At 42.1% G+C, this 72,089-nt stretch overlaps 1 protein-coding gene across 1 annotated transcript; it reads left to right on the top strand.

Annotated features, from left to right (window-relative positions):
* Positions 1-29,357: 29,357 nt before the first annotated feature.
* LOC121871007 (angiopoietin-related protein 7-like) lies at positions 29,358-39,805 on the top strand. Its single transcript, XM_042373063.1, has 9 exons — positions 29,358-29,663; positions 32,290-32,364; positions 32,559-32,633; positions 33,003-33,573; positions 33,801-33,884; positions 36,004-36,170; positions 36,345-36,471; positions 39,093-39,208; positions 39,480-39,805. The coding sequence occupies exons 1-9, from the start codon at positions 29,522-29,524 to the stop codon at positions 39,659-39,661; spliced, it is 1,539 nt and encodes a 512-aa protein (XP_042228997.1). The 5' UTR covers positions 29,358-29,521; the 3' UTR covers positions 39,662-39,805.
* The last annotated feature ends 32,284 nt before the right edge of the window (positions 39,806-72,089 follow it).

Below are 72,089 nucleotides of genomic sequence, written 5' to 3'. Positions count from 1 at the left end.
TATAGCCACACCATTAACAACTTAGCAACACCAATAAGTTAACATAGCCACACCATTAATATAACATAGCCACACCAAAAAACTAAGATAACCACACCATTAAGTTAACATAGCCACACCATTAATATAACAACTCCACACCAAAAAACTAAGATAACCACACCATTAAGTTAACATAGCCACACCATTAAGTTAATACAGCCACACTGGGGGAGAAAATGGATTAAATACAGCAAGAGAATCGTCAAACTTTACTGCATTTTATAAGTCAATTTATGAGTCATTTATATTGTTAGTTGTGTTCTCTTGTACCGTTTGGGGGACATGGCTTTCTCTCTATCTCTCTTTCTCTTTTCTCTGACTTTTATTTTCTCACTCATATTTTATCTGTTTTTTTTTCTCTCTGATGTACTTTGCTCTATACGATCGTCACATTTGCAGGGAATTCCTTCATCAACTACCCTAACCTAACCTAACCTAACTTAACCTAACCTAATCTTACTTCACCAGGTGTGTGGGGAAGGTGAGACACAGGTATAGACAGGTGAGGAGGCGCCGTAATCACATAAGACCAAGGTATACATACACCTGGATATTACTATGTATACCTAACTATATATTCCTAGGTGTTGACGTATATGCATGAATTGGAATATCAATATGCATTTCTACTCTTATTTCTGTATATTTCCTAGATAGCGCTAACCTGTATACATAGGTGACAACACATATGTATTCCCTAGCACGATGTTCACTTGTGTTCATAAAGTGTTCATTGTGTATGTATAACAGAGATAACATTATTATTCATTCGCCGTGGTGGTAATGTTCACGTTCAGAGTTAATTTGCATACACAATGAGGGGAAGTAGGAAGGTTGATTCACTGCCTACCTGCCAGGTGTTGAGGTGACCTTGTTGTACTTGTCACCTTGTGTTAGTGACCTGGTGACCTTGTACTAGTGACCTGGTAACCTTGTACTATTAACGAAAGAGACAACAGTAGAGACGCAGAAAGTTTGAGAGATTGTGAGAGAGTTTAAAGGATCTCGGAAAAGGTTGTAAACGAAAAGAAAGTGAAAAGTCTGTAAAAGTTGTAAGTCGAGTTGAGTGGCTGTGGGTGGGGGATTGAATCCTCTTTAGGTTGGGTTTTGTGATCCTCTTTTGTTTTGTTTTTATTTCGTTTATAATGTCTTGGAATTTATAGTTTATTGATGAATTTATACTTTATGGGTAAGGTTACGTAAATAGTTGTTGATATTTATGATAGTTATACGTTGTTCTACCTGTTGTTTTCTGTGTTCAGCTCAGGATAAGAATAGTGTAGTGTTTTATATAGCATGTGAGGTCCTCCATTACCACCCCCACTACTACCATCACTATTACCACCATTCCTATCATCACTATCACCACTAACATCACAACTATCATCACTATCACCACCACTTATACACACCACTACCACTCACACACACCACCACTGGGCCAGCCCACTGGTCTCACCACCACCACCAGCACCACTAACACCACGGTCAGATTCGAGCTCACTACCACCACTTCACTATCACCACCATTACTACTACCACACATGCACATTCACTACTACCACTACCACACTCAGCACCATACCCATCCCAGATTAACCACCCCCACGTCTGCACATTCACTGTGGACTGAAGGTTGTTCTGACAGTGACGATTAAATTACTTCAACTTTTTATCTTGGAAACATTGCCCTGGTCGTCTGGCCGTGGGGGAGGGGCCAGGTTTGACAAGGTGTGTGTGGGGGGCGTGTGTGAGGTGAGGGGGTGAGAGGGAGGGGCTGTGCTTGGACAAGGTGTGTGGGGTGGAGGGGGGGCTGCTTGACAAGGTGTGTGTGGGGTGGAGGGGCGGCTGTGTTTGACACAGGTGGGGGAGGGGGCGGCTGTGTTTAACAAGGTGTGTGTGGGGGGCGGCTGTGTTTGAGAGGTGAGAGGGGACGCTATGTGTGTGTGTGTGTGTGTGTGAGAGGTAAGAGGGGTGACGTGGTAGAGAATATTAAGAGATGTAAATATTTGGAGTTGTGGCTGAGTTGTGGGCGGCTCGGGGCGTCACTTGACTAAGACGGGCGGCGGCGGCAACAAGGAGTTCGGGACGCTACTGTTTCACTTAATGAACTTTTCCAGGTGATAAATTGTTTCATTAACTTTGTTGGTCATAAACTGGAGCTGCTGCTGAGGTTATAATGAAATGTTGGGGTCCTACATGGGTATATAAGGGAGAGAGAGAGAGAGAGAGAGAGAGAGAGAGAGAGAGAGAGAGAGAGAGAGAGAGAGAGAGAGAGAGAGAGAGAGAGAGAGAGAGAGGTCTTGTATGGTCTCATGGGGTAAGCGTCAGTACTCTACCAACAAGTCCTCAACCTAACCCTCAAAGATAAATGACTAACTTTATTCATTATTCTCTGTCCCTTGATGAGAATTGTTTTTGAGACTTTGAGCGTAGAGGAGACAGTAATGGTGTATGGTGTATAGTGTGGTGTATGGTGTAGATGATGATAGTGTATGGTGTAGATGATGATAGTGTGTGGTGTAGAGTGTTGTGTATGGTGTAGATGATGATAGTGTATGGTGTAGACTGTTGTGTATGGTGTAGATGATGATAGTGTATGGTGTAGAGTGTTGTGTATGGTGTAGATGATGATAGTGTATGGTGTAGAGTGTTGTGTATGGTGTAGATGATGAAAGTGTATGGTGTAGAGTGTTGTGTATGGTGTAGATGATGATAGTGTATGGTGTAGAGTGTTGTGTATGGTGTAGATGATGATAGAAGTGGTGTAGAGTGTTGTGTATGGTGTAGAGCTTACTGTATGGTGTACGTGGTGTAGGATATACTGGTTCACTATACTGGAGATATGTGTCTTATAATATAACACAACGACAATTCTTCACTATACACTAATTTATTAATCTATCTTGAGTCTGTGTTCACCATTCACTATCTTCCCTTCCTACTATACCTCTTCTTTATTCATTATCTCTCTCCATTATTTTTATTATCTCTTATTTCTTAATTATTTCCTCTCCTTTATCTCTTCTCTCATCTCTCCCTTATCCTCCTCCTTCTCTCACCACAACAGAGTGTTAACGTGTTAGTGTCCCAGGTGTGTGCAGGTGTTCGGGGTGTGTGCAGGTGTCCGGGGTGTGTGTGTGCAGGTGTCCGGGGTGTGTGTGCAGGTGTCCGGGGTGTGTGCAGGTGTCCGGGGTGTGCAGGTGTCTGTGCAGGTGTCCGGGTGTAGGTCCCGGTGTGCAGGTGTCCAGGTGTGTGCAGGTAGTCAGGGTGTGTGTGTGCAGGTGTCCGGGGTGTGTGTGCAGGTGTCCGGGGTGTGTGCAGGTGTCCAGGGTGTGTGTGCAGGTGTCCGGGGTGTGTGTTTGTTGTGGTCAAGGAAACTGGTAGGAAGTCTTTCTCAGTGTAGAAATTATCATCATCTTGACAGTTTCTTGTTCACTGTTCTTCGTCTTTGTTCACAGCGTCTTTAAGTTCTTCTAAGATAAACCCTCATCTGTGTTCTTTTGTTATATTTACACGTAATAATTATTAGTTTTGTTTTAAGTTTTAGTTTTGGTTTATGTTATTGATAAAGTCTCTCTCGCCATTAGTTGTTCAGTGTGTTATGTGAGTCCTCCTAAGATAAACCTTCAGCACTTAATTTGGCGGTGTTGTAAAAGTTGGTGTGTAAGGAGATGGAGTCTGGTCGCCGGGAGAGGTTAACAAACTGAGCTTTCTGGCCATCGGTCGTAAAGGCCACATTACTTTACCTGATAAATATCTCTAGGAAGGGAAACTAATTATGTTACCGTAAAGCTCACCTGAATCACCACTTAGGGAAATTTGCCTGTTTTTTCCCAGCTATAGTTAGCTTGGGCTTCGTTTAGCTTCAGCCACAAGCTTCAACAACAACACCTCCAGGGAAGCTTTTCCACACGCAAGCCTTCGCACGTCTTGTAAGGCTTGGCGGCGAGAGCGAGTGAGATAAACTTTCCGCAGGACGGGCAGAAAGTGGCGGCGGGGGAGACAGGAACTGGGACGCCGTTAAGGGGCCAGGGTCCCTTAACACCCTCTGCCATTACCTTCGACAGACACACAAGGAGCTGCCATAGACACAACAACGAAGATGTTTGTCTAGCCCTCTGGTGGCTGTCACGAGACACTGTAGGTCACGAAGCTCTGTGAGGCACCTGTGTGCAGGAGTGACCACAGGAGTGTGTTCATTACTGTGTTCTCCTTCTGGTGCCGGGTAAAACACACACACACACACACACACACACACACACACACACACACACACACACACACACACACACACACATAAGATAACTTCAAAACTTTTAATACAACAAATATAACTTGTGGAGGAAAGTACGTGTTTTATATTCCACATAAAATATTCCATTTACTAGAACAAAGATTACTTCACCACCTCAACACACAGACATGCTTCACGACCAGGGGAAGTATAAAAGAAAATTACGGTCTAGAACAATTGTTTCCCAACGAGATATTGTTCTATTTTCTTCAAAAGGAAATTGTTTAGTAAAGAGTTAATTATGGCCTTTATTTCAACTAACAATAGGGAGGTTTATGAATGTGATATTATTATGAGAGAAATTCATATTTGTATACTGTATGTGTACATGTGTGTATCTGTGCTTATGTCTGTACCTTTGTGTGTACTGGTACTTATATGTGTTCCTGTGTGTGTACCTGTAGTTTTAATAATAAAATAATAATAATAATAATAATAATAATAATAATAATAATAATAATAATAATAATATTAATAATAATAATAATAATTAACGGTTTATTGAAAGAACATGGCTCCTACAGGGCTGAAAATATACAGTCAACAGAGATGATAAAATATATAATAACACGGGGGGAGATAAGGATCATTTAACAAGGCATTTCAACATACTAACAGTGCAAAAGTCAAGTTGTCAGGTGGTGAACACACTGGTTAACTACTAGTTGTTGATAATAATTTTTACGATGGTTTTGGATTGGGTTGTTCTTATAGCGGTCAGTACATACAGTAGTCTATGGGCTGGATCCAGTTGTTGAAGTGTCGGACAGTAATTCGCAGACGAGGGATCTCGGGTGGAAGCAAGAGTCGGTGTCGAGGATGGTGCAGAAGCTTCTCCCAAATTTGCAGATGAGGTCGTGGTGATGGCCAGTGAGAGTCGAAAGGGTCAGTGTGTTGAGCGCTTCTTGATATGTGGAGAGAATAATCTTGCATGCCCTCCTCTGCACTCTTTCTCGGTGTTTATGTTGTGTGGCATTTACGGAGGAAGACCAGGTAGGGGAGGCATAGGTGATCTTGGGAAGTATGAATGCTGAGTAAACACTGAGGAGCTTGGGCGCAGGAACTCCGAGGGACTTGAGTCGGCGGAGGAGGTGGAGACGGAAACTGGAGGATTGGACAACTTCACTGACGTGTGATTTCCAATTTAGTTTGTTGTCTATAGTGACGCCGATGAGCTTAGTGGAGTCGACAACCTGGAGTGTGTTGGTATGGTTGATGGTGACATTGTTATTGGTGGTCCAATCTTGGAGACTGTTCAGTATGTTCTGGAGGGCACTGTAGTCGGGAGCCGAGTTGTTCACATTGATTCCAATGGTGGAGTCGTCGACGTATTTCCAGCGAACAGGAGTTTCTCTCTGGGCATCATCTTGGTGCCTTGGGGAACGCCACAGGTGAGTGACTGAAAAGTGGAGACAGCCCCTCGGAAGCGTACGGCTTGGCGTCGGTCACTAAGGAAGTCTGTAAGCCATGGTATAAGACTTTTCCGAATATCTGAGGTCGATAGCTTTGTTGATGATTAAATTGTGGTCTACTACGTCAAATGCTTTGGTGAAATCAATGACGGCGACAGCCACAGAAATCTTGCGTTTTTCCCGATGGCGGTATAATGTAGTCGAGAAATCTGACGAGACAGTGGATAGTGTACCTGTGTGTGTGTGTGTGTGCCTGTAACTTTATGTGCACCTGTGTGTGTGTGTGTGTGTGTGTGTGTGAGTGTGTGTGCTGATGTTTGTTAATTAATAGTAAGAACCACTGGTGTGTTATCTTGGCCTCGTCCAACGCTGGTGAAAGCTGAGCCTCAGTCAGCTGGTAAATAACAATGTAAGTTAACTGGTGCAGCTGTTGTGTCAGTCTTTGTGCAGCTGTCCTACTGCTGACACCTGACGGCCTATCTTCGGCTGTAATCTCTCTCTCACTTAAAGGTGGGAATGTATAGAGGGGGAGCGCTAGTCAGGGGTGAGGGAGGGGAGACCTAGAGTGGGGATAAATAAAAGGTTTAATATATAGATGTTGAAGGGGAGGTAAGAGGGGAGGAGGATAAAGATGGTGGATACATAATACAATAATTGTGTGTGTTAGTGGTGAGGAGGAGGAGGAGGAGGAGGGTAGAGGAGGAGAAGGAGGAGAGAGAAGAGTAGAGAAGGAGAGAAGAGAAGAGAAGAGGAAGGTGGATGTTCTCACCTGTAAATTGTACTCATTATGAAATACGCTAATTATCACACGGGATGGACAGACACACACTAAATTGGCTTATGATGAGATTAACCTTATAATTATGTATCCTGTCTGCTGTATTATGTAACATGTACTCTGTTTGCTGTATAATATAACAATAATGTACTCTGGACTGTATTATGTGACGTTTATGTACTCTGGACTGTATTATGTAACGTTTATGTATTGTGTGTTGTATTATATGGAGGAAGGTGATAAATACAATACCTGATAAAGAAAACAAATCAAAGACACAAGCAAGGAGAAAGAGGAGTATTGAGAATGAGAGATAGGATAATGGATAAAGGAGGAAGAGGGAGAAAGAGAAATATGAGGTATGTTTAGTGTTGCTTTCCTATTCTACTATATCTCTCTAAAAAGTTATTCTCTCTCATCAATAATAAATCATTATTCTCCTCCAACTTCTTCCTTTTCACATTATCTCTCCATCTATCTCTTCAGTATCTCTTAAAATGGGGTTCTCAAATGGCCAATACACCAGTGACTTCATATTCATCATTCTAATCATTTCTCACTTATTCTTTATCATATCATCCTTCTTCCTTGATTGTTCCCTATAAATTCATCATCATTCACCTCCGTCTTACACCCTCTCTCTCTCTCTCGTACATTCTATTTATTTTTTATTTCGATACTTTATTAGACAATCAAAGCAGTGCAGTTACCTCCCCCAGCTCCATCACACAGTCAGGTCAACCCCCCCCAGCCATGAAACAGCTACTCTCAGCCCATCACACAAGTCAGGTCAACCCCCCCAGTCCACATGAAACAGTTACCTCCCTCAGTCTATCACACAGTCAGGTCAACCCCAGTCCATGAACAGTTACTCTCCCCTGGCCCATCACACAAAGATGCCTCAGTCCATGAAACAGTTAAGAAGCACACACAAAAAATAACACGAGATGATTGGCAGTCAAAAGGGGGGGGGAGGACAGGAGAGAGAGAGAGAGGAGAGAGAGAGGAGAGAGAGAGAGAGAGAGAGAGAGAGAGAGAGAGAGAGAGAGAGAGAGAGAATTGACGGAAGGAAGGCACATGAAAAGAAGAAAGATTAAAACTAAGAAAGAGGAAATGAGACACACAACAAAAGAAGAGAGAGGAGAAGGGGACAGCAACAGAGAGAGAGAGAGAGACTGTCAGTGTGAGAGGCGATAGAGGTGGTTTATGGCTGGCAGAGAATTGTCACCAAGACCCAGATGTGATTCATGCTCACCAGGCCGAAATATAGTGGCTGGCCCGCACCTCCATGTGTCGCCATACCAGGAGGTCCTACACGATCACACTCTTACACAATTTTATTCACTCTTACACACTTTTACACAAATTTATTCATTCTTACACACTTTTACACACTTTTATTCACTGTTACACTCTTTTACACACTTTTACACAAGCTGAAACATTCTTACACACATTTACTCAATTTTACTCAATTTTATTCACTCAGAAACCTTTACTCACGTTTTCACACTTGTACACTCACACATTTTCACACTTTTACAAACTTCTTTAACACACTCTTACGCACTCTTACTCTTACCCAGAAGTGTGTGTGTGTGTGTGTGTGTGTGTGTGTGTGTGTGTGTGTGTGTGTGTGTGGAGCATCTCATCCTACATCCTCCATCACCCGCCAGACCATCCTTATCTTTACTCCTGTACTTCCTCAATATCCTGTTAAATCCTTCACTGTCACCACCTCTCAATATCCTGCTCAGTAGTTTCCTTCTGCCCCAGGGACTCCTACACTCCCTGGGTGTTGTGAGTGTAATGGTGTTGTTATAGTTATGATTATGTTATGGTTGTTGTTGTTGTTGTTGTTGTTTTTGGACTTCTTCTTATCATTATCATCATCATCATCATCATCATCGTCATCATCATCATCATCATCATCATCATCATCATCATCATCATCATCATCATTATTATTATTATTATTATTATTATTATTATTATTACTATTATTATTATTATTATTATTATTATGGTAACAGTCTGGAGTTAGTATCGACTCTCCAGGACTCTATTGAACTAAATATATATTTTTGTCGTGCCAGCCAACAATAACCCTTCATGTAGTTAATTAAACCTGCTTCATACACCTGTGTGTCTCACCTCAATACTGACCTCGTTCTAAGACACACAAGGCAGGTCAGGAGGTCACTGTAGGAGTTTTACTTCGTCATCATAGTATACCTGTGTGTACTAGTGGAGCACCTGTTTGATACTTGTCTTTTGTGTGTGTGTGTGTGTGTGTGTGTGTGTGTGACCTAGATTTTGTTATGCAATATATATATATGAACGAGGCGAGTGACGAAAGTAATGTTAAATAATAATATGTTTAGTTGTTATCAAAGGACTAATGGAAACGTGGGAATATACAAATGTGATAACCTTCAGTTGTTAATATGGAAATTTTAGTTTTGATAAATAATGTTACCTTTAGCGAATAAACATTAATTTAACTAGTCTATACTATATTAACATTAACACGAAATGTTTAGATACGGAAGAGAAAAGCAGTGAAATATTAAAGAATTTCCTGATGTAAAAATGAAGACAGAGATAACAACGAACTCAATACTGTTTTACAATACTTATGATCAAGTGGTGGAACTCTGCTGCATAAAACAGAATAATTATTACATTTTATCAGAGAAAGATGCTGAATGGCGGCTCATAAATTTCATTCTCTTAATTACTTCTCACAAGTCCTCATCATCATTCCCAAAGTTCCTTCGGGAGTTTAACCTTGGGTGACCTGCACCACACAGAAGCGCCATTGTGACTGATCCTTAAGTCGGGGTGAAGATTACTATGACGTCGGTTACTATGACGATGAATTACCATGTCGACAATGGCGACGACAGCTAATATGACGATGAAGGTATGGCAACAGTTGCGACGACAGTTAAGCGACGATAGTTAGTAGTGGCAACAGTTACCATGACGACAGTTGTCAGGGCGGGAGGTGTTATGTAAAATGTGTGTTATTTTAATAAGATGATGACGGTAAATTGCTTAGAATTAATTGGAGAAAATTCACCTATTTGATTATGTTATGGAAGTTGGCCTTGACATAAAGTGGTTAGAGTAGGTGGAGGGAAGAGGAGGGGGTGGAGGAAGAGGAAGGGTGGAGGGAAGAGGAGGGGTGGAGGGAAGAGGAGGGGTGGAGGGAAGAGGGATGGGTGAAGAAGAGGGGTGGAGGGAAGAGGAGGGATGGAGGGAAGGAGAGGGTTGGAGGGAAGGAGAGGGGTGGAGGGAAGAAGATCGATGGGGGGAAGGAGGACAGGATGAGAAGTGGAGCTGGAGGGAAGAGGGAATAAAGAGGTGGAAAACTGGGGCGAAGAGGAAGAATAGGAGGAGGAGGAGGAGGACTTGATGTCGGAGGAAGGTATAAAAGAGGAAAGAGAAGAGAGAGAGGAGAAGATTATTCACATCATTACTTCATAAGCCTCTTGCAATGTTAGTAGGTAGAGGATTGGAAATGATTATCATCAGAACTGAGTGATTAGTAAATGATCCTTCAGATAATTGTGTGATTAGAACTGATAAACGATTGGGGATTCGTGTGTAGTAGACGAATTGTTGTCCCCTGTGTCACCGTAAGACTGGGAAAGATTAGAAGAGTTGATACTATGAGTTAAATTTTGTTAGGTTTTGATTAGGTATTTTTTTATTAATTTTATTTTTTTTCTCTTGTTTTATAATTGCTTTAGTATTTTTATTTTAGTTGTGTATTTTCTTCCTTTCCTCTCCTTTCATCTCCTGTTTCTTCATTTCCTTCATCATTCATTCTTTCAATCGTGTTTCTTAAGTTAACTTCTTTATACCATGACATAATCAACATATTGGGTCAAAGGTCAGGTTAGAGAAGCGTTACTCTGACCTTGTAATGAGAGGTCAGAGGTCAAAGGTCAAAGGTCATTGTTATTAAGGGAAAAAAAGGAGTTGTTGTTATTGGTATATATGTGTTCTCTCTCTCTTGCCTATTCAGACTTCAAAACTATCTCAACAACAAACAATAAACAACAACAACAACACCACATAGCCAATCATCATTAGCCTTTCGATATGTATGGTGGTTGAGTGGTTGGCCTAACAAGCGGGTAATTAACGGTGTAATTGGCTCCCAGATGGCTCTCTTGTTGGCCACACAAACAAGGTTGTTAGCTTAACAATCAGGCTGTCTCCTGAGTCAACACTTGATTAGGTTTGGTTAGATTAGGTTAAATTAGGTTAGTAATTGTTATACTATGAATGAATTAATAATAATAATAATAATAATAATAATAATAATTATAATAATAATAATAATAATAATAATAATAATAATAATAATAATAATAATAATAATAATAATAATAATAATAATAATAATAATAATAATAATAATAATAATAATGAAGATAATTTTCAACACCTATGAACGTGAGACTGAGTAAGCCACTTTAGTCTTTCTCTGTAATGTTCATACGACAACTGGCAGAGGACGTGTTGTGGCAGTAGAGGACGTGTTGGTGTGGCAGAGGACGTACAGTGGCAGGGACGGGGTTGGTGGTAGGGACGTGTTGGTGGCAGGGACGTACAGTGGTAGGGGACGCAGGTGTGGCAGGGACGAAGCAGGTTTCAGGAGGACGTGTTGTGGCAGGGACGTGTTGGTGTGGTAGGGACGTTGGTGTGGCAGGACGTGGCTGGTGCTCTCAGAGACGTTGGTGGCAGGGGACGTTGGTGTGGTAGGGGGACGTGTTGGTGTTTCAGAGGACGTGTTGGTGTTTCAGATAGACGTGTTGGTGTGGCAGGGGACGTTGGTGTGGCAGACGTGTTGGTGTGCTTCAGGGGACGTGTTGGTGGCGCAGGACGCAGCAGGGCCGATGACGTTGGTGTGGCGGGGACGTGTTGGTGGCTGACGACGTGTTGGTGATAGGGGAGGTGTTGGTGTGGTAGGGGACGTGTTGCGTAGCAGGGACGTGCCAGTGGCAGGGGACGTGTTGGTGTGAGGGGACATGTTGGTGGCAGGGACGTGCTGGTGTGGCAGGGACGTGTTGGTGTAGGGACGCGTTGGCGTGGCAGGGCACGGGCTGGTAGGGACGGGGTTGGTGGTAGGGACGTTAGTGCAGTAGGGACTTGTTGGTGTGGTGGAGACGTGTTGGTGTGGTAGGGGGGATTGCTTGGGTGCCGATAACAGCTGGCAGATGTTGGCGGCACCTATTGTGTGTGTTAAGGAGATGGAGGATATGATGGAGGAGGAAGAGAGGGAAGGTAGGGAGGGAGGGAAGGTAGGAGGGTGGGAGGGTACTGGGGGTAAACAAGACAAGATCTTCGGATTATATTCATGGTTCCTTCTCAGCCCTTCTTCCTTTTCCTCTTCCTCCTCCTCCTTCTTTCTTCTCCTCCTTCTTCTCCCTCTTTCCTCCTGCCTCCTCCTCTTCCCAAAAGGATTATTACTCTTTCGGTGTTAGACGTCCACGAGGAATCAACTTGGTCTATCCCTGGATTGTGTTACCTCACTTTATATTGACTCTTATAAAAGTTAGTTCGTTTTAAGATGTCTTGTCCCTGGAGAGAGAGAGAGAGAGAGAGAGAGAGAGAGAGAGAGAGAGAGAGAGAGAGAGAGAGAGAGAGAGAGAGAGAGCCATCTTGGAAAATAACACCAAAAATATCGGACAAACGAACACATAAACAATTACATAAAAATATCTAAGTGTATAGTATATATATATATATATGTCTGTTTTTGTCTGTCTGTCTGTCTGTCTGTGTCTTTCTACCTGTCTTTGTCTTTTTATCTGTCTTTCTTTGTGTCTGTCTGTCTGTCTATCTGTCTCTCTCTCTATATATATCTGTGCCTCTTAATGTTTCTGTCTACTTATATCTCTATCTGTCTATCTGTGTCTGTTAGTCTGTCTCTTTACCTATCTTTCTGCTCCTCGGTTCGTCTGTCTGTCTGTCTGTCTGTCTGCCTTTCTATCACTGTCTGTCTGTCTTTCAGTATCTGTCATGTCCATCTTTCTGTATCTCTGTATCTGTCTATTTCTGTCTATCTGTCTATATATTGATATCCTGAGCAGAGTGAAGAAATCCCCCTAACAAAGTTGATAGTACCTGAGTCTCGCTAATTAACCACACCTGAGGGAGTTTACTCGCTTAACTTCTACCTGAGTGAGACATTACCTGGGTGAGCTGGTTGGTGCTAATGTGATATTGTAACGAGATGAAGAAAAGGTTGAAGTTTTGTTCTTTCTTAACTTTCTTTCTTTCTTTCTTTCTTTCTTTCTAATAGCGAGAGAAAGAGAGAGAGAGAGAGAGAGAGAGAGAGAGAGAGAGAGAGAGAGAGAGAACAAAGAGAAAGAAAAAGAGAGATAGAGAATGTACTCAGGGTCTCCGGGATACAACAACAGAGTTACACCTGGTGAGTGATGGCAGGTGAGACAGGTAACCAGCATCACCTGTATTGTGTGTGTGTGTGTGTATGTGTGTGTGTGTGTGTGTGTGTGTGTGTGTGTGTGTGTGTGTGTGTGTGTGTGTGTCATTCCACCTCATCATCTCAATTCACTACACAAAAAATAATAATAAATAAAATATAATTAATCGTATCTTATTTCACTATTCCTATCTTCTCTCCTTCAGTTTTTTATTTTATTCTATCTATCTCTCCGTTTATCTCTATTGTCTCTTATTTATGTTCGCTGTTGTGAAAATAGAGAAAATATTGTTGTGATGACGGAATATTATCATAGCATCTATCCTTCCTTCCTTCCTTCCTTCCTTCCTTATTCTTTCCTTTTATTCATTTGTCCTATCTTTCTCTGTTTATTTCGTTCCTTCCTTCGTCCTTGTCATTTCCCCCCCTTCTCCCGCCCTTCTTCTTCTCTCCTTACCTCCTTCTTGACCCAGTCCTTGCCTTCATCCCTTCCTCCTCTCCAGTCTTCCCTCACTCCTTCCTTCCATCCCTCCCTCCTTCCTCCCTCCCTCCTTCCCTCCCATCCTTCCTCCCTACCTATCTCCCTTCCTCCCGTCTTCCCTTCCTTCCTCCCTCCCTCCCGCTGTCTTCCTCCTCCCTACCTCCTTCCTCTTCCCATCCTTCGTCCCTACCTATCTCCCTCCCTCCCTGTCTTCCTTCCTTCCTCCCTCCTTCCTCCCTCCTTCCTCCTCCTTCCCTCCCATCCTTCCTCCCTTACCTATCTCCTTCTCCTGTCTTTCCTCTCCTCCCCTCCCCCGGCCAGCACCTTGAAGGCCAGGCTAATGTGTTATTATCGGGTCACCTGTTAATGCTATGAGCACACACCTTTAATGACGCTTATGATATCTACTCTTTCACCACCACACATCACGTCTCTTGTCTTAACACTGGCTACTGTGTGTGTGTGTGTGTGTGTGTGTGTGTGTGTGTGTGTGTGTGTGTGTGTGTGTGTGTGTGTGTGTGTGTGTGTGTGTGTGTGTGTGTGTGTGCGTTCTGGTATTTCTGTTGTTGGTTAGAATAAAATATAAAATCTTTCTTATTTATTACACTTATGTCACCCTCTTAACTTAAACTCCAACCTAAATCCACTGCAAATTCCAACCTAATTTTCTAATTTAATAAAGAGAAAAAAATGGATATATTCTTTTCATTACAATTATTACTTATTGGCTTTATTGTTTATTTTGGTTTTCTTCTTGTTAGTACATATTTTGGACTACCAGGAGGAAGGTTTAATCTACTTCTGTTTTATTTTTCCCAGGACGAGATAAAGTCGGTCTTGTTATCTTATTAAAATCCTCGCCAAGCTTAAGTGTGTAGCGCGGCTCATTCTTTTCCCAGGAGATACGAGACGAGTGGGATCAAAGGGCGATGGGGTATCCAGCTGTGGGAGGGAGGGGGGGGATGGGTAGGAGTGAGGGAGGATAGTATGAGGGTAGAAGGGAGGGGAGGGGGGAGGGTAAGAGGGAGGAGGAAAGGGAAGGAGAATGGAGAAATAGAGAAAAAATGATAAGTAGACAGTACATAAAGATATGTCGGTAATAATAATAATAATTATTATTATTATTATTATTATTATTGTTATTATACAGTAAAGTTGTCATACAGGTTTACAATTGGATAAGCGTGTTTGTAAACCATACAGTTACACAGTTCAGCAAGAATATAGACCATGTAGGCAAAAGGTGGAGGCAGGCCGTGGGAGTTTAGTTTCCTGTGTGCTGATACAGTGTAGATAAACGACAATAGTAAAAAATAAGGTAACATGACCGAGGATAGTCGACAAAGGTGCTTGTTTCCAGGAGGGTATTAGAGATAGCTAGATGGATATATGGAAGTGTCCCACCTGCGTGTGTGTGTGTTGATTCGAGGCCTCGTGTGTTCATGTCACTGATTCATTTGTGTAAGTTGTCTATATATTATAAATTATGTAAGGCGATGAATTGTTTATAGTACAGGGGATTTTTTTGTAAAGCCACTAACAATAATTTGGGTAAAGAGAGACCATAGATTATGTTAGTAGTGCATACTGGCTGATTGACGATGGTAGACCGGATTCCCATTTTCCTAGAAGCGACGGTTCGTAAAGCAATACACGACCCACACAGTCAGTTCACGCTCATCCTCACGATAGGATTGGCGGACGAGTGCAGCACTGACGGCCTTACCTTGTGGTGAAGTAGACTGTGTTGTATATGTTTGTGTTATTTCATCTTTTATGTAAGATTGTTCGTTACTCCCGTCTCGGCTTTCATTCCCCCGTTGTACTGTGTGGTGGTGTAAGAGTAACGTCAGGTAAGGGATAGGTTAGGTTAGGTTAGGTTAGGTTAGGTTAGGTTAGGTTAGGTTAGGTTAGGTTAGGTTAGGATAGGTTAGGTTAGGTTTACCTGTTTTGTGTCAGTAAATGATTAAGAACATAAAAATCGATGAAACTGCAGCGGGCCTATTAGCCTATATTAAACAGCTCCATTCTTACACCCAACCCCTATCGCTCATAAATCTGTCCAGCCTACAGTATATTTGAAGCTCCCGGTGTGTTCGAGTTATTGATGATATTCGGTAATTTACTGTTTCTACCTAATTTGGTGACCGGTGTATTGTGAGTTGTTGCCGATCCTGGCGGTAAGTGGCGGAATTATGAAAATTAACTATTCATACTTTTATTTAAGAGTTATATCACACATAGGCCAATACTAATCAGGGTAGATAAGGAGAGACATAGAGAGATGATGCTGTGAGTATCGCATAGGAGAGATAGAGAGATAGAGAGAGAGAGAGAGAGAGTTGTTAGTAAAGGGAGGGAAAAGTACACCAGCCTCCATCGTCAGACATCATCAGTGTGTTAACTACAGCAGCAGGGTGCAGACGACGAGCGGTGTGGCCCCAGTAGGAGCTCTCACAACACAGCCACTACACCACCTCCAACACACCCACGGTTCACCCCAACACACCCACGGTTCACCCCAACACACCCACGGTTCACTCAAACACAGCCACCGTCAGCACCAACACAGCCACTGTCAGCACCAACACAGACAAAAAAAACACCAACACAGCCACTGTCATCACCAACACAGCCACTGTCATCACCAACACAGCCACTGTCATCACCAACACAGCCACCGTCAGCCACCATACCATAAATAGTACAGTATGTGGTCAGCAGCACCAGACACGGCACATGGAGGGTGAGGTGTACAGGGTGTATTGTATGCGGTGGAAGAATATTTTCCTTCCTTCCTTCCCTCTCTCTTCCATCCCTTCCTACCTCGCTTCCTTCCCTTCTTCATTCATTTATTCATTCCTTCTTTCCTCCTTCACTCCCTTCCGTCTTTCATTTACACATTCCTTCCTTCCTTCAATACCTGGTACAAGACTCCTTCACCAACAACTAGGACTTGCAACATACACACTTGTGCATCATGCATTATAGACCATATTATGCAAATGTTTCCTCTATGAATGAAGTGGCATAATACCTGGTGTGTCGGTATTGGACTTGTTTTTTGTCCTGGTTTTATATCGTACAGGTCAGGTCAGGTCAGGTCAGTATTATCCGGATGCCATAGTACAGGTCAGAGGGGGACCAATTGTACTTTGTGTGTGTAGATTACGTGTATGATAGCGTATGATAACGACTAAGAAAGTAGGTATTACAAAGTACACACGACACTAGGTGATATAGTGCCACGTATGAGCCTTTAATGTGGAGGAAGAATCCCCACCTGGTGTAGTGTTTGTGCCTTAATACCAACACTGTGTGAGGGAAGTGACCACCTGGTGTAGTGTTTGTGCCTCAACACCAACACTGTGTGGGGGGGAAGTGACCACCTGGTGTAGTGTTTGTGCCTCAACACCAACACTGTGTGGGGGAAGTGACCACCTGGTGTAGTGTTTGTGTCTCAACACCAACACTGTGTGGGGGAAGTGACCATGGTGTAGGTTTGTGCCTCAACATCGGAATACACCACACAGAATATTTCCCAGGATTATTAGTTGTTAGTGGTGGTGGTGGTGGTGATGATGCTAGTGGTGGGGGGTGGTGATGATGGAATTGGTGGTAGCGGTGGTGGTGGTGGTGAAAGTGATGGTGGTAGTGGTGGTGGTGAGGAGGGGCATACTGTATACACCCCACCGTGTCAGGACAATCTTATATATTTTTACTCATGAGACAACTAATGAGGCCAGGAGAGGACGTGTTGGTGTTAATCTGTCCTGTGTATCTTTGTTTCATTGAGGGAACATACAGGTTAGGTTAGGTTAGGTTAGGTTAGGTTAGGTTACTGTAGTGTAATCATGTAGTTTGTGTCATGTATTAGTCATGCATTTTAACAGTCGTGTGGGTATTATTGATTTCGTAGTTTGGTGTTTAGTGAGATGTTTACATAGTCCCCGGCACCAGTAGATCAGAAATATCTGGGCTTAATGTTTGGAAATCCAGAACTAATATTTCGGAAATTATTGGATTCATCGCGTAAATGTTTTAGAAATTATTGGACTAAACTTGTTGATATTTTTGGATGATGAAGGGAAGATCTTTACGCCCGGAGTGTCGGCACCATGGTCTTAACCGCGAAGGATCCAGCACTGCAGCGCAAGACGGAGAGAGACAGCGGAAACATGAACTAATAATATCGGAATTTGAAGATGAGGACGAGTTTGTACCGGAGCGAGTTTGTACGGGTGCGAGTTTGTGTGAGGCGAGTTTGTATGGGGGCGAGTTTGTGTGAGGCGAGTTTGTATGGGGGCGAGTTTGTGTGAGGCGAGTTTGTGTGAGGCGAGTTTGTGTGGGGGCGAGTTTGCATCGGGCCGACTTCACCTGAAACCAGTATGTACCGATCGTTGTGTTTGTTTGTCATGACCAACAACATAAAGTAGTGTAAATTTATTGGTGCACTTTAACAGATGAGTAGAAAAAGATGAAAAACAAATATATGGTTTAAGAGTTTATGTTGTAAAGACTAAAGTAATGGCTGTTTCGAAATTAAAAATAAATCTTTAAATAAAAATTGTGGTGAGCAAGAGGAAGTTATTTACAAGTGGAAAATTTTGTGTATTGGGGAAGTAACATTAGCTGTGATGGTCGATGTACGGAAGAAATCCAAATAAGAATAGGGCAATAAAAACACAGCACATAATAAACTAAAGAACCTAATGAAAAGGAACATTAACTTAATCTGAGAAAAAGGCTGTTGAAAGGTTTTATATATGGCAAGGTCTGATGTATGAGTCAGAAGCGAAGGTTATTGGTGATAGTATGAGTATAATGAACCATTTGTCTATGTAAGGCCATTTTATCAATATTAACCATTTTATCAGACGAGTGGAGGAAAAACAACGAAGAGGGCAGAATATGGCCTTCAGGAACACCAAGAGTAAGTGAGGGCAAACAGCACCGTCTTGAGTTATTGCCTTGTTGTACTGACCATGACCTGAGGTGTGTGTGTTGGTCTGGGCAGGTGAGAGAGTTTATGGCAGATGTCACTGTCAGAGGCTGTGTGTATGTGGGTGTGGGTGTGTGGGTGTGGGTGTGGTGTGGGTGGGGTGTGGGTGGGTGGGGGTGTGGGTGGGTGTGTGGGTGGGGTGTGGGTGTGGGTGTGTGGGTGTGGGTGTTTTCAGGCGGGACGCGAGTGAGAGTGAGGGTAATGGATGGTGACAGGGAGGAAAGTCCACACTGAATGGGTGTCACGTCAGGCCAGCCTTTCACTGCCTTGACTTGACTGATAGACGGTCAGCTCTGAGGCCTTGGTGGACGGTAGCAGGAGGGAGAGAGGAGGCAGGAAGGAGGAAGTAGGAGGGAGGAAGTAGGAGGGAGAAGCAGGAGGGAGGTGGTAGGAGGCAGGAGGAGGAGGAGGAGGAGGAGAAGGTAGGTGAGGACAGATAGACGGGTCAGCAGTGTTACCACCTATGCTGCGAATATGACTTCATTTATTCTTTGGTAACACTGCACAGCTCATAGCCAAGTTGAAGTTTCAGTAATGAGTTTTTTAAGCAGTTGGCAACGCTTATTACTGCTCTTAACACGAAGCAAAACTCCAAAAGAATCCAGTTAATTATGCCTTTAATAGAACTAATTTCCTCCAGACTATATTTAATATTATGAAAAATTTAGATTCTTTTTAATAATGTAATTAATGTTTGCTGCTTATATGTTTTTATATTTATTTACTATTTTATTAGCATTTTATATTATTATTATTATTATTATTATTATTATTATTATTATTATTATTATTAGTAGTAGTAGTAGTAGTAGTAGTAGTAGTAGTAGTAGTAGTAGTAGTAGCATTTATTGTTGTTGTTGTATTTTCACTTCACCTATTAACGTATTCTTATTCTTTGAGATAAAAATAGAACTAATATTTAAGGTGCGGCAATTAAGTAGTTATATATCATTAATTCGTGATGAAAGTAAACTGGATGTAACACCTTAATCACTCGGCGGGACACAGGTGAGATAACACAAGCTTACCTTTATGTTGTTATATATAGATAATAAATATGGCGTCTGGGTACACCTTATTATTACATCGTGTGTAGGGAATATGTACGCTCACAGACACGCACACAGACACGCACACAGACACGCACACAGACATGCTCACAGACAATTATTTACACACTTATGAAAACAGTGTAGTGGTAGTGTGTGTTGATGGTGTGGTAGTGATGGTACTGGTAGTGTGGTGGTAATGTGATGGTAGTGTGGTAGCGTAGTAATGTGGTGTTAGAGCGGTGTTAGTGTGGTGTTACTGTGGTGGTGGCAGCCTCCACTACCACAAAACAGTAGTATTCAGGTCACTACCACAACAGGTCAACACAGTAATACACAGGTCACTACCACATCAGGTCAACACAGTAATACACAGGTCACTACCACAACAGGTCAACACAGTGATACACAGGTCACTACCACAACAGGTCAACACAGTAATACACAGGTCACTACCACAACAGGTCAGCTTCACAAGTTATAAACGAGTGACCACAAAAGTTTAATTAAAAGGAGATTGATAAATGAAGCATCTGTGAAGAATGATGATGAAGTGTTGCAGCCTCACCTTCCTCTCCTGCAGGACGGTGTACGAGGAGGAGGGGAGGGGGAGGGGGAGGAGAAGGAAGAAGAGGGGGAGGAAGAGGAGGAGGGGAAAGAGAGAGAGAGAAAGAGAGAGAGAGAGAGAGAGAGAGAGAGAGAAAGAGAGAGAGAGAGAGAGAGAGAGAGAGAGAGAGAAACCCTCAGCCTCTGTTACATTGACTTTCTTTAATGTTTTTCCTATAATGGCCGGGGAGGAAGGAGGAAGCACTGGCAGGATGGAGGAGGAGGAGGAGATTTTTATTGTTTATATTTTTAGATTGCCTCCGAGGGGGTTAGTTTATTGGGCACCCCCTTACATCCTGTGCAAGGTGAAGCGCAGAAGTGTTTACAGCGCCCATCTGGGAAGCATGCGGAGTTCATGCTTGCCTTTATGACTCATGCATTAAGGGCGTAAAAGCCTGAAGGGTCATGGGTTTTGTCAGCAAGTTACATAAAGTGACAGAATGATGAGTGTGTGGGGGGAAATTCCCGGTACAATTTATCGGCTTATGACAAAGTGTGGCAGGTCCCTAATAATGTCAAGTGCCAGTCCATAGACATTGACAGTATTGAAGGACATACCTTTAAGTGTGATTGTGATGGCGTGTACGTCGGTAGTGTCGGCTTCAAGGGGGACGTCGAGAGGTTGGTAGGGGACGTCCTTCTTGGCGTAGATACGTAGTCGACTAACATGTCCGCAGGGTGGTCAATTGATGTGGAGAACTGGAGACGGCATGCCGATGGGTGGACGGGGGCAGCCGGGCACGGGGCAGGCTCGGTGTGGACGCCAGCAGTGGTGCCAGGCGGCGGTGGAGTAGGCCGTGAGCATGAGGGGCACACAGGGGGGCTACCATGTTGTGTCAGACCAGAAGAGGGGGGTGACTGGGTAGCAGCTGGAGGCAGGGGTAGTCTGTGTAGGTTGGAGATGGCGGTGGAGGAAGAGGAATTGAGCTGCATGACCTCTTGTTTTGCATAATCAAGGTCAAGCCACAAGAGTTTGGTTAGGAGAGGTTAGGATAGGTTAGATTAGGTTAGATTAGGATGATCGTATAATGTGGTCAGTGTAGTGTCTGTTAGTATACTGAGGATATCTCTCTCTCTCTCTCTCTCTCTCTCTCTCTCTCTCTCTCTCTCTCTCTCCTATGTTAGACGTCATTAAAGTCTGTAAAAAAATTCTCCAACTAAGATCATTTTCCTCCCTGTTGTCTCCCACCGTTTTCCTCCCTGTTGTCTCCCACCGTTTTCCTCCCTTGCATACATCACCATGATTATATATAAAGTATATTATATATTTCTCTCAGTATTTCTCACCTTTAGTGTTTCTCACCTGTGTTCTCTATAGAGTGAGAAATAGAGGTGATGTAGCATTACCTGTTTACACCTTAATGAGTGGTGATGGTCAGGTGTTTTGGTTGAGGGAATTGATACAGTGACGGAGGGGGAAGAGAGGGAGGGAGAGAGGGTGAGGGTGAGGGAGGGAGAGAGGGAGGAGAGAGGGTGAGGTGAGTAAGGGAGAGGGAGGGAGAGAGGGTGAGGATGAGAGAGGGAGGGAGGGAGAGAGGGGGGAGGAGGTTGGGAGGAGGGAGGAGGGATGATGGAGTGGTCAGTAGGAATGGAGAGGGAAATGAGGTAGGGGAGGGAAGAAGGGAGAGGAGAGAGTGGGGGTGAGGGGGAAGGAGAGAAGAAAAGAGAGAGATGAAATACATATATAAAAAAGAGCCCACCAGAATATATTTGTTCGACACGTCACGTCTGCTCAGTTGGTCCTCTCAACAAATAAAAATAAGTAAATAAAATAAATAAAACAGCAAAGTCGAATATTCTAACTCTTGTATTTTTCTTTTGTTTTTGTTTTTGTTTTTAATATTTAGAATTATAACAGCGCGGTGACCTGACTTGTGGGAGGAGGAGGAGGAAGTGTTATTTTTTTTAATAATAAGTTTGTTTATTGCAGCAATAAATATATACTGACGATGAAAGGATGGCAGTTGTGTGTGTGTGTGTGTGTGTGTGTGTGTGTGTGTGTGTGTGTGTGTGTGTGTGTGTGTGTGTGTAATAATAATAATAATAATTAACGGTTTATTGAAAAACTCTGCAGCCCGAAGGCTGAAAATATACATTGGACATAAATGACTTATTACATACATTGGTGTTTTAACAAAAGCCTTCATTAGAGAAAGGTGAAGGAACATACAGTGAACATACAGATTAATGTTTACACACGTAGATCATGTGAGCTGAGGTGTTGAGCAGCAGACACGTAGTGTAGTAACTCCCTCCCAGATGGTGTTAGGAAGGACCTCACGTGATGTAGTAGTTCCCTCACAGATGGTGTTATGAAGGACCTCACGAGGTGAAGTAATTCCCTCACAGATGGTGTTATGAAGGACCACACGTGGTGTAGTAATTCCCTCACAGATGGTGTTATAAGGGGCCTGACGTGGTGTAGTAATTCCATCACAGATGGTGTTATGAGGGGCCTGACGTGGTGTAGTAATTCCATCACATGAGGGGCCTGACGTGGTGTAGTAATTCCCTCAAAGATGGTGTTATATGAGTGAGGTGTGGTCCCAGGCCTTCCTATCGTAGACGGATTAACACATCGCTGGTTGTTGTTGGGTCTCACGGGCCGTTATCACTGGGTACCTGGGACCTCACTGTGTGAGGCTGTTACTGTTGAGTTGTTCTCACTGACAAGCACTGTTCACCTAACACCTCATGTTATATAGCGTAATATGAATTAAAGGGGGTTTTTAGGAATGATAGTGATGTGTGCAGTACAATATCCCGCCGACTTGGTCCACCTCCCACACTCCTTCATCAGTCCCCCCAACGTGTAATGTTTTAGGCACACCGAGAGAGCTGCTCCCAGACACGCAGTCCGTACATTGTAGAAAACGGCAGTGGAATTAGGGATGACTGCTGCACCGACTTCAAGGTTTATGGAAAGTTTGCCAGTGTTGCCTAAGATTTCGTAACTTAGATGACTTGGGATTTCCGATCACCCCTCTGGGAGGAGTGCTAGAGGGGGTTCTCTAGCTCTTTCACACTAGGTAGGCACATCCACCAAAAATAGGCTTCCAATCATTCAAAACCTTTACGGGTGATCGTATGGTATATGAACTACACGTAAATAATAATTACGTTACCCCACACAGTGCTCTGATGTTGCTGTGAGAGAAAATTGTATATTATAAAGACCCCAATAAATGTATAGTTTTTTTGTGTTTTTAATTTGAGACGTTGGACGAAATGCTTTGATACATATAACCCGGTATATCGTCATGTGTTAGTAACCTGCCTCCTTTATCGGTAACAGTATACAGTATGTTTTTATAAAATATCTGCTCTTAGAATATCACTAAAATTGCTCGGCATTTTGAAATTGAGGCAGTTTTGTAGGATGAAAGTCTCACCAGGGAATTTGATCTACATAGTAGATACAGAAATACTGTATACTGTAGTAGTACCAATACTGTGCCTCTGATCGACTGTACGAGAAATTGTAGATGTGAAGGAATTACCACGTAGATAAATATTTCCATTTCCTTTAAGTGTGTTGTTTCATTAATCATGAGGTGGTTCACTGTTTCGGGTCAGAGTTGAGGAGGTGTGACTGACTACCTGTTCCGTCACTTAGCCTTGCCAGGAGCGACTCTCTAAACTCATTTTAGAGAGTTGCTACCTAACGTGGACATTCTGTTTATCATAACTTAAGATATTTTTGGCTCGACATTTCTTTTTGGTTTGTGTGCCGGAATCGTGTGTTGCGGTGACCTGTGTGTGGCGATGACCTGTGTGTTGCGGTGACCTGTGTGTGGCGATGACCTGCGTGTGGCGATGACCTGCGTGTGGCGATAACCTGCGTGTGGCGATGACCTATGTGTGGCGATGACCTGCGTGTGGCAATGACCTGCGTGTGGCGATGACCTATGTGTGGCGATGACCTGCGTGTGTCGATGACCTATGTGTGGCGATGACCTGTGTGTGGCAATGACCTGCGTGTGGCGATGACCTGTGTGTGCTACAATAGTATGTGGTCTAAGGAGCTGTAGTTGTGTCTACCAGTTGTTTATAATTTACTGTGGATTCATTTTATTATTTGAGACATAATATTTTTGTTGTTATTTTTTGTTTTACTTTCATTACTTGAGTACTTTATGAATGAGCTACTTTATTACGTCTACTTTAATACATTGAACTTCGGATACTTTTACTTCTACTTGAGTAACATTTGGCTAGTGTAGCAATACTTTTGCTTAAGTAACAAAGTCCGATACTTTTTACAACTCTACCTAACCTAACCTCCTCTTCCCTCCTTTCTTTTATCTCCTCCTCCTCCTCTTCTGTTTATTCCTCCCCCTCCTTTTCTTCCTCCTCTTCTTCTTTTTCGTCCTCCTCTTTTCCTCCCCCTCTTCTTCTTCCTGCTCCTGCACCCTCTCCTCTCAACTCCGTACATTCACAGATGATACGCCGATTGTGATTGTTTAGTGCACGAGGACTATTCGCCTGACCTCTGTACTCCACGCCCTAAATTGTTTATCACACACACACACACACACACACACACACACACACACACACACACACACACACTAACCACTCCTTCATCACTTGTAAGTTAATCTTCTAAGTGCTGCCACAAGCAAGAGTGATGCATTATGTTAATTTCTATGACTGTGTGTTATTATCTGCTACCATCTAGTGCGTGACACAACACTCTGCTGAGATAAATAAAGGTCTTATATTTTATTATAATACTTTTTGATACATATCTGTAAGGAGAAGTTGTGCTTATATAATGTGTGTGTGTGTGTGTGTGTGTGTGTGTGTGGAGTAATTATCCATCTTCATTACAAATCACCAGGTGATTGTAAGACCAAACTCAACGAGGCTATTGTAAGGGAAGGAGATACAGAAGAAACTGGATCCTTGACGTTTGCCAGACTAGTCCAAGTTGGGAAAGAGATCCTCACTAAAGCGGAGGATCGCTGATAGGATAGAGGCAGTAGTGAAGAGGAGCTATGGTCAGGTTGTAACAGGGTCTCACGAAGTGACTGAGAGAAATGTAGGATCAGAACAGGCCCTGCAGAAGAGTGTTGAAAAGATTACAACCAATAGGCCTGCTGATATGGGAGAAGGGGGGACGCCGGGACGCAGGAACATTATAATAATATTTGGAGTCCCTGATAGTCAGTCAGGGAGCTGAAAGCAGGAAAACTCATAAAAAGATGGAGTGTCAGAAGATTTGCACAGAAGCTCTACAACTGTCCGCTGCCCCTCACGACGTGAGGAGGCTAGGGCAGAAGCAGGAGAATAAGTCCCGCCCCCCTTAGGATCACATTAGAGAATGAGGAAAAGAAATGGGAAGTTATTCGGCAGGCAAACACTTAGCAAGGAATGAAGCATTTCGGAACATATTCATAAGTCCAGATCGTACGTTAATGCAAAGGGAACAGCACAAGAAACTCCTGATGTGCTTGACGCAGAAGATTTGATGAAAAGGGGGACGGACATGGATGTGATATATACAAAGAGAAAGTAGTGGAGGCAAATGCATCTGTTCAGGACCAGGGGACAGCTAGACCCCCCCCCCACCCAGGAGGAGGCGTGCACCATGTAAACAATATCATCTCTAACCACACACCACAAGATACAGTGAGTTTAGTAAACGAAGCAGCTGTTGAGAATGTAGGGGGGCCGGAGTCACTACCAAGTTCAGAGACGCGACCGAGGATATTTCCGGCTTGAAAGTCATGTACCCTAATGCTCACACGTTCCTTGATAAGAGAGAGGAGTTTGAAACCCTACTTACGACACATCAACCCGATATAGTAGGTGTTGTAGAACTGTTGCACAAAAATAAGAGAATTGACCTGGAAGACTGTGAGTTCAATATAGATGAATATGACTCGTTTACGAACCTTTCTCAGGCAACTTGTAAGAGGGGTGTGGTTATCTATGTTAGGCAAGACCTTAGAGCCAACCGGGTGAGGGTGCGGGGAGTGGATGTTTTTGAAGAATCCAAGTGGTGTAAAATTAAACTAAAGGGGAGAGACTAACACATAAGAACATAAGAAAATAAGGAGTCTGCAATAGGCCGGTTGGCCTGTGCATGGCAGCTCCTGTCGAGAGTTACTACCACTCTCTATCATCCATGAATCTATCTAGCCTCCTTTTACAACTTTCCAGCGTTCCAGCACTTACTACAAAGTTGCTAAGCTTGTTCCACTCGTCCACCACCCTATTTGTGAACCAGTTCCTTCCTATCTCCCTCCTAAACCTAAACTTATCCAACTTAATTCCGTTGCTACGAGTCCTATCCTGCTCGGATATTATAAGAACTTTATCTACATCTTCTTTGTTGTTAATACTGCTATCATATCTCCCCGCACTCTTCGTCTTTCTAGGGAATGCAAGTTTAGTTTCTTTAATCTATCTTCATATGGAAGGTTTCTAAGTCCCGGAATCATTTTCGCCATTCTTCGCTGCACCGACAGTGAATTGATATCCATTCTATAAGGGCACCAGAACTGATCAGCATAATCGAGGTGCGGCCTGACTAGCGCAAGATATAGTTGTAATATGACCTCTGCACTCTTATTACTTACACTTCCAGATATAAAACCTAATACTCTGTTTGCCTTATTTCGAACATTAACACACTGTTTTCTAGGCCGTTATTAAGGCTGTATACATTAACAGCATTTGTTCTTCCAATATTAAGTACGCTGCACTTGTTGGTGTTGAATTTCATTTGCCATTTTTCTGACCACTCCTGCAGTTTATTTAAATCCTCCTGTAGTGCATTTGCATCCTGCCCTGAATTAATCTACCGCCCTATTTTGGTGTCATCCGCAAACTTGCTTATGTCACTGCTGATCCCCACTGGTTACACAGCCCCCACTCAGAGTGAACACCATCTATGCTGACCCTCTGTGTTCTATCGGTAAGCCATGATTTTATCCAATTTAAAACTTTACCCTCGATACCACGAGCCTTAACTTTTCTCATTAGCCTCTGGTGCGGTACTCTGTCAAACGCTTTGCTAATGTCTAAGTAAATAACATCGTAATTTCCGTCATTATCTACTACCTCGAAGACTTTCCTAAAAAGAGTCAGCAGATTTGTTAGAAAAGATTTTCCCTTTGTAAACCCTTGTTGAGAGTCGTAGAATAATTTGTTTTTCTCTAAAAGCAATCGGATGCTATTTGCTATAATTGATTAACAAAATTTCCCCACTACTGTCGTCAAACTAATCGGCCGGTAATTTGACGCTGATGCTCTGTCTCCCTTTTTTAATATGGGTACTACATTTGCCTGTTTCCACAAGTCTGGCACAACTCCCATGTCTAATGATTTTGTAAATAAATTAACGAGGGGTCCGCTAATCTGTTCCTTACACTCTTTTAAAACTTGAGGGAAAATTTCATTCGGCCCTGGAGATTTTGGCTTCTTTAATTTATTTATTTTCTTAAGAACATCCTCTTTTCTGATAGTGATATTCTTTAATTTCTCTTCTTCATTTCCCCTAAATATGAGTTTCACCTCTGGTATTTCCTTATGAATTTCTTCTGTGAAAACTGATAAGAAGTAGCTGTTTAATGCTTTGCTTATTTTCTCACTATCATCGGTCACTCCCCCTCTCTCTGTCTCTAAAGGTCCCACTTTGTCCTTGACCTTTGTCCTATATACCTGGAAAAATCCCTTGTGATTCGCCTTGGATTCTCTTGCTATCCTGATTTCGTAGTCCCTCTTTGTCTTCCTTACATTTTTCTTAACATTCCTAGATAGTTCATTATACCTATTTCTGAGCTGCTCCTCCCCTCCCTTTAATTTCTTATAAATTCCTTTCTTTATTCCTGTCATGTTTAAACTTTTTCGTCATCCACCTTGGCTCATTCTTATTTGACCTAATTTTTCTGTATGGCATATTTTGTTCTTGTGCTTTACGTAGTATACTAGTGAATATATTATAGTCATGATCAATTGTTGTGTCGCCGGTGACCTCACCCGTTCCTACCGGGGGCTGACCTGACTGTTCCTTGGCGGCCTCACCTAGGTACCTTCTTAACCCCTCATAATCCGCCGATCGAAAGTCTGGGACTCTGACCATATTGTCATTGTTTTTCGTTTCCCAATTTAGGGTGAACCTGATTTCTCTGTGATCACTGTTCCCTAATTTTTCCCTACTGTGATATCTCTGATTATATTTTCGATATTTGTTAATACTAGGTCTAATATATTGTCACCTCTAGTAGGTTCTGTAATTAGTTGTTTTAAGAAAATTGTCCTATACTGCATCTAGGAAGTCTTCAGATTCATAGTCACCTACAATGTTGTCCCAGTCAATATTTCTGAAGTTGAAATCCCCCATAATGCACAGGTTGTTGTATCTTGCTGCCCTACTCATTTCCTGCCATATGGGCAGAGCTGCTTCTTTCCCAAGACTTGGGGGCCTGTAAATCCCTCCCATAATTAGTTTTTCTCTTCCTTCCGCAAGTTCTACCCATACAGACTCGGTTCCTATTTCACCCTTTATTGAATTATTAATACAACATTTTAATGTATCCCTGACGAAGAGTGCGACCCTCCCCCTTCCTACCTTCCCTGTCCTTGTGAAAAAGGTTGTACCGTTTGTCCTGAGTAACAAATTTTATTCCCCAGGACCTGCTTGTTTTTTGACTCCCACTTACCCTTACCCCTCTCTACTGCCCCCTCTTTGGAGTAACAATTTCACGCTCCAGGGATGCAGACAACGTCTTTATCCCTGCGCGAGACAAGTGTACTCCGTCACGACTGTACAGGTAATCATTGCCATAGAATGGTTGCCAGTTATCAATGAACGCCAAACCATTGCTCGCACAATGTTTTTCCAGTCGGCAATTTATAGCAATTGCCATGGACAGCCATTCACCACCAACTCCTCTTCTAGGCAAGGCCACATACTATCGGGATCCCTCCCCTATCTCTAACCTTCCCCAGCGCCTCCCTATACCTCTTGAAAAGTTCCCTTGATTTAAATAATTAATGTACAAGAAAGAATAGGTTATCGGGTTTAGTTTGGTCAGTAATTAATGTCATCTCTCACTTTATATGGAATAATGTGACGATAATCTGGTTTTGACAAGTGTAAACAAATGAAGGAGTAAAGTTTCTCTTGGTGACTCGATACTATACGTACCAGGAACCTCGTGCCCCGCCCCCTCTTACTCTCACTCCTCCCCTCCTATCACTCCGCCTTCTCCCCTCCATCAGTCTCCCTCTTCTCACTAGATCGAGTCCCGTCCTCTCACTCGATCGAGTCCCGTCCTCTCACTCACACTCCACCCCTACTCCGAGGTCGATCTTGTAGCTACTGATAAACAAGTGTGTGTGTGTGTGTGGCCACTTTTTGTGTCGTCCTTACACTACCATGCATAAGCTCCTCTTGATCATAGCAGTGGTGGGATGGCGGGTGGCGTTGTCCAGTGAGATGATGCAGCAGACCACGGGCGAGGCTACCTTCTACGTAGCGGGGCAAGAGGAACTCCATTCACTACTAGTTAGTCAGCTGGGTAAGTATGCTATATTTATACACGACAACTCTACCATAACTACTTGGTCTCTCTAGAGGTACATGTGAGGGCCGCACCCCATGGTTCAGTGTTAGTACAGGAGGAAATTAGAGCACCTGCGATGTTCAGCAGTGCCACATTGGACAACGTCCTCCTCACTGGCAATGTACAGTATACTGGTGTCGTGTTAGGTGCAGGAGGAACAGAATCACATCTTCATGCGGAATCACTGGTACGATTAATGTCACTGTCGTAAATATGTGCAGTCTGGTGTATGATTCTCTGGTACAGTAGTCACGTGGGTTAAATTGACAAAATCGCGAAAATATATGAAATATTACGAAATCCAGATAGTGCTAAAAGTGCCAAAGCAATGTGGTAACACTCAGAGTTTTATTTTGCCATATTGGCGAAGTAAGGTAGCCGGTGACGTATTTAATACGTCATTGTTCCTGAAATTTTTTTTTTCACAGGTCCAGTTGTAATACAGGAGGAAACTGAAGTACCCGGAAAAATCCTGCAACATTCGGTAAAGTCATACAAAACAAAACCCTTCTCACATTCGATCAGAATTCGAACCCGAGCCACGGTGATGAGAACCGGATGCCCTATTTTGTAATTGTTAAGACGTTAATATCCTCTATCTTGCGAGCCTTGGCAGCTCCCGGGGGTAGTGGCACGCCCCTTAAGACTACCAATAAAACTATATATTGTACTAGTTATAATCTTTTTAGTGGCTGGTGTTATCAGGAATCTTTGTGTCTCAATTGTGAAGAGATCATTATATTCTCCACATTCTTCTCTTTCATCATCATCAATCGTCATCATCATCATCATCATCATCATATTATTATTATTATTATTATTATTATTCACCTAAACTTGAATATACGCAACACATTCCATAAATCCCTTAACACCCTTAATAGAATATTCCTCGCCCCTTAACATACTTCATAGAATGTTCCTCACCCTTAACACACTTCATAGAATATTCCTCGCCCCTTAACATACTTCATAGAATGTTCCTCGCCCCTTAACATACTTCATAGAATATTCCTCACCCTAACATCACACACCGAGCACTACACCTGACACTGGTGACTTTTACGGAACTTCATGAAACAAAAGACAGTCGCCAAATCGCCAATTTCACTCCTGCTTATTATAGGCATTGACGGAGCTCTTGCTTCAATACCATCTGTAAGCCTTCAAGATATATCCAGATGTATTATTGACAGATTGATAAATATTTATTCAGTAAACTCGCCATACAAGTTTATAATGATTCAGCGTGAACATAGACAGTGCATGTGTACAGTATATACAGGGATTGCAGGTATACAAACCAATACACAATTACAGTTCAGGTTTACAATGTACTGTACAGTCCCCCGAAAAGTATCGTTAGCCATGGGATCGATGTGGTTCGAGGCTTTCCGAGCTATGTTACCTGACCTGTTTCTGAACGATTGGTAGTTCTACATACCTGTCCTTTGAGCATGAATGAGTTTATATGTTTTCGATTGATGTGAATCCTCCGAGGCTTCAGATCATAAATTACATGTCGGAGTGGATGTCGTAAATGAACAACGATGCCATGCTAGCCATCAACGGGATCTTACATCGAATAGAACGAGGAATTGTCGGGGAGACTTCGCAACATGTGAGAGGTGCTACAATTGGCCTTCACAACAAGGTAGACGTAACGCTGAGAGACCACGGCGAACTGGGGGGAGCGAGCCCACAGTCTCACGATGGGCTCGCTGGCGCCACGAAACAACTGGAAGATGGGGGGGCCGGTTTTGACTTGAAACCTTACTTCTGTGTTAAATCAATGCACTTACTTATCAGTAATATGTCAGATCCCATGTAGACCGATATAGTGTATATTGCTGTAGCTGCTCTAAAAATATTAAATTATGTGTCTAGTCACTCTTCATAAATCAGACAAATCGTGAACCACATAAGTAAGCATATTGTGAAACCTCGAATAAAACTCCGTTAGTACAACGGCGTAATGGTGAAGTGTCCGTTTTGAGGTCTGTCTCAGTCTCAGTTATGATGCTGCAAAACAATTCCATTTAATGTATATTTCAGTTTTATTGTATCCCGCAGTCAGTGGCTTGGTTACTTATGCCATGCTTGTACCCAGCACGATACATACATTAATATAGCTTAATGGCTTTCTTGTTATATTGAAGTGTCTAGTATGCCAAACAGGGACGACCCCCTCCCCCAATCCTAACCTCATCTGTAGGTGTTGTTGATATGGCGAGCAGGCTTAGCGGACCAACTTATGATGATGCACTGGGGACCATATCAAAGCATTTCGTCCAGCGTTTCACATTGTAGCGACGGAAAATATAACAATACTTTTTGGGAGGACTGTACATAGACAGTGCAGGGATACCAACAATGTACAATGACAGTTCATGTATATAAACATTGTACAGGGTTGGTACTACTGACCCCTGACTGCAATAATAGTTTGTTATTTTTCTTCCCATATTTTCCATCCCCAGAGTTCAGACCAACACTGATCCTCTGACTGCCACGGAGATGATGATTCACTCAGGTATTGTTGGTTTAGTTTCTGCCTAAATGTTCAACTTTTCACTTTCAGCCATGCAGTCGCTTCTGACAAATATGTCCCAAGACTTTACCGCTCACCTGGCAGAGTACAAAGCCGCTACAGGAGGTAATATTCGTTAATCATCTTTCTCATGTTCGTTTTTATAGATATCTTAATGAACACAATGTACAGTATATAGATCAGCAGAATCTACCTAACTGGCACTGCAAATATTTAAACACAATAACTTTTTTTGTAGTACCAAGTTAATCGGTGTTTTAAGCGGTCATATAATATTGTTATCCTTCACGTACTTACAGAGTCTAAATCAGTGCTGGCAAACTTGTCCCAGGCCTTAACCGCCTACTTGACGAAGAACGCGACAGCCGTCCATGGTAATGTTTCTCTCAGTTATAGAAAAGTTATTACTATTGTTGTATGTTCTTGGCAATGGTCTTATACTGCATTAACACTTTTACCCTAAGGAACCCATAGAGTAATGAATGATATGGAAAGGCTTTTCTTTTTTAACTCCCTTCTGGCCAGAGTGTGGAGAGCTTTCTCAAAATGTCTTTATTTTCAACTTCTTCTCACCATGTAAATAACCGAATTATAATATTCAGTCATTGAGGATTTCCTACACACAAACACACAAACACACACACACACACTTTTTTGTTGACAAAAATAAAATTAGTTCTACTACTTTCGGATGCTCAATTAATGGACGACCAGTTAATGGAAACTTTCAATCATCACGACAGCTAATGAACACGATGTCAACAACATCAACATGCATCTGCTGCAGGAGGTGGAGGAGCTACGACAAAAGGTCATCATGCATGAGACACAGGCTCTCGAGATGGCCGACCAACTACAGGAGAAGGAAGGTATTCTACAAAAACAAGAGGAAACGATACAGACCCAAAATAATACGCTACAAAGTTACCTGGAGACTCGACATGAGATGGAAGAGACATTACAAGAACAGAACCTTGCCCTTCAGCAGCACGTCCAGTCCCTACAAGAACAGAAGGAGATAACAAGAAAGAGGGAGGAAGACCTTAAAGAAAAAGAAGAATCCTTAAAGCTACAAAAAGTTATGATACAACAACAAGAGGAGATGCTGAGACACAGAGGAAACCTCTCGCAGCAACAACAACAAATACTACACCAAACCAACAGAGAACATGAGACATTGAAGATGGACTTTGAGAACCAGGCCAACAGGACACGACAACTCGAGGAAGAATGCCAAAGTTTAGAGGAAGCTAAGGTCATCCTCGAGGATCAACTGCAGGAGTGTCGGCAGAATGTAACCAAAGTCACCGTAAAGTTAGTATTTGGTGGATTATCTTATTTTATCCAAGTACCCGGTAATGTCATTGTTTATATGTAGTAACTATAAGACTAACTGCCGTGATAACGGAAGTATTAAACTTTATATACTGGTGTGTGTGTGTGTGTGTGTGTGTGTGTGTGTGTGTGTGTTACAAGTCACCAGCAGAAACACGTTGTTCACATATTTTATGTTTACTAACTTCCTGATGATGGCCTCACAGGACCACTTCCCCGACTGTAGACTGTGATGGACTCTACCAGCAGGGAATGGTGGAGAGCGGAGTGTATACAATCTTCCCGGCCTGGTAAGTCCTCTCTCCGCCAGGTGGTGGTAATGTTCACTCCACGTGTTATCATCCCACAACAAAGCAACACATGTCTGTATCGTAGTAGTGTTGTAGTTTTCATAGTTCTTTAAGCAGACTTAATATCATATCATCAACTGAACACAGAAAACAACAACAGCATCACAGTCATCTAATAATTTGGTTATTATTCATTACTGGCGCGTCACCCTTTAGTAGCCATAAAGCTTCATTAACATGCAGTGATGGACCTAAGAGTCAAGACACGGTTTTGGTCCATCTCAGGAGCGTTTTACACAGGTCGTGGATCCATCGATGGCTTATTGTCTACGGACGTGATACGAGTATTGTGGTGATCAACTGGATAACTTGTGATCAATCAGAGTACCGTCCTCACATCCGAGGGTTATCAATCCTCCAAGATTTTGTATCTCTCTGGGACCCAGATTTTAATTCATTCATCCATCCCAGTCTCTGCCTTCTCCCGGCCCTTCTACCCCTGTTATTATTCGTTCAACCCTAAATACATGATCAAAATATCTCTTTTTTTTTTTTTACATTTCAAGTATTTCTCTTGAATTTTTTGCTAACCGTAGTATTTCTTCGTATGTCTTCCTGTCAGTGTAACTTACTCTTAATATTCACCTACAACACCACATTTCAAAGGCCTCTAACCTCTGTCTGCTGAGAGTGTCCTCGCTGCTGACCATATACAGCAGAGCCTCTCAGCAGCCTTTTTCTCCGAGTGATGATAATGTCCCTTTTCATTAGGTCTTTTACATTATCAAATGCTGTTTTTGCTTTACATATTATTCTTGTTTTGATGTCTTCCGTACATCGACCATCACAGGTAATGCTTCTTCCCAAATACACAAAACTTTCCACTTGTTTAGGTTTCCTGTTGCCTACCATACGTTTTATTCTTTCATTACCACTTATAACTTCTCTTATTAAAAATTCTGATTTCTTACTCCCTGTCTAACTTTGAACCAATTAGTAAGTTCATTATTTACTAACACTGCAGCTGACCGTTGCCAATAAATATATTTTAGAAATATAACATCTGCTTCACTATTGCCTAGTTCTTCCAAGACCTCTACACGTTTATTGTCCTTTACATTATCAAAAGCTTTTCAAAATCAACAGAGCAGATATGCATATTTCTTTGAACCTCTAAAGCTCTTTCACTCACAATTTTCAAACCAAATATAGCTTCTCTATTTCCTTTTCCCTTATAAATCCATTTTTATCTAACTCACATCGCAGGCATGAATTATTGAGCTAATTGTTCTAAACAGGGTGCACTCTAAGGCTCTTGGCGTTTTACGTAACAATACAAATATTGATTTTTTTAAATAACTGTTAAGGTCTCCTTTCAAGTATTATAGAATTACGTATTCTAATCCAATATAATATCCCATCCTTGCTCATTTGTTTTATAAATTCTGTTGAAAGCTGATGAAACCCACAAGCTTTACCATTTTTCATTTTGTTCACAGCTGCCTCAACTTTAGATTTCAGAATTGGTAGTTGATCTTTATTTCCTCTTCATTTCTTACCTCTACTTTATCCTCATCATTGTGTAGTTCTTCTACCTACTCTGCCCATCTCTCTTTTACTGTTTTCCTCAATCAGGATCTTATTGTCGTTGCCTTTATTAGTCCCACTCCATTTGTACCTTTTTTCTGGTTCATTTGTTTAATCTTTCTGTATATTTCCCTACAGTTATACTTTCTGTCGCCATCTCCTATCTCCTTGCATTTCATTTTTATACCATCATCCTTGGCCTGTCTACAGTCCTTTTTATTTTATTTTTGTAGAATTTAGTAAGCCTCACTTCCTTTAATCAACTTTCTTCGTTTATCCATTTTCTTTCAATTTTCATTTGTCGATCAACTCTTAGCCTCGTTCCTCCTGTGCCCAATAAGTTTTTCCACACTTTCAAACATTATTTCTTTGTAATTATTATATTGTTCTGTTTCTTATTTATCAAAGTCTTCGTCCAGCAATAATGAAAATCTTATTATAATGTGTGATAAATTCTAATTCTTTCCATATCTGAAAAGTAACTTCAAATAAATACTGGTGCTGTTATAATTACCTGAACGGTGTTGATCAGTTCCCAAATAGGTGTAAGTGTTCTGTGCCAGATACACGAGGAACCAGGGAATTATGCCTGGACGGTGATCCTCTCTCGCCGCCGTCAAACTCCACAAGTGGACTTCGCCAGAAACTGGCAAGACTACAAGAATGGTTTTGGGGATCCAGACGGAGAATATTGGCTGGGTAACGAGATTTCTGTCGTAAAGTTTTGTTGTTTGCGTTAGTTAACATGCTCTTAAGTTGTTGATAGCCTGATGAAGCGCAATTAACATAACATTATTGATTTGAATTGACAATCAACAGCTGTTACATTCCCAACCACACCAGTAAATGCCAATATTTTGTGTTCAATTACAGGAAATGACAACATCCACGCGCTGACTGGTGGAGGCTCTTACCACCTGAGGCTGGAGGCCACCAACCTAGAGGGAGAAAAACGATTCGCTGAGTGGGAGCACTTCAGTGTTGCTCACGAGGACTTCCAGTAAGGCGTCCACCACTACTCTCCTCACATCTTGGATTAGTATCCTTCAACGTGTTACACCTTGGTACCATGATGTGTTACACCTTGGTACTGTGATGTTACAATTTCTTCTGTAACATCTTGGCCAGTTACACATATTTAACATGTTTGGGTGACATAGTACTGTAGGCATCATATAAGCAACACATTTCCAACAAAAGAAAGTGATTTAGAATCTAACACAACAAAAACCAAGGAAAGGAAAAACACGCCACTAAAATATTAGCCCACCCAGCAGCCCGACAGTGGGGGCTTGCCTATCCCTTTGGAAAAGTTCCAGCAGACGCCCTTGAGTTTAGTGTGTTAGATGTATTAAATTCCAATTTTGAAAGAAAATGTGTATTTTGAGGAAAGCGGTCAAAACCACTCCACCACTTGATGATTAAAGATCGAGGTTTAAAATTCGAAATTTACAAGTATGCCTAATTTGTATTCATTAATGGTCATTGAATTAATTAAGAAATTTATAATAGTTAAAAAGTGAATTACTCTACGCCTTTAAGTTTTAAATAACGTTTTTAATGGTTTTACTTTAAACTAGACTGACTTTACCGTTTAAGCACATTAATTCTGATTTTCCAGGTATAGAATTTCACCTAAAATCACTTGACACTTTGGGCCGAAAAAATATCGTTGATGAAAGTCTCAGTGCAGGTAGTCCACGACAAGCTGATGAAGGATATGTGGTTAAAATTGTGAAATTTTGGTAATTACTTGTCCTATTGATTTCGAAAAATAAATTATTTTTTAATGCTAATTACTCGGCATGATTTTCGATGGCAAGTTTTTGCCATTTTGTGTTATTCTGGGCGTATGAGCTGCCAGTAAGGCCAGCTCAAACCTCGTGACGCGCCATTCACTGTCTCAGGGAGGGAGGAAAGCCTGGCACGGTGCGGCACTAGTCGTAGGGCACCTTGAAGCTGCTCGAGCTAGGGTGGTTAGCAGCTAACAGGCGCTATGCGTTAGTTTCACATGGGATTGATTGCAAGGACTGGGGAGCAACGCCGAGCAACGCTACCTCAGCCGGCTCTTCACATTGATGCCCACGACCCACCTTTAGAGCCTTGGCACTCGACGAGACGGAGCGTCGTTGTGCTAAGATGGCCGGAGTTATAGTCCAGGCAACGGTGTACAGTGAATTGTCAGTTGGATCTACGTTGGGGCATAAGTGATCATACGTGAGTACAGACATTGTTTCACTGACTCTAGAGTCTAGACACTCCATCACCTTGTCTAGTGTGTTAAATATTATTGTGATTATCTTGACACTGAGGCGCTGTCTTAATACACATGTCGGAATTACGTCTCTTTCCTCTTATTGTAAAGTCGTCATTCGTCGACCGTATGTTCCGTCTTCATTAATATCATATTTGTGACGAATTCTATCTCTGCTTGGCCTCGCCTGTTATTTCTCTATACATAACAAATAGTGTGGACATATTTGGGAGCTATTTGTGTTTTCTTTCTACTGGGTGTGTATGGTGACATAGAACTAAAGTTTTCGGGCCATTGTGAGAAGAAGGTGAATTAAGCAGCTAAGCTAGTAGGTCTTATAAGAAGGTCGTTCAGATATTTAGACGGTCACTCGTAACGCTCTTCAAGAATGAGGTGCTTCCCTGTCACGAGTATTGTCACCCCGTCTGGTCCCCAATAAATGCTAGAGACTGTCAGTTGATCGAAAATGTCCAAAGGAGGGCCACCAGGCTGGTGCCTGCACTTCAGCACCTCAGGTACCCAGAGAGATTAGTACGCCTGCTACTGCCTGCTGAGTGTAGGACAACCTCCCTCCCCCCCACCCCCCGGAAAAAATGTCCTGGGACAAAACCCCCTTGAATAAACCTAACCTAACCCAAGGGGTTTTGTCCGGACCCCGCTACTGCCTAGCTTATACTGTAGACGGGCATGGGGTAACCTAATTAAAGTTTATAAACTTGGTCGAGTGTCCATGCCTGGAGCTGGCGGATGCCCGCTCGCCCCACAAGGGTCACAGCTCAGGGCTGAAGAAGCCACAAATGCAGAAAACTGTGAGGGAAAACTTTTTCGGAGTGACAATTGTAAACTCTTGGAACAACCTGCCAGAGAGTGTTGTGACGGCACCGAGTGTGAGCTCTTTCAAGACCAGACTTGACCAACACTGGAGCAGGTTCAGATACATTCAGGAGCCAGTGCATGCCCAGTACTTGCCAACTGTGCGTAACAGAGACGTGACCGACAGCCCAAGCAGCGAACAGGACAAAGTAAAAAGTAAAAGTATTATCACAAGAATGAAGTTGGCTTTTGTACATCTAGGTTTCCTTCTCCCAATAGGAGAGATCCGCTGTTACAATGATAAACACATGAATTTCCAATTTTGAGAAGAATTTTTTTTCGGAATGCTCAAAATCTCAGTATTGCGCAGTCCTCTACAAGTTGATTGATAGTTATGTTGTGTTTTGTGATGGATTGCGGGAAGTAAATGATGATATTTGATTGAAGAAAATTTAATATGCGTTTAAACTGAGGTCAACATTTAATGAACCCATGTAGTTCGTTTATAGATTCTATATACTGTACTGTATAATAGACAGCATTCTCTTCTTCAGGTACAGACTCAGGTTGCATAGTTACAGCACCATAAGCACTCTAGGAAACGTCTTTGTTGAGATCGATGATGTGACGTTCTCGACAGATGACCGTGACTCCGACAACTGGTCCAAAAGTAAGTGATGGCGTGTTTATGTTTGAGTTTTCTCATATTAACTGGCACACACACACACACACACACACACACACACACACACACACACACACACACACACACAAACCGTATCAATTCAGTATTATCCATGATCGTCACACCAGTAAGACGACAAATATTTTCAAAAGTTGGAAGTGAACGCTTGGGAAGACGCAGTAAATTAGTATTATAAGTGATTTATACAATAATGTGACTAAATGAAGAACGTCACGTTATTATCATCATCACACAGGCTGTTCGGCTAGTCGTGGTCATGGAGGCTGGTGGTTTAACAGGTGTGGAGGCGTCTACCTAACATCTCCAATTGGTAACGTTAATGATGACTTCACTCTCATGTCCACCTGGTACTTCACCAAATCTTCCCGATCCTATGTGGGGCTATCGGAGGTGAAACTGATGGTCCGCCGCCAGTGACCGTCACCCAAGATGATGGCCTGGACTTGAGAATTGGATGTACCCAAGAATAACGACACACACTCTCTCTCTCTCTCTCTCTCTCTCTCTCTCTGTTAACATCACACGGCTGTAGTAAATATTAAATGTTATGTAGTATTTTCATTGCTTCTTTTTTTTACTAATAACCTTCTATGTGGATTGTTGTGCTTCTGTCAGACATATAGTGCAGCGTCTATTACTTAATAATTAAAATATAAAAATGATCAGTAAATTATATATAAAACTATACAATTGTTACCCAAATATATCATCATACAGTTAATATGGTCATTAAGGCCGTGTTATCAGAAAAATGTGAAATGAATCAGTTAACCTGGAAATAAATGAGATATGAACAAAAAGAGTTACAATGTTCAACAAGATGCTTCACTTTGTCACTGTAGTTTGTTAACAACTTACATTTGTCTCCTGCAGATAAATAAATATAAGTTTAATATGTTATTTCAACTGTTCATGATTAACTGTAGAATTAGGAAAGATAAATAGATATAGAAGCACCAACATCATAAGTTCGATTCTCTTGTGGAGGACGGTACCTTTTGTTCCTCTAACACAGGTTATCCATCTTGTGACAGTAGACAGGTCCCTGCTGAAGCAGCCTGATATGTCTATAAGATGCTGAGTTCTAAAACATTTACTTATAGTGGTTTCTGCCTATGGTCGCAAGGTGTTCATGGGTCGCGGGATGGTCTAAAAAAGGCAAAATTATGAAATATTACAATGATATAATTGGACTACATCACTGGCGCAATACAAAGAATTATTGAAATACTAACTAAAGTAGAATAAATGTGGATAATAAAGCACCCATATACACTTAACATAATAATGTTCGAGTCCGTTCACGTCCAATACTCGTGCGCCAAGGAAGAAATGGACAGGTATTTTCCAGAAAACGTCGACCTCGAGAAGCATAGCTGGATCTGGAATGTGCTCAATGTGAACGTTAGTCAAGTCGGAGAAGATATTCCTGAATTTCAAAAAGAGCTTATAGACCTCAAGGAAATTCAAGTGCAAAAACAACGCTTTGAAAGCCTCCAGTATTCGAAATTTTGAACCCAACTCAAGGATAAGCCCATTCCGACTCAGGAGGCTGAGAAAAACTCTTCTCCCTTGTCCAACGATATATCTCTGTGAACAAGGATTTTCAGGTCTTGTTACGATCAACACTAAAGCAATGAACCGCGTGGATCCTCAGCATGATTTGCGCTGTTCTTTGTCCATCAACATAAAACCAAACTTAGAGCTCACCCACAAAATGAAGCAGTATCATGGTAGCCACTGAGAAAACCCTGGATTTTTCCCAATTTAAACTTTGTAATTAACCCTCCATTACGGTCGCTGGTGTTATAAAACCAAAGCAAAATTTTCTGTTATTCTCAATTTATAACACTTGTGTATCTGGTTCTTACAACAACCGATTTTTAAATATCTTCTTTCACTCGAGTAGAGGAGGTGTAGAGGCGACGGTAAATTTAGCGTTATTAACGGCGGGACTTCAATAAACCATGTCGCTTACGCTTTGGAGATCTTTCTTGAATCCACCGAACCATCATTAATGCTTTTAGTTATCACGATACTGTGATAATGTGATATTAGATATAAAAATAAATATCCTAACAGAAGAAAACAAGACTAGTAATAGGTTTAAACGTACCGTGTCAAGGATCTTCGGTTTGATGTGGGTAATAATAAAGTTGGAAAATAACACGCTTACTTACTCCTACCAGTAAACCAAAATCCTTCGCCGACATGAAATAATTGTATTACTATTACTTTTTGTTTTTAAGTAAACGTATAGTATCGTCTGGTAGATAATAAAGACATCTGTATACATTTAGTACATAATATAATCCGATGCACACTTTCTAAATTTCACTTACGATCGCTGAAATTAAACAAAGGTAAAATTAATTATATACGCCATCATTATCATCATCATCATCTACCACACACACCACACATTACCACACACACCACACATTACCACTCCAGAGACCTCTCCCCCGCCCGCCTTGACTACCAGCAGTGTCAGTTGGTACTAATTAGTGGTTATTTCGGTTCGTTTACGCCATTTTGTAGATTTTCTCATACAAATAAATATATCGTAATATACCAAATAAAAATCTTTGTTTGGCAAATGCTATAAATTCTGATTCTCTACATGACATTACGTGTAATTTATTCAGAATGTATTCATCATGCGGAACCTCTACCTATGGGACTATGTCAACCTGTCGTTTGTATCATGAGTTCTGAGTGGCTGGTCACCACAAAGGAAGCGCTGAATCTGTATCGAGAGTCCTGAGTGGCTGGGCACCACAAACGAAGCGCTGAATCAGGAGTCGAGCTTGGAGCCACATTTCTCTGAACCATCTGTGATTTTTGTTGATCAGCTGAATAAAAAAACGTTTCCCATCATTTCCTGCAGAAGCAACTCAGTTTTTCTGTTAGTGAGCATTTACATGTAATATCCGGTCCTTATCATTACAAGAGCGTCGGTTAGATAGAAGTTTCGATCGGGTGGTTCAGTGTCTGGGAGTCGAGCTCTCAGTTGTCACTTTGGAAGGTATCAGTACTTTCTTATGGTGTCAAATTAAGCAAAACAAATATGGCCACGCCAGCCATCCGATTAAGTGTTATTACTAAGGTTCGCAAGTGACGCTTTATATCATGTGCTTCAACACCACAAGAGCGTATGTTCGTACTGGAGATGGTTCAGTGTGTGGTGATGATGTGGATGAACTTTAGACCAGGGACAGCCAGACGTGGAGGGAGGGAGCCGGCCAGTAGTGAGACGGTCGAGGCGACTAGTGAATGTGTGACGGAAGTTAACGTTTACAAAATGCTCCTAAATTAATACATCCAGTTGTCAAGGATTATAAAATACAGACGCCATCATGTGTGTGTTGGTGCTGAAAAATATAAGGTATGTCGCTGTGTATATTTCCCTTACAACTTATTTCTCTCTCCAATTTACGTCAATTCGATAGCCCATTAATTGTATAGAAATGTTGATGACTGGGACTTAATTACACTGAATGATCTTGACAGCTTCCCTGGGGTAGAAATCCATTTCAACGTGATTTGGTTGTAGGAGTTTAAGGTTAGGTACCAAAACAAGGCGACCACCCACGCTGATTAACCCGACCTTCTCCCCTAGACCATTATCCGGTTTAGCATTTATACGAAGTCCTTTAACACGGCTTTAGAGGATTATGAACATTAGATTAACACCTAATCGTGTCCATGATCAAACCTTATAAGTGGTTGTTCCCAGTCGGCGTAATAGAGATGTCTCAACTGTGTACATTATGCCTTCAGTCTTCATTGGTGTATTCATAAGTTTTCTAAGTGATCTATGATTGTCGGGAACAAAATGTAAACAGCACTTTTAGGCTAAAATGCATGTAACAATATAAGCACCTAACCACTCAGCGCAGCCAAACTTAACTCGACATTAGCCACCACGTGAAGATTAGGCACCCAATCAGATTTTACTTGTTACACACAGAAGTGCCACTTTTGGTGGGGGGAGGGGGGGGTGTGTTACTGTAGTTAATGTTCAGGTGATATAAGATGGGCTGCTGCCATATCTTCGTGATTTCATAATTTTATCTTGTTTAAACCAAACACGATTTCTATGAGCGTTTTAAATCCCAGTGTAAGAGGCGGTGTTACCTTCTTCACCTGACAGTCAAATATTGTAGCCCAATCAGATCCATCTTTAGAACATCTGTTGGTCACTGTGGAGGAATGGTGGTGGTGGGGAAGTGTTTATGGTGGTGGCGGGGAAGTGTCTGTGGTGGTGGGGAAGTGGAAGTGTTTGTGGTGGTGGTGTTGGGGAAAGTGTCGTTGGTGGTGCGGAAGTGGTGATGGTGGGGACATGTCTGTGTTGGTTGCGGTGGGGAAGTGTCTGTGGTGGTGGTAGGTAACTCACTTGCCAACCTCTAATCACCAGTGTAAAGGTGATATTTTCGACAAGTAGAATAATATACTTTTGTGCTATAAATTATTACATAGTCAAGTGAAGTATAATGGTCAAATAAATAGTTTACTTTCCATTATCACCGTATTTACTGTGTTGGGAAAAAACATTTGTGACCTTCGCAAGATGTTCACTGATATTTAGGGAAATGAAGAGGAGAAATTAAAGAATATCACTATCAGAAAAGAGGAAGTTCTTAAGAAGACAAATAAATTAAAGACAAAATCCCCAGGGCCGGATGAAATTTTCCCTCGAGTTTTGAAAGAGTTGTGCCAGACTTGTGGAAACAGGCAAATGTAGTACTCATATTAAAAAAGGGTGACAGAACATCAGCGTCAAATTACCGGCCGATTAGTTTGACGTCAGTAGTGGGGAATTTTCTTGAATCAATTATTGCAAATAACATCCGATCGTATTTAGAGAAAAACAAATTAATCTACGATTCTCAACAAGGGTTTACAAAGGGAAAATCTTGTCTAAAAATCAGCTGACGTTTATTTTCGGAAAGTCTTCGAGGTAGTAGATAATGACGAAAATTGCGATGTTATTTACTTACACTTTAGCAAAGCGTTTGACAGAGTACCGCATCAGAAGCTAATGAGAAAAGTTAAGGCTCATGGTATCGAGGGAAAGTTTTAAACTGGATAAAATCATGGCTTACCGATAAAACACAGAGGGTCAGCATAGATGGTGTTAAATCTGAGTGGGGCTGTGTAACCAGTGGGGTTACCCAGGGGTCAGTACTGGGCCCACTCTTGTTCATAATCTACATAAACGATCTAGATACTGGGATCAGCAGTGACTTAAGTAAGTTTGCTGATGACACCAAAATTGGGCGGCAGATTAATTCAGGGCAGGATGCAAATGCACTACCGGATTATTTAAAAAAAAATGCAGGAGTGGTCAGTAAAATGGCAAATGATATTTAACACCAGCAAGTGCAGCGTACTTAATATTGGAAGAACAAATACTGTCAATATATACAGCCTTAACAACATCAACCTAGAGAAGTCGATTTGTGAAAGAGACTTAGGGGTACTTGTAAGCACGGACCTACGGCCTAGAAAACAGTGCGTTAATGTTCGAAATAAGGCAAACAGTACTAGGTTTTATATCTAGAAGTGTAAGTAATAAGCGTGCAGAGGTCTTATTGCAGCTATATCTTGCGCTAGTCAGGCCGCACCTCCATTATGCGGTTCAGTTCTTGTGCCCCTATTATAAAATGGATATCAATTCATTGAAGTCGGTGCAGCGAAGAATGACGAAAATGATTCCGGGACCTAGAAACCTTCCATATCAAGATAGGTTAAATAAACTAAACTTGCATTCCTTAGAAAGACGAAGAGTGCTGGGAGATAAGATAGAGGTATTTAAGTGGGTGAAAGGAATCAATAAAGGAGATATAGATAAAGTTCTTATAGTATCCAATTTAAATCCGGTGCTACGAGTCCTATCCTGCTCGGATATTATAAGAACTTGATCTATATCTCCTCTATTGATTCCTTTCACCCACTTAAATACTTAAGTCTTCACCACAATCACTTCACCATAATCATTTTGCACACAATCACTTCACCATCACCACAATCACTAAAACATCACCAAAATCACTTCGCCACAATCGCTCCACCACCATCACCACAATCATTTCACCATCACCACAATCTTCATCATCATGAAAATCACTACACTATCACCACAATCACAATCACTTCAATTGTGTCTTATAAAAACTAACCCACATTATAGAAATATTGCCCAGGCGTTTAGTATCTTAACCGCGGCTCATAGGCTAGTTACCGTGGGTGATGTAATTATATAAACATAATGTTTGTAGCCCACATTAATATAAGTATTACGGTCTGTCTGACGGGCTAATACATTATTAATGTACCATCCATTTCTATATTTATCATTTTTTTAAGTTGTTCAGGTTTTAATCACCAGTAATTAGATATTTATAATAACGTAGATATATGGATAATTATTGAAAAATACGAGGGTGGAAATCACATTTACTTTTAATATTTACCAACACAGGTCATACAGAATATCAATAGCCTGTCCAATGGCCTCCCTTTTATATAGCCCCCTGGAGTCTTCTTGGGACTGAGACACAAGGTTATATAGGTGGTTGGTTCCTCACAAACTGCTCACACTCGTCCTGGGTGTGTAGGAGGAGTCGGGACCAGTGTTTAGCTTGTCTTCAGGTTCCCACGCGTTCACTATCTGCGTCCAAATGGTCTCTATAGGGTTGAGGTCTGGGTAGCACTCACAAACAGTCATAGTAATCTCTTAACACAAGCAATGGCCCTATACAATATTATATTTGTGATATTAAATATTTCAATAAAAATACAACATTATTATTCTATTGGGTAAAGGAAAAGTTGTATTGTTTAACTGAAAGAAACTTATTGAATATGGACCTGGAGATTTAGATGGCCAGTCCAAAAGGTCAATTTCATTCGACCTTTCCCCTGACCAGCGCTTCATCTCTCGTGCCGTGTGAACAGGGCAGTTATCAAAGAAGTGAACAATATTCATCAAACATAATTTGTTAACACTTATATCATGAATTGGCGCCTTCATATAGGTGAAAATGCGCGACTTAGAAAAATAAAATAGGCGAGTGTGGAGGCACGGATGGTGGGCAGCCTCCAGCAGCTCGAGGAAAACGTAAGAGATGACGATGGGTTAGGTAAACTGTTGTACACTGAAGAGGAAAAATATTGGTATTGAGGGAAAGGTGTTTGTTGATCAAGTAACCCAAATTAAGGAGCACATTTCAGTATTAATAGTATGGATAGATCTACGTAGCATTAGTTAAGGGCTGCAAATTGGTGCCATCTTTTACTGTAATAATACAAGACTGATACCATATGTTGGAGTTTGATAAACTTCATATAGGAGCAACTTTTCTAGATTATTACAAATTATAAATTGCAATTTAAAATATGTATGCACTTTTTGACCCGATCTAATGTTGACACTGATGTATATACTATTCAACACTGTATGGTGGCTCACCGGCAAGGTACCTGTTGTGGATGATGGAGGCCTCAAGGGCTTGCAGGGTTGTGTAGGAGTGAGGAAGGACTTGGTATGTTGTGTAGGAGTGAGGGAAGGACTTGGTATGTTGTGTAGGAGTGAGGGAAGGACTTGTTATATTGTGTAGGAGTGAGGGAAGGACTTGTTATGTTGTGTAGAAGTGGGGGAAGGACTTGGTATGTTGTTTAGGAGTGAAGGATGGACTTGGTATGTTGTGTAGGAGTGAGGAAAGGACTTGTAGTGTGGTGTAGGAGTGAGAGAAGGATTTGTAGTGTTGTGTAGGAGTGAGGGAAGGACTTGGTATGTTGTGTAGGAGTGAGGGAAGGACTCGGGATATTGTGTATCAGTGAGGGAAGGACTTGTAGTGTGGTGTAGGAGTGAGAGAAGGATTTGTAATGTTGTGTAGGAGTGAGGGAAGCACTTGGTATGTTGTTTTGGAGTGAGGGATGGCCTAGCAGTATTGTGCAGGAGTAAGGGAAGGACTTGATGTTGTGTAGGAGTGTTGTGCAGTGAGGGAAGGACTTGTAGTGTGGTGTAGGAGTGAGAGAAGGATTTGTAATGTTGTGTAGGAGTGAGGGAAGCACTTGGTATGTTGTTTTGGAGTGAGGGATGGCCTAGCAGTATTGTGCAGGAGTAAGGGAAGGACTTGATATGTTGTGCAGGAGTGAGAGAAGGACTTGGTAAGTTGTGTAGGGTCGAGGGAAGGACTTGGTATGTTGTGTAGGAGTGAGGGATGGACTTGGGATGTTATGTGGGAGTCAGGGAAGGACTTGCAGTATTGTGTAGGAGTGAGGGAAGGACTTGTAGCATTGTGTAGGAGTTAGGGATGGACTTGGTATGTTGTGTGGGAGTGAGGGATGAACGTGTAGTATTGTGTAGGAGTGAGGGAAGGACTTGTAGCATTGTGTAGGAGTTAGGGAAGGACTTGTAGTATTGTGTAGGAGTTGGGGATGGACTTGTAGTATTGTTGAGGGAAGGACTTAGGGTAGGAGTTAGGATGGACTTGTAGTATTGTGTAGGAGACTGATGGGTAGTATTGTGTAGGAGTGAGGGATGGACTTGGTATGTTGTGTAAGAGTGAGGGATGGACTTGGTATGTTGTGTAGGAGTGAGGGATGGACTTGGTATGTTACGTAGGAGTGAGTGGACTTGTTGTGTGTGGGAGTGAGGGAAGGACTTGTAGTATTGTGTAGGAGTGAGGGAAGGACTTGTATTATTGTGTAGGAGTGAGGGAAGGATTTGAAGTATTGTGTAGTTGTGAGGGAAGGACTTGAAGTTTTGTGTAGGAGTGAGGAGAGAACTTGTAGTTTTGTGTAGGAGTGAGGGAAGGACTTGTAGTATTGTGTAGGAGTGAAGGAAAGACTTGAAGTATTGTGGAGGAGTGAGGAAAGGACTTATAGTTTTGTGTTAGAGTGAGGGAAGGACTTGTAGTTTTGTGTAGGAGTGAGGGATGGACTTGTAGTATTGTGTAGTTAGGGATGGATTTGGTATGTTGTGCAGGAGTGAGGGAAGGACTTGTTGTATTGTGTGTAGGAGTGAGGGAAGGACTTGGTAGTATTGTGTAGGAGTGAGGATGGACTTGTTATGTTGTGTGGGGAGTGAGGGATGAACTTGTAGTATAGTGTAGGAGTGAGGGAAGGACATAGTATTGTGTAGGGGTTAGGGATGGATTTGGTATGTTGTGCAGGAGTGAGGAAGGACTTGTTGTATTGTAGGGAGTGAGGGAAGGACTTGTAGTATTGTGTAGGAGTGAGGGATGGACTTGGTATGTTGTGTGGGGAGTGAGGGATGAAACTGTAGTATTGTGTAGGGAGTGAGAGAAGGACTTGTAGTATTGTGTAGGAGTTAGGGATGGACTTGGTATGTTGTGTAGAGTGAGAGAAGGACTTGTAGTATTGTGTAGGGGTTAGGGATGGACTTGGTATAAGTTGTGCAGGAGTGAGGGAAGGACTTGGTGTGTTGTGTAGGAGTGAGGGATGGACTTGTTATGTTGTGTGGGAGTTAGGGTTGGACTTGTATGTTGTGTAGGAGTGAGAGAAGGACTTGTAGTATTGTGTAGGGGTTAGATGGACTTGCAGGTTGTGCAGAGTGAGGGAAGGACTTGTTGTATTGTGTAGGAGGAGCGAAGGACTTGTAGTATTGTGTAGGAGTGAGGGATGGACTTGTTATGTTGTGTGGGAGTGAGGGATGAACTTGTAGTATTGTGTAGGAGTGAGAGAAGGACTTGTAGTATTGTGTAGGAGTTAGGGATGGACTTGGTATGTTGTGTAGAGTGAGAGAAGGACTTTAGTATTGTGTTAGGGATAGACTTGGTATGTTGTGCAGGAGTGAGGGAAGGACTTGTAGTATTGTATAGGAGTGAGGGAAGGACTTGTAGTATTGTGTAGGAGTGAGGGATGGACTTGTTATGTTGTGTGGAGTGAGGGATGAACGTGTAGTATTGTGTAGGAGTGAGGAAGGACATGTAGTTTTGTGTAGGAGTTAGGGATGGACTTGGTATGTTGTGTAGGAGTTAGGGATGGACTTGCTATGTTGTGGGGAGTGAGGGAAGGACTTGCAGTTTGTGTAGGGTGAGGGAAGGACTTGTAGTATTGTGTAGAGTTACGGATGGACTTGGTATGTTGTGTGGGGAGTGAGGAAGGACTTGCAGTTTATGTAGGAGTGAGGGATGGACTTGGTACCGTTGTGGAGGGTGAGAGAATTTCGTAGAAATGCTCTATCATTCACAAACTGAAACAAGTGTTTTGAGAGGGGAGTTTATAAAGGCAATGAATATTTGATTGAGAGGTAATTACACTGCTTTTAGTAGGTAGGACTATATTTTATATATGTTCCCATGTAATCATTGTCTAGTATATATATATTATTTTATAATAAGTATGCAATAAGTAAATCGCAACGTTGTGCATTTGTTAGGTAAAATAGTATGGTGACTGGCGGCATGGCCACATTGTGTGGGTCACGGCAAGTGCAGGGGAGTGGAGCAGGCCTGGCTGGTGATAGTGTGTGGTGCAAGTGTGGCCTGTTGGTCTGGACTCAGGATATTTATATGGAGATAAGTGGTGTATACTTTGTACTTTTCTAGTGTATGGTGAGGCTGAGGTTCGGGTTTGGGTTAATTGGGCTGTGGTCATCTGTACTGTACTTAAGTGTTCCTTTACTTGACCTGTTTGTGGTCTCAGGGGTTGTGTGAGAACCTGGTGGAGAGTCAGGAGGATGGGGACCATAACTGTGTTACAGATGATGAAACATCAAGATGGACAAGAAACGATCAAGAGTACAGTAAAGGATGAACATTCTCTAAATAACTCAGTCTACAAACATGACAGGAAGTTGTATTGTTGGGAGTGAGGAAAAGTGAAGGAAAGGACATGTGGTGATGTGAAGGTAGGGGAAAGGACTTGCCCTGTTGTGTGGGGTGAGGAAGGACTTGCAGGGTTGTGTGGGGTGGGAAGGACTTGCAGGGTTGTGTGTGGGGTGAGGGGAAGGACTTGCAGGGTTGTGTGAGGGGTGGGAGTGGGACTTGCAGGGTTTGTGTGGGGTGGGGAAGGACTTGCAGGGGTTATGTAGGGAGTGGGGAAGGACAGGGTTGTGTAGGAGTGAGGAAGGACTCAGGGTTGTGTGGGAGTGGGGAAGGACTTACAGGGGTTATGTAGGAGTGAGGGAAGGACTTGCTTTGTGTGTAGGGTGAGGGGAGGACACAGGGTTGTGTAGGGTGGGGAAGGACTTGCAGGGTTGTGGGGAGTGGGGAAAGGACTTGCAGGGTTGTGTGGGGTGAGGGGAAGGACTCAGGGTTGTGTAGAGGTGAGGGGAAGGACTTGCAGGGTTATGTAGGAGTGGGGAAGGACTTGCAGGGTTGTGTGGGAGTGGGGGAAGGACTTGCAGGGGTTGTGTGGGGTGAGGAAGGACTTGCAGGGGATATGTAGAGGTGGGGGAAGGACTTGGGGTTGTGTAGGGGTGGGGAAGGACTTACAGGGTTATGTAGGAGTGAGGAAGGACACAGGGGTTGTGGAGTGAGGGAAGGACTTGCAGGGTTATGTAGGAGTGGGGAAGGACTTGCAGGGTTGTGTAGGGTGGGGAAGGACTTACAGGGTTGTGTAGGGTGGGGGAAGGACTTGCAGGGGTTGTGTAGGAGTGAGGAAGGACTTGCCCTGTTGTGTAGGAGTGAGGGAAGGACTTGCAGGGGTTGTGTGGGGTGAGGGGAAGGACTTGCAGGGTTATGTAGGGGTGGGGAAGGACTTTTGGGTTGTGTAGGGAGTGGGGAAGGACTTGCTGGGGTTTGTGGGGAGTGGGGAAGGACTTGCCCTGTTGTGTAGGGTGGGGAAGGACTTGCAAGGTTGTGTAGAAGGGTGAGGGAAGGACACAGGGTTATGTGGAGGGAGGGAAGGACTTGCAGGGTTTGTGGGGAGTGAGGGGAAGGACTTGCATTGTTGTGTAGGGTGAGGTAGGACATAGAATGTTGTGTGGGAGTGGGGAAGGACTTGCAGGGTTGTGTAGGGGTGAGGGAAGGACTTGCAGGGGTTATGTAGGGGTGGGGAAGGACTTGCCCTGTTGTGTAGGAGTGGGGGAAGGACTTGCAGGGTTGTGTAGGGGTGGGGAAGGACTTGCCTGTTGTGTGGGGGTGAGGGGAAGGACTTGCAGGGTTGTGTGGGGTGAGGAAGGACACAGGGGTTATGTAGGGTGGGAAGGACTTGCCTGTGTGGGGAGTGGGGGAAGGACTTGCAGGGGTTGTGTGTGGGGTGGGGGAAGGACTTGCAGGTTGTGAGGAGTGGGGAAGGACTTGCAGGGTTGTGTAGGGTGAGGGAAGGACTTAAGGGTTGTGTGGGAGTGGGGAAGGACTTGCAGGGTTGTGTAGGGGAGTGAGGGAGGGCTTGCAGGGGTTGTGTGGGAGTGGGGAAGGACTTGCCCTGTTGTGTAGGGAGTGAGAGGACTTGCAGGTTGTGTAGGGTGGGGAAGGACTTGGTATGTTGTGTAGGGAGTGAGGGAAGGACTCGGTATGTGTTGTATCAGTGGGGAAGGACTTGTAGTGTGGTGTAGGAGTGGGGAGAGAAGGATTTGTAGTGTTGTGTAGGAGTGAGGGAAAGCACTTAGTGTGATGTTTTGGAGTCAGGGATGGCCTATGATGTTTGTAGGAGTAAGGGAAGGACTTGGTATGTTGTGTAGGGTGAGGGAGTTCTCAGGATGTTGTGTATCAGTGAGGGAAGGACTTGTAGTGTGGTGTGGGAGTGAGAGAGAAAGGTTGTAGTGTTGTGTAGGAGTGGAGGAGGACTTGTAGTTTTGTGTGGGAGTGAGGGTGGACTTATAATTTTGTGGGGAGTGAAAGGACTTGGTATGTTGTGTAGGGTGAGGAGTGCTTGTAGTGTGTGTAAGAGTGAGACTTGATAGTTTGTGTGGGAGTGAGGGATGGGTTGGTATGTTGTGTAGGGCAGGGAAGGACTTCTAGTGTGTGGGGGTTAGGGATGGACTTGGTATGTTGTGCAGGGTGAGGGGAAGGACTTGTTGTATTGTGTAGGGAGTGGGGAAGGACTTGTAGTGTGTGTGGGGTGGGGATGGACTTGGTATGTTGTGTGGGGAGTGAGGGGAAGTACTTGTAGTGTGTGTAGGAGTGAGGAAGGACTTGTACTCGTGTAGGGTGGATGGACTTGGTATGTTGTGTAGAAGGTGGGGAAGGACTTGTGTGTGTGTAGAAGGTGGGGAGGACTTATGTGTGTGTAGGGTGGGGATGGACTTGTTATGTTGTGTGGGGAGTGAGGATGGACTTGTAGTATTGTGTAGGGTGAGAGGACTGTAGTGTGTGTAGGAGTTAGGGATGGACTTGGTATGTTGTGCAGGAGTGAGGAAGGACTTGGTGTGTTGTGTGTGGGAGTGGGGATGGACTTCTAGTGTGTGGAGTGAGGGGAAGGACATGGAGTGTTGTGCAGGGGTGAGGGAAGGACTTGCAGTGTTGTGTGTGGGAATGGGGGAGAGTGCTTCTAGTGCTGTGTAGGAGTGGGAAGGACTTGCAGTGTTGTTTAGGAGTGTGAGGGATGGACTTGGTATGTGTTGTGTAGGGTGAAAGAAGGACTCAGGTTGTGTAGGGTGGGGGAAGTTCTTCTGGTGTGTGTGGACTGAGGGAAGGACTTGCAAGGTTGTGTAGGGGTGAGGAGAAGGACTTGCAGGGTTGTGTGGGAGTTGAGGGAAGGACATGCAGGGTTGTGTAGGAGTTGGGAAGGACATGCAGGGGTTGTGTAGGGGTGAGAGAAGGACTTGCAAGGTTTGTAGGGAGTTAGGGAAGAACATGCAGGGTTGTGTAGGGTGAGAGAGAAGGACTTGCAGGGTTGTGTGAGGTGAGGGAAAGAATATGCAGGGTTGTGTGGAGTTAAGGAAGGACTTGCAGGGTTGTGTGAGAGTGGGGAAGGACATGCAGGGTTGTGTAGGAGTGGGGAAGGACTTGTAGTGTGGTGTATAGTGAGGGAAGGACTTGTAGTGTGTTGTATGGTGAGAAGGACCTGGTGTGGTGTAGGGTGAGGAAGTACTTACAGTTTGTGTAGGGATGAGGAAGGACTTGCAGGGTTGTTAGACAGGGAGAAGGACTTCTAGTGTGTGTAGGATTGGGGAAGGAATTGTAGTGCGTGTGCAGGTGAGGAAAGGACTTGCAGTGTGGTGTAGGATTGGGGAAGGACTTGGTGTGGTGTATGATTGAGGGAAGGACTTGTAGTGTGGTGTATGGTGAGGGAAGGACTTGTAGTGTGGTGTATGGTGACGGAAGGACTTGTAGTGTTGTGTAGGAGTGAGGGATGGACTTATGTTGTGTGGGGTGAGGGAGGAACTTGTAGTGTTGTTAGGAGTGAGAGAAGGACTTATAGTATTGTGTAGGAGTTAGGGATGGACTTGGTATGTTGTGTAGGAGTAGAAAGGACTTGTAGTGTTTGTAGGGGGTTAGGGATGGACTTGGTATGTTGTGCAGGAGTGAGGAAGGACTTGGTGTGTGTGTAGGGAGTGAGGATGGACTTATTTATGTTGTGTGGGAGTTAGGGTTGGACTTGGTATGTTGTGTAGGAGTGAGAGAAGGACTTGTAGTATTGTGTGGGGTTAGGGATGGACTTGGTATGTTGTGCAGGGTGAGGAAGGACTTGGTGTGTTGTGTAGGAGTGGGGATGGACTTGTTATGTTGTGTGGGAGTTAGGGTTGGACTTGGTATGTTGTGTAGGAGTGAGAGAAGGACTTGTGGATTGTGTGGGGGTTAGGGATGGACTTGGTATGTTGTGCAGGGTGAGGGAAGGACTTGTTGTATTGTTAGGAGTGAGGGAAGGACTTGTAGTATTGTGTAGGGTGAGGATGGACTTGTTATGTGTGTGTGGGGAGTGAGGGATGGAACTTGTAGTGTTGTGTAGGAGTGAGAGAAAGGACTTGTAGTGTGTGTAGGGTTAGGGATGGACTTGGTATGTTGTGTGGGGGTTAGGGATGGACTTGGTATGTTGTGCAGGGTGAGGGAAGGACTTGTTGTATTGTGTAGGGTGAGGGAAGGACTTGTAGTATTTTGTGGGGTGAGGGATGGACTTGTTATGTTGTGTGGGAGTGGGGATGAACTTGTAGTGTTGTGTAGGGGTGAGAGAAGGACATGGTATTGTGTGGAGTTAGGGATGGACTTGGTATGGTGTAGAGTGAGAGAAGGACTGTAGTGTGTGTGTGGGGGTTAGGGATAAACTTGGTATGTTGTGCAGGGTGAGGGAAGGACTTGTAGTGTTGTGTGTAGGGTGAGGGAAGGACTTGTAGTATTGTGTGGGGTGAGGATGGACTTGTTATGTTGTGTGGGGTGAGGGATGAACGTGTAGTGTTGTGTAGGGAGTGAGGAAGGACATATAGTTTTGTGTGTAGGAGTTAGGGATGGACTTGGTATGTTGTGTGGGGAGTTAGGGATGGACTTGCTATGTTGTGTGGGGTGAGGAAGGACTTGCAGTTTTGTGTAGGGTGAGGGAAGGACTTGTAGTGTGTAGGAGTTACGGATGGACTTGAGTATGTTGTGTGGGAGTGGGGAAGGACTCAGTTTGTGTAGGGTGAGGGATGGACTTGGTACGTTGTGTAGGGTGAGAATTTCATGCAAATGCTCATTCTCAAACTGAAAGGCAATGAATATATTTGATTGAGAGGTAATTACACTGCTTCTTTAGTAGGTAGGACTATATATATGTTCCTGTATAAATCAACCAACGTTGTGCATTTGTTGAGTAAAATAGTATGGTAATTGGCGGCATGGTATCCACATTGTATGGGTCACGGCAAGTGTAGGGAGGTAGACGAGCCTGGCTGGTGATAGTGTGTGGCGCAAGTGTGGTACAATTGGTCTGGACTCAGGATATATTTATATGGAGATAAGTGGTGTATACTTTTGTACTTTTCTAGTGTATGGTGAGGCTGAGGTTCGGGTTTGGGTTAATTTAGGCTGTGGTCATCTGTACTGTACTTAAATTGTTCCTTTACTTGACCTTTGTTTGTGGTCTCTTAACTTTATAATGCTAAGTTATGCATTTCATGATTCATCTTCAACATGATACCTATATTTTGAGTTAATCTGAGGGTTATTATTGAGAACCTGGTGGAGATAATATGTGAGTCACTATAGTGTTTACCCTGCTTGTTGTTGTGACCACCCGTGTGACTTGACTAGTGGTAAATTCTTGATAAAGAGGAGTGCTGGCATAACAGTATGAAGAAAGAGTGATTTTAATTCTTGTCGCTCTGCAATATATACAAAAACATATATTTTTGGTTAATAAAATTTAAATTTCACAGGTATTAACAGAAAATACTACTCCAGGGAGGATGAGGACCATAACTTGGTTTACAGATGATGAGGCAACATCAAGATGGACAAGAGAAACGATCAAGAGTACAGTAAAGGATGAACATTCTCTAAATAACTCAGTCTACCAAACATGACAGGAAGTTGTATTGTATATATGTAAGTGTTGGTTAAATATGTCCACATAAATACTATAACAGATTATAACAGTGTGTTGAAATCTTGTCTACTGACTACTGTAGAGATACTGTAGCACTGTAGGAGTAAGGAAAGAACAAGCAATATGTAGGAGTGAGGGAAGGACATGTGGTGATGTGAAGGAGTGAGGAAAGGACTTGCCCTGTTGTGTAGGAGTGAGGGAAGGACTTGCAGGGTTGTGTAGACGAGGGAAGGACTTCTAGTATTGTGTAGGATTGAGGGAAGGAATCGTAGTGTTATGTAGGATTGAGGGATGGACTTGCAGTGTTGTGTTGAAGTGAGGGAAGGACTTCTAGTATTGTGTAGGAGTGAGGGAAGGACTTACAGGGTTGTGTAGGAGTGAGGGAAGGACTTGCAGGGTTGTGTAGGAGTGAGGGAAGGACTTGCAGTGTGTTTTAGGAGTGAGGATGGACTTGGTATGTTGTGTAGGAGTGAAAGAAGGACTTGCAGAGTTGTGTAGGAGTGAGGGAAGTTCTTCTGGTATTGTGTAGGACTGAGGGAAGGACTTGCAAGGTTGTGTAGGAGTGAGAGAAGGACTTGCAGGGTTGTGTAGGAGTTGAGGAAGGACATGCAGGGTTGTGTAGGAGTTAAGGAAGGACATGCAGGGTTGTGTAGGAGTGAGAGAAGGACTTGCAAGGTTGTGTAGGAGTTAAGGAGAGACATGCAGGGTTGTGTAGGAGTGAGAGAAGGACTTGCAGGGTTGTGTAGGAGTGAGGGAAGAATTTGCAGGGTTGTGTAGGAGTTAAGGAAGGACTTGCAGGGTTGTGTAGGAATGAGGGAAGGACATGCAGGGTTGTGTAGGAGTGAGGGAAGGACTTGTAGTGTGTTGTATGAGTGAGGGAAGGACTTGTAGTGTGTTGTATGAGTGAGGGAAGGACTTCTAGTGTGGTGTAGGAGTGACGGAAGGACTTACAGTTTTGTGTAGGGATGAGGGAAGGACTTGCAGGGTTGTGTAGACGAGGGAAGGAGTTCTAGTATTGTGTAGGATTGAGGGAAGGAATTGTAGTGCTGTGTACGAGTGAGGAAAGGACTTGTAGTGTGGTGTAGGATTGAGGGAAGGACTTGTAGTGTGGTGTATGAGTGAGGGAAGGACTTGTAGTGTGGTGTATGAGTGAGGGAAGGACTTGTAGTGTGGTGTATGAGTGACGGAAGGACTTGTAGTGCTGTGTAGGAGTGAGGGAAGGACTTGTAGTGTGGTGTATGAGTGAGGAAAGGACTTGTAGTGTGGTGTATGAGTGAGGGAAGGACTTGTAGTGTGGTGTATGAGTGAGGGAAGGACTTGTTTAGGAGTGACCATATAGGATTGTGGCGTTGCGAAACCAATAACTTCTAACACACTGTTGTAATCTTTTATGTGGGTTTGTAACTAGACAGTCAGGAAGTATTTTGTTCAACTCAATTATTTTGGACTTTACTTTCATCTTCATTTGCAAAAGAAAATATTTTATTCTTCCTGGCAGTGAAATACAAGATGTTAGTTTAAGATTTTACTGTAAAATTAAGTAATTATTACAGCTTTACAACTTACTTGTAACTAATGAGCATTTCCTGTGGGCAAACTTTTGAAATTGTAAAAAAAAAAAGATTGTATTTGTTGTAAATGTTCTGAGGCAGTATGTCACTCCTAGGAGCTATGTGAGGCCCCCAGGGCTTATATGCCGCCGCCACGGACTGTTTGGCTAATTAGGGCTGTGTGATGATCATAGGTGGTTGTATAATGGATTTAAGGACTATGTAAGGTTGTCAGGGGTAGTCTGATCCAACCAGAGGCTGTTTGTGGCTATATTGTGATTATCAACTGGGAGATGTGTGAGGCTCTTAGAGACCTACTGTACTTGTGACTGAGGGGGTTAATTGATGCTCCCAATGTCTGTGCACAGAAAAAGATGAATATATCCTAAATAAGTCAGCCTACCCGACATGACAGGAAGTTCTATTGTGTATAATATTTACTTTTGGCTTGGCAAGTCTTTATAAATGCTAAAATAGATTATAACGGTGTATTGAAAGTTTATCTACTGATTACTGTAGGACTGAGGGAAGGACATGCAGTATTGTGTAGTATTGACGGAAGGACTTCAGTATTGTGTAGGAATGAGGGAAGGACTTGTAGCGTTGTGTAGGACCTAGGGAAGGACATGTAGTGATGTTCGTAAATGAGGGAAGGACTTGCTGACCTAATGAATGAGAGGAGGACTTACTGACCTGCTAATTAGTGAGAGGAGGACTTACTGACCTGCTAATTAGTGAGAGGAAGATTTACTGACCTACTAAGGAGTGAGAAGAGGATTTACGGACCTATGGAGTGAGGGAAAGACTTGCAGTGTTGTATAGAAATGAGGGAAGGACTTGAAGTATTGTGTAGGAGTGAGGGAAGGACTAGTAGTATTGTGTAGGAGTGAGGGAAGAACTTGTAGTTTAGTGTAGGAGTGAGGGAAGGACTAGTAGTATTGTGTAGGAGTGAGGGAAGGACTAGTAGTTTTGTGTAGGAGTGAGGGAAGAACTTGTAGTTTAGTGTAGGAGTGAGGGAAGGACTAGTAGTATTGTGTAGGAGTGAGGGAAGGACTTCTAGTATTGTGTAGGAGTGAGGGAAGGACTAGTAGTATTGTGTAGGAGTGAGGGAAGGACTAGTAGTATTGTGTAGGAGTGAGGGAAGGACTTGCAGTATTGTGTAGGAGTGAGTGAAGGACATGAAATTTTGTGTAGGAGTGAGGGAAGAACTTGTAGTATTGTGTAGGAGCGAGGGAAGGACTAGTAGTATTGTGTAGGAGTGAGGGAAGAACTTGTAATTTTGTGTAGGAGTGAGGAAAGGACTTGTAGTTTAATGTAGGAGTGAGGGAAGGACTTGAAGTATTGTGTAGTAGTGAGGGAAGGAGTTGTAATTTTGTGTAGGAGTGAGGGAAGAACTTGTAATATTGTGTAGGAGTGAGGGAAGGACTTGTAGTATTGTGTAAGAGTGAAGGAAGGACGTGAAGTTTTGTGTAGGAGTGAGGGAAGGACTTGTAGTATTGTGTAGGAGTGAGGGAAGGACTTGTAGTTTTGTGTAGGAGTGAGGGAATGACTTGTAGTTTTGTGTAGGAGTGAGGGAAGGACTTGCTATGTTGTGTAGGAATGAGAGAATTTGTAGCAAATGCTCCATCTCATTCGCCAGATTGAAAATAAAACACAAGTGTTTTATCTTTGAGGAGGGAGTTTTATAAGGCACTGAATATATTTGATTGAGAGGTAATTACACTGCTTCTTCAGTAGGTAGGACTAAATTTTATATATGTTCCAGTCTGTAAGCATTGTCTAGTATGTTATATATATATGAATTTATAATAAGTATGTAATAAGTATATCAGCTTAACGTTGTGCATTTGTTAGGTAAAATACTATGGTAATTGGCGGCATGGTATCCACATTGTGTGGGTCATGGCAAGTGCAGGGAGGTAGACGAGCCTGGCTGGTGATAATGTGTGGTGCAAGTGTGGTACAATTGTTCTGGACTAAGGATATATTTATATGGAGATAAGTGGTGTATACTTTAGTGTATGGTGAGGCTGAGGTTTGGGTTAATTTAGGCTGTGGTCATCTGTACTGTACTTAAATTGTTCCTTTACTTGACCTTTGTTTGTGGTCTCTTAACTTTATAATGCTAAGTTATGCATTTCATGATTCATCTTCAACATGATACCTATATTTTGATTTAATCTGAGGGTTATTATTGAGAATCTGGTGGAGATAATATCAGAGTCATTATAGTGTTTACCCTGCTTGTTGTTGTGACCACTCGTGTGACTTGTGACTTGACTAGTGGTAAATTCTTGATAAAGAGGAGTGCTGGCATAACAGTATGAAGAAAGAGTGATTTTAATTCTTGTAGCCCTGCAATATATAAAAAAAAAAACTATTTTTGGTTAATAAAATTTTAATTTCACAGGTATTAACAGAAAATGCTACTCCAGGGAGGATGAGGACCATAACTTGGTGTACAGATGACGAGGCAACATCAAGATGGACAAGAGAAACTATCAAGAGTACAGAAAAGGTTGAACATTCTCTAAATAACTCAGTCTACCAAACATGACAGGACGTTATATTGTTTATATGTATGTGTTGGTTAAATACGTCCACATAAATACTAAAACAGATTATAACAGTGCGCTGAAATCTTAATTACTGACTACTGTAGAGATACTGTAGCACTGTAGGAGTGAGGAAAGAATAAGCAATATTATGTAAGAGTGAGGAAAGGACATGTGGAGGAGTGAGGAAAGGTTATGTGGTGTTGTGTAGGAGTGAGGGAAGGACATGAAGTGTTGTGTAGGAGTGAGGAAAGGACATGAAGTGATGTGTAGGAGTGAGGGAAGGACTTGCAGGGTTGTGTAGACGAGGGAACGACTTCTAGTATTGTGTAGGATTGAGGGATGGACTTGCAGTGTTGTGTAGAAGTGAGGGAAGGACTTCTACTATTGTGTAGGATTGAGGGAAGGACTTGCAGTGTTGTGTAGAAACGAAGGAAGGACTTCTAATATTGTGTAGGAGTGAAAGAAGGTTTTGTAGTATTGTGCAAGAGTGAGGGAAGTGCTTCTACTATTGTTTAGGAGTGAGGGAAGGATTTGCAATATTATGTAGAAGTGTGGAAAGGTCTTCTAGTATTGTGTAGCAGTGAGGGAAGGACTTGAGGTGTTGTGTAGGGGGGAAAAAAGACTTGCAGAATTGTGTAGGAGTGAGGGAAGGACTTGCAGGTGTTGTGTAAGAGTGAGGGAAGAACTTGTAGTAATGTGTAGGACTGAGGGAAGGACTTGAAGGGTTGTGTAGGAGTAAAGGAAGGACTTGCAGGGTTGTGTAGGAGTTAAGGAAGGACATGCAGGGTTATGTAAGAGTGAGGGAAGGACTTGCAGGGCTGTGTAGGAGTGAAGGAAAAACTAGCAGGTTTGTGTAGGAGTGAGGGAAGGACTTGCAGGATTGTGTAGAAGTGAAGGAAGGACTTCCAGGGTTGTGTAGGAGTGAGGGAAGGACTTGCAGGGTTGTGTAGGAGTGAGGGAAGGACTTGCAGTGTTGTGAAGGAGTGAGGGAAGGACTTGCAGTATTGTGTAGAAGAGAGGGAAGGACTTCTAGTATTGTGTAGGAGTGAGGGAAGTACTTGCAGGGTTATGTAGGAGTGAGGGAAGGACTTGCAGTGTTGTGAAGGAGTGAAAGAAGGACTTGAAGTATTGTGTAGGAGTGAGGGGAGGTCTTGCAATGTTGTGTAGGAGAGAGGGAAGGACTTTCAGTATTGTGGTGTAGAAGAGAGGGAAGGACTTCTAGTATTGCGTAGGAGTGAGGGGAGGACTTGCAATGTTGTGTAGGAGTGAGGGAACGACTTGTAGTGTTGTGTAGGATTGAGGGAAGGACTTGTAGTGTATTAAGTGAGTGAGGGAAGGACTCGTAGTATTGTGTAGGAGTGAGGAAAGGACTTGCAGGGTTGTGTAGGAGTGAGGGACGGGCTTGCAGTGTTGTGTAGAAGTGAGGGAAGGAATTGCAGTGTTGTGTATGAGTGATGGAAGGACTTGTAGTTTGGTGTAGGAGTGAGAGAAGGACTTGTAGTGTGGTGTAGGAGTAAGGGAATGACTTACAGGGTTGTGAAGGAGTGAGAGAAGGACTTGTAGTGTGGTGTAGGAGTAAGGGAAGGACCTACAGGGTTGTGTAGGAGGGAGAGAATGACTTACAGGGCTGTGAAGGAGTGTGAGAAGGACTTTTAGTGTGGTGTAGGAGTGAGGAAAGGACTTACAGGGTTGTGAAGGAGTGAGAGAAGGACTTTTAGTGTGGTGTAGGAGTAAGGGAATGACTTACAGGGTTGTGAAGGAGTGAGAGAAGGACTTGTAGTGTGGTGTAGGAGTAAGGGAAGGACTTACAGGGTTGTGTAGGAGGGAGAGAATGACTTACAGGGCTGTGAAGGAGTGTGAGAAGGACTTGACGGGTTGTGTAGGAGTGAGGAAAGGACTTACAGGGTTGTGAAGGAGTGAGAGAAGGACTTTTAGTGTGGTGTAGGAGTAAGGGAAGGACTTACAGGGTTGTGAAGGAGTGAGAGAAGGACTTTTAGTGTGGTGTAGGAGTAAGGGAAGGACTTACAGCGTTGTGTAGGAGTGAGGGAATGACTTTTAGTGTAGTGTAGGAGTGAGGGAAGGAATTACAGGGCTGTGAAGGAGTGAGAGAAGGATTTGCAGGGTTGTGTAGAAGTAAGGGAAGGACTTAGAGGGTTGTGAAGGATTAAGGGAAGGACTTACAGGGTTGTGAAGGAGTGTGAGAAGGACTTTTAGTGTGGTGTAGGAGTGAGGGAAGGACTTACAGCGTTGTGTAGGAGTAAGGGGAGGACTTACAGGGTTGTGAAGGAGTGAAGGACTTTTAGTGTGGTGTAGGAGTGAGGGAAGGACTTGTAGTATTGTATATGGATGGTAAGGACCTGTGGTGTGTAGGAGAGAGGGAAGGACTTATGAGTGTGTTGTAGAGAGAGGAAGGACTCTGGCAGCGTTGTGTAGGAGTAAGGGAATTACTTGCAGGGTGTGTAGGAGTGAGGGAAGGTCTTGGGGTTGTGTAGAGAATGACATGCAGGGCTGTGTAGGAGGAGAAGACTGCAGGGGTTGTGTGTAGGAGTGAGGAAGGAATTGCAGGGTTGTGTAAGAGTGACTCTGTAGTTGTGTAGGGACTGAGGGAAGGTCTTGCAGGGTTGTGTAGGAGTTAATGAAGGACATGCAGGGTTGTGTAGGAGTGAGGGAAGGACTTGCAGGGTTGTGTAGGAGTGAGGGAAGGACTTGTAGTGTGGTGTATGAGTGAGGGAAGGACTTGTAGTGTTGTGTATGAGTGAGGGAAGGATTTGTATAGGAGTGACCCTATAAACTTGTGGCGGTGCGAAGCTTATAACTTCTAACACACTGTTGTATTCTTTTATGTGGATTTGTAACTAGACAGTCAAGCAGTATTTTGTTCAACTTAATTATTTTGGACTTTAGTTTCATCTTCAATTTCAAAACAAAATATTTTATTCTTCCTGGCAATGAAATACAAGATGTTAGTTTAAGATTTTACTGTAAAATTAAGTTATTATTACAGCTTTACAACTTGCTTGCAACCAATGAGCATTTCCTGTGGGCAAACTTTTGAAATTGTAAAAAAAAAAAGATTGTATTTGTTGTAAATGTTGAGGCAGTATGTCACTCCTAGGAGCTATGTGAGGCCCCCAGGGCTTATATGCCGCCGCCACGGACTGTTTGGCTAATTAGGGCTGTGTGGTGATCATAGGTGGTTGTATATTGGATTTAAGGAATATGTAATTTTGTCAGGGGTAGTGTGATGCAACCAGAGGCTGTTGGTGGCTATATTGTGAATATCAACTTGGAGATGTGTGAGGCTTTTTGAGAGCTACTGTATTTGTGACTGAGGGGGTTAATTGATGTTCCTAATGTCTGTGTACAGAAAAAGATGAATGTATCCTATATAAGTCAGTCTACCCGACATGACAGGAAGTTGTATTGTGTATAATATTTACTGTTGGTTCGACAAGTCTTTATAAATGCTAAAATAGATGATAACGGTGTATTGAAAGTTTATCTACTGCTTACTGTAGGACTGAGGGAAGGACATGCAGTATTGTGTAGTATTGAGGGAAGGACTTCAGTATTGTGTAGGAATGAGGGAAGGACTTGTAGAGTAATGTAGGACCTAAGGAAGGACATGTAGTGATGTTCGTAAATGAGGGAAGGATAAGCTGACCTAATGAATGAAAGGAGGACTTACTGACCTACTAAGGAGTGGGAGATGTGCGAGGCTCTTAAGAGCTATCTGTGTCTGGGGAGGCTGATTGATTCTCCCCTAAGATCTACATGATGCTTCTAGGGGGCTTAAAAGTAGCTAGTTGTGTACAGCTAGTAAGGGCTATGTGATGACACTAAAGGCTGTCTGTCACTGCTAGGGACAGTGATGCTGCCAAGGGCTGGGTGCTGAGGCTTGTCTGAGCCCCCTACTATAGAGATAGGTGAGACACGTCGACCAAGGAACACTGGTAGCCTTGCATGGTCCAGGTTGGGTCGCCTTTATGGGACCCTGTGTACACAGGTTGTAGTACCACAAGGGCATCCTAACCTAACAGTAACCTGGTGTCAATCATTACAATAAATATTTGTAGAGTAACTTAATGTGTCGTATAAATGAAAAAAATACTTTTTTCTTTGTTTATAATAATCCTAATAAAAAAGTTGAAAACAAAAGGGTTCCAAAGGCAAAAATGAAAAGAGCCAATTATTATACTTCCCGAAAAGTAGAAAATCTACGTCACCGAAAAGTAGGTACTTACGATCTTTTGAGAATCCGAATTTACGATCTTTTTAATTGTTGTAAGCTCGAACATTAGAGACAAAATATGACACGATATTTCTTACTGTCGTAAGTTCGAACTTAAGATAAGAAAATAACAAAAGTAGATACTTAAGAGAAAAAAATAACTTACGATTTTTTTTATTTCTCAAAAGATCGTAAGTATCTACTTTACGGGAAAGTAGATTATCGACTTTTTGGTAAAATATTAACTACTTTTAAGAAGTAGATTATCATAGAAAACGGGAAATTTGTATCACAAAAAATGGGAAAAATCTACTTTCTGGGAAAGTTGGTTATCTACTTATCATAGAAAACGGGAAATTTGTATCATAGAAAATGGGAAATATCTACTTTCCGGGAAAGTTGGTTATCTACTTTCCCGAAAAGTAGATGATCTACTTTGCCGGAAAGTAGATTATCGACTTTTTGTGAAATATTACCTAATTTTCCGAAGTAGATTATCATAGAAAACGGGAAATTTGTATCATAGAAAATGGGAAATATTTACTTTCTGGGAAAGTTGGTTATCTACTTTCCCGAAAAGTAGATTATCTACTTTTCTGGAAAGTAGATTATCGACTTTTTGGGGAAGTAGATTATCGACTTTTGGGGAAATATTACCTAATTTTCCGAAGTAGATTATCATAGAAAACGGGAAATTTGTATCATAGAAAATGGGAAATATCTACTTTCCGGGAAAGTTGGTTATCTACTTTTCGGAAAAGTAGATAATCTACTTTTCTGGAAAGTAGATTATCGACTTTTTGGGAAATAGATTATCGACTTTGGGGAAATATTAACATATTTTCCAAAGTAGATTATCATAGAAAACGGGAAATTTGTATCACAGAAAATGTGAAATATTTCTACTTTCTGGGAAAGTTGGTTATCTACTTATCATAGAAAACGGGAAATTTGTATCATAGAAAATGGGAAATATCTACTTTCCGGGAAAGTTGGTTATCTACTTTTCCGAAAAGTAGATTATCTACTTTTCGGGAAAGTAGATTATCGACTTTTCGTGGAAGTAGATTATCGACTTTGGGGAAATATTAACATATTTTCCAAAGTAGATTATCATAGAAAACGGGAAATTTGTATCACAGAAAATGTGAAATATCTATTTCCGGGAAAGTTGGTTATCTATTGAAAAGTAGATAATTCACTTTTCTGAAAGCAGATTATCGACTTTGGGAAGTAGATTATCGACTTTTGGGGAAATATTACCTAATTCTTCGAAGTAGATTATCATAGAAAACGGGAATTTTTATCATAGAAATGGGAAATATCTACTTTCCGGAGTTATATTCATTTGAAAAGTAGATTATTTTTTCTGAGTAATTTTATTTTTGGGAAGTAGATTATCGACTTTTGGGGAAATATTACCTAATTTTCCGAAGTAGATTATCATAGAAAACGGAAATTTGTATCACAGAAAATGGGAAATATCTACTTTCCGAAAGTTGGTTATCTACTTTCCCGAAAAGTAGATTATCTACTTTTCTGGAAAGTAGATTATCGACTTTTGGGAAGTAGATTATCGACTTTTGGGAAATATTACCCAATTCTTCTGAAGTAGATTATCATAGAAAACGGGAAATTTTTATCATAGAAAATGGGAAATATCTACTTTCCGTTGGTTATCTACTTCCGAAAAAGTAGATTATGTACTTTTCTGGAAAGTAGATTATCGACTTTTTGGGGAAGTAGATTATCGACTTTGGGGAAATATTACCTAATTTTCCGAAGTAGATTATCATAGAAAACGGGAAATTTGTATCATAGAAAATGGGAAATATCTACTTTCCGGGAAAGTTGGTTATCTATTTTCGAAAAAGTAGATAATTATTTTTTTCTGAGTAGATTATCGACTTTTTGGGGAAGTAGATTATCGACTGTGAAATATTTACCTACTTTTCGAAGTAGATTATCATAGAAAACGGGAAATTTGTATCACAAAAATGGGAAAAATCTACTTTCCGGAAAGTTGGTATTTACTTATCATAGAAAAACGGAAATTTTTATCATAGAAAATGGGAAATATCTACTTTCCGAAAGTTGGTTATTCATTCTTTCCTGAAAGTAGATTATTCATTTTTCTGAAAGTAGATCATCGACTTTTGGGGAAGTAGATTATCGACTTTGGGGAAATTTTACCAAATTTTCCGAAGTGGATTATCATAGAAAACGGAAATTTGTATCATAGAAAATGGAAATATCTACTTTCCGGAGAGTCATCTACTAAAAGTAGATAATTTATTTTCTGGAAGATTATCGACTTTTGGGGAAGTAGATTATCGACTTTGGGGCCTTAATTTTTCCGAAGTGATTATCATAGAAAACGGAAATTTGTATCATAGAAATGGGAAATATCTACTTTCCGGGAAAGTTGGTTATCTACTTTTCGGAAAGTAGATAATTACTTTTTCTGGAAAGTAGATTATCGACTTTTGGGGAAGTAGATTATCGACTTTGGGGAAATATTACCTAATTTTCCGAAGTAGATTATCATAGAAACGGGAAATTTGTATCACAAAAATGGGAAATATCTACTTTCTGGGAAAGTTGGTTATCTACTTATCATAGAAAACGGGAAATTTTTATCATAGAAAATGGAAAATATCTACTTTCCGAAAGTTAGTATTCACTTTCCCGAAAAGCAGATTATCTACTTTTCTGAAAGTATCGATTTTTGGGGAAGTAGATTATCGACTTTGGGGAATATTCTCTGAAGTAGTTATCATAGAAAGCGGGAAATTTGTCAAAAAAATGGTTTCCGGGGAAAGTTGGTCACTTTATCATAGAAAACGGAGTTTGTATCATGTGGGGAATATCTACTTTCCGGGTTTCTACTTGGTGAGATGATCTATTTGCCGGAAAGTAGATTATCGATTTTTGAGGAAGTAGATTACATTTTTGGTAGTACTTCTACTTTTCCGGAAGTAGTTTATCATAGAAAACGGGAATTTTATCATAGAAAATGGGAAATATCTACTTTCCGAAAGTTATTATCTACTTTCCTTTAGGTAGATTACCTACTTTCCCGAGTAGATTATTTATTTTCGGAAAGTGAGATTATCGATTTTTGAGGAAGTAGATTATCGACTTTTGTGAATTGTGACCTAATTTTCCGAAGTAGTTTATCATAGAAAACGGAAATATCTACTTTGCGAGAAAGTTGTTATCTACTTTCCTTAAAAGTAGATTATCTACTTTTCGTGAAAGTAGATAACCAACTTTCCCGGAAAGTAGATATTTCCCATTTTCTATGATAAAAATTTCCCGTTTTCTATGATAAGTAGATAACCGACTTTCCCAGAAAGTAAATATTTCCCATTTTCTGTGATACAAATTTCCAGTTTTCTATGATAATCTACTTCGGAAAATTAGGTAATATTTCCCCAAAAGTCGATAATCTACTTCCCCAAAAAGTCGATAATCTACTTTCTCGAAAAGTAGACAATCTACTTTTCGGGAAAGTAGATAACTGACTTTCCCGGAAAGTAGATATTTCCCATTTTCTATGATAAAAATTTCCCGTTTTCTATGATAAGTAGATAACCGACTTTCCCAGAAAGTAAATATTTCCCATTTTCTGTGATACAAATTTCCAGTTTTCTATGATAAGTAGATAACCAACTTTCCCAGAAAGTAAATATTTCCCATTTTTTGTGTTACAAATTTCCCGTTTTCTATGATAATCTACTTCGGAAAATTAGGTAATATTTCACAAAAAGTCTATAATCTACTTCCTCAAACAATCGATAATCTACTTTCCTTAAAAGTAGATGATCTACTTTTCGTGAAAGTAGATAACCAACTTTCCCGGAAAGTAGATATTTCCCATTTTCTATGATAAAAATTTCCCGTTTTCTATGATAAGTAGATAACCAACTTTCCCAGAAAGTAAATATTTCCCATTTTTTGTGATACAATTTCCCGTTTTTTATGATAATCTACTTCAGAAAATTGGGTAATATTTCCCAAAAAGTCGATAATCTACTTCCCCCAAAAGTCGATAATCTACTTTCTCGAAAAGTAGACAATCTACTTTTCGGGAAAGTAGATAACTGACTTTCCCGGAAAGTAGATATTTCCCATTTTCTATGATAAAAATTTCCCGTTTTCTATGATAAGTAGATAACCGACTTTCCCAGAAAGTAAATATTTCCCATTTTCTGTGATACAAATTTCCAGTTTTCTATGATAATCTACTTCGGAAAATTAGGTAATATTTCCCCAAAAGTCGATAATCTACTTCCCCAAAAAGTCGATAATCTACTTTCTCGAAAAGTTGAATCTACTTTCCTGAAAAGTAGATATTTTGAGAATCAGAAATATCGTAATTTGAACTTGAGAAAAAATACTTAGAAACAGATACTCTATGGATTCTTTTTGAGAATTAGAAAAATCGTAAGTTATTTTTTTCTCGTAAGTATCTACTATTAAGTTATTTTTTTTATCTTAAGTTCGAACTTACGACAATTATAGATAGTAAATTCGGATTCTCAAACGATCGTAAGTATCTACTTTTCGGTGACGTAGATTTTCTACTTTTCGGGAAGTATAATAATTGGCTCTTATCATGTTTGCCTTTGGAACCCTTTTGTTTTCATCTTTTTTATTAGGATTATTATAAACAAAGAAGAGTATTTTTTTTCATTTATACGACATTAAATTACTATACAAATATTTATTGTAATGATTGACACCAGGTTACTGCTAGGTTAGGTTGCCCTTATGGTACTACAACCTGTGTACACAGGGTCCTATAAGGGCGACCCAACCTGGACCATGCAAGGCTACCAGTGTACCTTAGTCGACGCGTCTCGCCTATCTCTATAGTAGGGGGCTCAGACAAGCCTCAGCACCCAGCCCTTGGCAGCATCACTGTCCCTAGCAGTGACAGACAGTCTTTAGTGTCATCACATAGCCCTTACTAGCTGTACACAACTAGCTACTTATAAGCCCCGAGAAGCATCATGTAGATCTTAGGGGAGAATCATTCAGCCTCCACAGACACAGATAGCTCTTAAGAGCCTCACACATCCCCAAGTTGCCACAAACATCACTTATCCCTTTGAAGACACACTGCCTTGTAATTAATTTTTAATATGTATAACATTTGAAAAACAAAAACAAAATACAATTATAAAAGTTTGTCCAGAGGAAAAATTCATTGGTTACAAAGTAAGCAGAACAATTACAGTAATTTTAACTGCATTTTTGTAGCTAGCTAGAGAATGAAGATGAAACTACTGTACAAAATATCGTAACTTCAACAATGTTATGACATTGTCGATTTATTTTGTACTTCAGTTTTATTTTCACTTGTATAACTAACTATTTTACTCCTGCTGGCACTGGATTAAAAGATGCTAGTTTAAGAATTTACTGTAATTTTCAGTTCTTATTAAATCATTACAACTTGCTTGTAACATTATGTCACAAGTTTTCTGCATTTTAAGTGAGCTGAAGTCACCTTAGGCATTCCATTGGTGGACCACAGCAGTGACGTCACCACTAGTATTCTACGTCAATGGTGGAACAGACCACAAGAGCAATGACGTCATCACGAGTAGTCTGCCTCATTGGTGAGACAGAAGGCCTTCACTTTACACCTCACAGTCAGTCCTTCCCTCACTCCAACACCTCAGTGAGTCCTTCCCTCTCTCCTACACCTCACAGTGAGTCCTTCCCTCACTCCTACACTTCAGCGAGTCCTTCATTCACTCCTACACCTCACAGTGAGTCCTTCCCTCACTCATACACCTCAGTGAGTCCTTCCCACACTCTTAAGCATAAACGTTACTCCTTCCCACACTCCTACACATCACAGTGAGTCCTTCCCTCACTCCTACACATCACAGCGAGTCCTTCCCTCACTCCTACACATCACAGCGAGTCCTTCCCTCATTCCTACACATCACAGCGAGTCCTTCCCTCACTCCTACACCCCACAGTGAGTCCACACCCCTCACACCTCACAGTGAGTCCTTCCCACACCCACACATCACAGTGAGTCCTTCCTCACTCCTACACATCACAGCGAGTCATTTCCTCACTCCTACACCTCAGCGAGTCCTTCCCACACCTACACATCACAGTGAGTCCTTCCTCACCCCTACACATCACAGTGAGTCCTTCCCACACTCCTACACATCACAGTAAGTCCTTCCCTCACTCCTACGCAACCCTGCAACCTTCCTCACCCTCACACAACCCCTGTGCGTCCTTTCCTCCTCCCCCACAAAACCTGCAAGTCCTTCCCTCACTCCTACACAACCCTGCAAGTCCTTCCTCACCCTACACAACCCTGCAAGTCCTTCCTCACTCCTACACAACCCGTAAGTCCGTCCTCACTCTACGCAACCCTGCAAATCCTTTCTCACTCCTATACACTGCAAGTCCTTCCCTCACTCCTACACACAATACTAGAAGTCCTTCCTCACTTCTACACAATCTCACTCCTATAAAACACTGCAAATCCTCCTCCCACTCCTTAGGTCAGAATCCTTTTCTCACTAATTAGCAGGTCAGTAAGTCCCTCCTCCCCATTCATTAGGAGGTCAAGTCTCCTCATTTATGAACATCACTATATGCGTCCTTCCTTATTCCCATTACCAACACTCATAGGGAGGTCCTTCCTTATTCCCACACACTGAAGTCCTTCCACACACACACAACACTGCATGTCCTTCCCCAGTCCCACAGCACCAGATAAATCCTCAATACACTGTTATATCTATTTAAGATTTAAAAGACTTGTCGAACCAACATTATACACAATACAATCCTGTCAGCCTTGATATTCATCTGTACATTAACAGGAGACTAATTAACCCTCAGTCACAAGCTCCACACACCTTTACACTCTAAAGTTTGCCCACAGGAAATGTTGGTTGTGTTGTAATAATACTTAATTTGTTATGCAAAATCTTTTAAACTAACATCTTGTATTTCTACTGCATTAAAATATTTAAATACCTAGTGTTTAAAGTTCAAAAATAAATAAAAATTTATTTCCTGACTGTCTAGTTACAAATCCACATAAAAAGATTACAACAGTGTATTATAGTTATAAGCTTGCAACGCCATGTCTATATGGTCACTCCTATACAAGTCCTTTCCATCACTTCATACACAACACTCTCACAAGTCCTTCCTCTCTCACCCTTTATATTATTTCACTTCATAAGTCCTTCCCTACCTCTGCACCACACTACAAGTCCTACCTCACTCATACACAACACTACAATTCCTTCCCCAATCTCCCTATACCACACTACAAGTCCTTCCCCACCCCTACACCACACCACAAGTCCTTCCCCCACCCTACACCACACCACAAGTCCTTCCTCACCCCTACACCCCACTACAAGTCCTTCCCCTCACCTTATACACCACACTCATAAGTCCTTCCCTCAATCCTACACAACACTACAAGTCCTTCCCTCACTAATACACAACACCATGTCATTCCCCCACCCTACACCACACCAAGTCCTTCCCCACCTACACCACACCACATGGCCCCTCCCTCAACTTCTACACAACACCACAAGTCCTTCCCCACTTATATACACAACACCAAGTCCTCCCCCACCCATACATTGACTGTGTCGTTCCCTTATTCCTACACAAACTTCAAGACCTTTTCCTCTCACTACTTCACAACCCTGTGTCCTTCCCTCACTCCTTCACAACCCTGCAAGACCTTTCACTACTTCACAACCCCCCTGCAAGTCCTTCCCCTCACTCCCTTTTACAACCCTGTAAGACCTTTCTCTCACTACTTCTCATAACTCCTCCTGTAAGTCCTTCCCTCACAACTTCACAACCCTGCAAGTCCTTTCCCTCACTCACAACCCTGCAAGACCTTCTCTCACTACTTCACAACCCTGTAAGACTCCTTTCTTCACTACTTCACAATCTCTACAAGTCTCCTTTCTTTCCTCACTACTTCTCACAACCCTATGTTCTCTTTACTCTATTCTTCACATCGCTGTAAGACCCTCTCTCACCACTCT

Source organism: Homarus americanus, unplaced genomic scaffold (assembly GCF_018991925.1).
Source record: "Homarus americanus isolate GMGI-L3 unplaced genomic scaffold, GMGI_Hamer_2.0 scaffold52512, whole genome shotgun sequence".
Taxonomy (NCBI): domain Eukaryota; kingdom Metazoa; phylum Arthropoda; class Malacostraca; order Decapoda; family Nephropidae; genus Homarus; species Homarus americanus.
The sequence above is the reverse complement of the archived record's forward strand: the minus strand, read 5'-3'. Positions and strand labels throughout refer to the sequence as shown.

Excerpts from the sequence above, each read along its gene's own strand:
- LOC121871007 (XM_042373063.1), top strand. The coding sequence starts at position 29,522 with ATGCATAAGCTCCTCTTGATCATAGCAGTGGTGGGATGGCGGGTGGCG. Across the intron at positions 32,365-32,558 it reads GTACAAAGCCGCTACAGGAG|AGTCTAAATCAGTGCTGGCA; the intron begins GTAATATTCGTT and ends ACGTACTTACAG. Across the intron at positions 36,171-36,344 it reads AGACGGAGAATATTGGCTGG|GAAATGACAACATCCACGCG; the intron begins GTAACGAGATTT and ends GTTCAATTACAG.